The following is a 64,380-nucleotide window of genomic DNA, read 5'->3' on the forward strand; positions in this document are numbered from 1 at the left end:
TATGTAGGACACTAGCGGTCATGTTCTGTAGCATAATGACTTGATACTGTGTCAGGAGGGGTGAACCTATCATCTGTTCTATTGTGTGTAGACGTATAATGCAGCTTTGTATGTCCAATTGTCCTTGTATTGTGTAATGAGGTAGTGTTTCTTCAAATAAATCTCTATCAAACTCATACTCAGAAATCAGAGTATGATCATCTGTACAGATGGAGTTTCTGGGGTTATAGAGGACATCTAAGATACAAGATCTAATGGAGGGACTACGTAGCAGGAATGCTAAACCCTTTTCATACAACTCTGACAGTCTTCTAAATAATTGCTGTTGTTTGACACCATGAATTTTACTCAGAAACATATTGTTGCCTGGAATGAAAAAGTTTGGACAGACTCCCTCATACACCCATTTGAGGATGAGTTTAAAACAGACCCAGAAACACGCCAGGAGATTCTGTGGACACCATTGAGGTATTGCATTTTGTTGAATCCCCCAGAAAGCTGCCGTCTTCATGTGATAGGAACACAGTAATTTATCATCTTCACCTACTCCATTGTTAATTATTTCTGTTAGGAACAATTTGAGTAAGGCGTAAGTTAAGAATTGACAGTGATTCATTACATACACAAGTTTTTGTTCTGCTAGGGAAAAAGAAATTCTCCATTCATGATCTTCATGATTTCCTAGCTTATGTCCAATTGCTACAAAATGACATCCATTTTTCACTATATCATCAACAACATGAGACTGGGGCCATGAGTGACATCTGTCTATCCATGGGGAGGCAGATGGAGGCCAAAAGTCACTGACGTAACAGAGGGCAAGATCAAATTCTAGTGATCCATATGTTCCATTGGCACAGGGTCCATGTGGAGTGATGTTAAAAGGAAATGACTCAGATAAAAGGGTCTGTCTGTATTTATGTGGAGTGGGGTTATAAGGTAGTGATAACTCAGATAAAACGATATGTCTGTGTTTAGAACTAGATACATAATATCCGTTATTCATTCTAACACATACTATCTGGATTTTTCTATTCACGCTTGGTGACAGTAAATATAACAAAGTAAATCCTGGTGGACTATCAGAACAGTCACAGAGGATCAGTGTTTGTCTGTGTGTGTTGTAATACTGAGACTGAGATAAGTCCCAGATCACACGGCGATCATGTTTCCAGAACATTATGTCTATATCTGATCCTGTCAGTCTGAGTCCTTCTCTGTGACTTCCACTCACCATCCTACTGATCTCATCACTTGTTTTCTGTTGATTTATCACCATCTCACTGATGTCCACCGCATCTCTCCTCATGGCCACCAGTTGTGAGGTTCCCACTTTACGACACAGTCCCACAAACACTGACTCTGATATGTGTTGTATGGCTTTAGTACTGAAAATGATTAAAGTGGAATTTATACTTTTGTATAATTAATGTTTCACTTTTGTAAATCTATAATTTGATAATCATAATTGATAATTTTGAAATTCATAAATAATAAAATAAAAAATACTTCCTCAACTGAATCAGTTATTTTTCAACTCAACTAAATCATTCATTTCTTTTAAATAGTAAAATTTATAACTGAACGTGTCTATGATATGTATATTATATGTTTTAAATTCAGTGGTGTAAAAAGTCAAAACCAATTTTACTGTCAACAAATTACACTGATTCAGATGATTTAGGAATTGTTTTTCGTGTTATAAATTCTTGTTATGAAAACTTACATTTGTGAGCTTCTAATGGAGTCCATTTTCAGTGGCATATATTCCTTTCTGCTAATGTGTACTAGTGTGAAGTCACAGATTTAACCTGAGGTGCAAAGTGTGGGTAGACAAGGAGCTTCCTCTCAATAGGTATTGGGGTCAAGCTCAGACACCGACGATTTTAATTTGACAAGTGAATATAATATTGTAGACGTATCTCAGTTAACTCTGCTTAAGAAAAATGAAAACTTTCTTACTGAATCAAATTCCGTCAAAATGTTAAATTTCCTACTTACCCAATATAACTCCAGTTATCAATTTCGTTTCCTGCATGTATTATGGACTCCTGTTACTTTCGATGAAATTTTCTGATACAGACTTGGGATTAACGACACTTGAACTTTGGCTTAAAATATTTCCTGCTATGGAATTAGTTTTGTCCTTAAGCAAAAGTGTAGCATTATAATAGGATAGGTATCAAATTGTGGATTGCTAAGAATGGTTTTTATGTCCCGTCATGAATATGGCCGGGCAGATAGTGTTCATCTTCTGTCCTTCCGTCACACTTTGCAGTTAGCTCAGTTCAAAGCTCAGATTCAAAGAAATTAAGATATTTTCATCAAACTTCATATGCTGTTACATGTACATATTGATGAGAGTCACTCAGGTGACCTATTGCTGTCTGTTTTCGTCCGTCGACGTGCGTCACAACTTGATGTACTGGCCCCGGGATCAGGGGTTTTGGTTTCAAGATGGGGCTCTATTGATTATATAGTGAAAATGCATTAATTCTTTGAAAATCTTCTCTCCTCCTAGGTATTAAATAAACCAACGAAGTACATAGTTATGATGAGCAAGAGAATGCCTCTACCAATATTATAGATTTTATGACCCTAGGGTCAGGAGTTCTGGTGTAAGGGTGGGACTCTTTTGATTATATAGTGAAAATGCATTATGTCTTTGAAAATCTTCTTTTCTGCTCCTAGGTATTAACTGTGTGCATAGTTATGATGAGCAAGAATGCCTCTACCAAAATTGTGAATTTTATGGCCTGAGGTTTAGAGGTTCTTGTGTTGGGGTGGGGCTGTACTGATTATATAGTGAAATGGAAATATAAGGAATCACTGTCTAGTTAGTAGAGTATACTAGAGACATCAACGATATCGGAAAGATGGGATAATTTATGCATAGCGGGCTTCGCCAATTTTGAACTTTTATCTTGAATCAATTTCTTTTGATGGTGAGTTGATGTAATAGGAATGTGTTTCAAGAGGCTGGCTGAAAATTTTTAAAACTACATGTACTGCCACTTATCAAATGGAGTGAGATTTTATATGAAAGGATCTATACTTTTTTTTTTACTTATTTCATGTGTCAGGATTTAAAGAAGACAAAAATTTTAAAAGTTATTGACAATATTCCAGGAAATTGATTTCTCTGTGGACACTGTCTTTAACAAAAAGTCAATGAATTTGAAATCAAATTCTTCATTAAAAAATATCTGCTCACATATAACATTCTTCAATACTGGTGAATTTTTAGAATATATTTTTTTTTCTCCTTTATTTTCCAATAAATAATGTGTAAGCAGATATATTGATATTGATATGATTTGATATTTGTGTAAGGATATAGTTTAAATACTTTTAAGAATGTGTGTTGAGAAATAAAAAAAAATATTGGTCATTGTTGTCTTAATGCATTTAGGGGATTTCAATCACAGAAAATGTGATATAATTTTCGAATAGGCATAAACATATTGTTTTATTTAAAAATGAAATCATTTGGCAGGATATATGTGTACATTGTCTTAGTATATAAATGAAATAATATATTTATTTTGTCAACATGCTAAAAGTATCCTTATTATTTTTTTTCTGAACTTTAAAAAATATGGTTTATGTTCATAAGGCATTGTGTCCATATGCATTGAAGCTTTTGACACTTCTCTACAACCATTAGATAATTTGTCAATTTCAATTTCTGTGTTTAAATAATGAGTATGTGTGATATATTATTTTTAACAATATGCTTCATGAACATAACTCAGTTCTTTTTGTAATTTTAAAATAATCTCTGATTGTAAAATGTTTAGTGTCTTGACCGTTACGAACATAATAGCTTTCAGTATGATTGCTAAAATGACACCCAATGAATCATAAGTTTGGCTCAGGAAGTCCGTAGCAGTGGTAAAATTATAAATTGGAAACCAAATTAGCAAGGTGGCGCAGCTATCTGCTAGAAATCATGGCGATGCTCAGTGTGCCCATGTGTAAAAAAAAGTTACGTACATAATAGATTCAGTAAGTATATTCATATTGTATCAATTTTAGTGAATGTTTCACACATCATTGTGTCTTTATACCATGTAGATATTAATCAGAAACTAAAATATGTAGCTTATGACCATACAAAATCATATGTATTGATTACATCATGGTGTATTTTGTTTTATATATTTTTTTTTCTTTCAGATGTACAAGAAATGACTGAATTATGTTCGTAACAATGACACAAAGATCCACAAGACTCAAAATAGAAGACCTGATAATTTATTTGTCTGCATTTATTCTCCTTGAAAGCTAGTCTATTATTAAACTTTGAAATGGTATATTAAAAGTATTAAAAACAAGTGTTCGATTGTCTTTTTATTATTTTCTTTTTGTTCTATTTTAAAGCATGATTCAGAGTTAGGTGTCCATGGTACTTACATAATTTCTCCTTTTTTGAAACTAGAAATAAAAATTGTGACTTTTTAAATAAATTCCTTTTAATATAACATTAAACGGGATCTCATCATACCTCATTGATTATATAATTTTCATATTTTTACATCTTGTTAAATTCTAGTAACATGGCACTTGTTTAGTGCTTATGTAAGTAACGGTGCCCGTTGGTAATCTTGAATATATTTTCTGATTATAATGGATATGGCAGAAATAAGTCATGCAATAAAACATGCAAACTAGACTTTATATACCTCAAAAAGGATTCACCAGAAAAGAATAGCTTATTGATTTAAAAAATAGTCACTGTGGACACCAAGTTACGTACATAAAATTTCAGACATGCTTGTACATTTGGACACCTATCTCCTCTTTAAAACTTCAGATTATCTTCCAATTATTTTTTTTCAGAAGCAGGAAAGTTACTGACTCAATTAATATGCATAAATTTATGAAATTTATTATTTGTAAAAATAGCCCTTTGGTCACACATCTGAATTCAGTACTGAAGAATGAGTTATATGCATATGATCTTAAAATTTCTTATTCTACATGTTTTAGACTTTTCTTTGGATAAAGCCTGGTTAAATTTCTGATTTTCTGATAGGGAATCAATTTACATACAAGGCACGTAAATTAAATTTTACTTTTAAAATCAGCATTATCTTTGTTTCTTTTATGAATTCTACAATCGGAAATGGTCAGGAACCTTTTGGTTTAAAAATAAAATGAAAATTCAGAGTTCCCCTTTAAATTCAGGAATCCCTCTGAAGAAGATTATTTTTTTTTAAAAAGTAAAATATCTTACTGGTATGTAAATTGAATTCCTATCATGTCATTTGAATGAAGACAAGGGTATAGCGTTTTCCAATTAGTTGATTTAAAACATCTTTAATGGCTGTCATGAACAAGGGACTAAGTGGTTTTCATAAAATCCGAATTTTAATCTGAAACACTGTTGCTGTAACTAATGAGATTTTATGGAATTTAATTAAAGTCCTAATTAACTGTTGAATTTAGTTACATGTTTGCTGAGCTGGTGACCAGTTTACTTTAATTCCAGTCAGTGCACCAGCCTATGAAGTTAAAATTACTTCTGATCAGAGTGTGACTAAAATCCTCAGAGAAAAATTAAATTTTTGTCTGAACTTTTGGATCCTGTATGAAATTTGAAGAACGGTCTGAACCATGAGATATTTTAACAAAACATACTTTCTCCATAGTGGTACCTTTAACTCCTAACTACCAAGTGAATTAAAACTACTTTGAGTTTGTTTATGAGGTCTCCTGTGTATAACATTAAGACGCCTCTATGTAATTGTATAGTACTATAAACTGGAGAGTGTTTTCTTTATTTTCTCCTTAATGTTCCCTTTAACTGAGATGGTTCTTTGTGATTTGGTGTGAAATCAAACAACATTTCTATGTTAATGTGTTGACACTGAGTTCACCAGTAAACCCCGTGTCTGACAGGGGGTTATATTGTACACACTGATTAACTGTCTACGATCCTCCTTATTAATTGACTTTCGGATCACTTTTAAAACATATTATTTTGTGCTCAGTATCATGGACCAGAGGAAAATTCCATTTCTTTAGGGTAAAATTTTATCTTTCTAATGAGGTAAATGAATTGTAAATTGTTTTTGAGCTGAAATCATTTTTACTTTCTTTGTATTTTGCAAAATGTTGGTAGAAATTTCTCAGTATTGTGTCTTCTCATTATAACAGTTTTTTAATGACATTTTTTCAAAACTGTTGCATTGTGACGATAGTTCTAAAATATTGTCTCTACGAAATCAATATAAACATGATTGATCATCTTTTCTGCATAGGTCAAATTGTTGAGCCAACAGGTAAAAATTATTAATTTAAAGGAGTGCAAGAGATGTGGGCAACCTTTGCATTAATCCCATTGTGTTGGAGAGACTAGATTCCGACTCGCTCAAATTCTCCAAGTGCAGTGTAGATACCAAGAGTGTAGGCTACTTAATGATGTCCCAACAGACAAAAACATCTAACAGAAATGGGAGGAAAAGCCTGGGATATTAATACGAAAGTAGCAGAAGGTAAGTGTATTATAGTTCTGAAATAAACTCGGATAATTGTGCTTGTAATATTTTAGGAATGATCAGTGGTGGCTTCAAAGAGTCTCATTTAAATGCCTTCTGAGCAGTGCTAAACATTCCAGGAATTTCGGAGGAAGGTCTAAAGGAAAGTAAAAAGGAAGTTGGCAGTACACTGAGTAAAGTGGCAGATGGAAGTTGTCGAACCAGCCTATTAGAGGAAGTAGAAAAAGTACATTTACTTTCATTGGTATTTGTCAAAATAATTTGAATTATTGAAAAAAAAAATATGTCATGCATGATAATTATTGGGTCTTTTTTTTAGCCAATGATCTGGGGAAAATTGTTCCTCATTTATATGGTAAGAATACTACTTGCAAAAAGAATGACCATATATTTACGTTTGACGTTGGCAAGAAAACTAATTTTGCTTTTTCAATATTTTTAGATGTTTTTAGAAATTGGTCTAAGTTCATGATAATGAATGAATTGTTTATTTGTATTAGCGTATTTAATCTTAAAAGGAGACCATTCCATGTATGTCACCTGTTGCAGGAGTGAACAAACTGGTTTCAAACCAAAAAAATTGCCATATGGAAAACCTCTAACAAGTAAACCTCTGAGACCAGCTCTAGAAAAGCTGTTTGAGAAGTATGCAGACCGGGCGAGTTGGTGTTGATGGGATCCACTCAAGTGAAAGAAATTTTTAACCACATGGTCTCTAGTAAAGTGCCTAAAAGAATGTACGTTTTTTTTTCAAATTTATGCAATGATAAAAAGCATGCAAATAGATAAAACATATACCTTTTATTAATTGGACTATGTTAACTAAACTGTTCATAGGTTTTATGGAGGTTCAGATAGTCTGCATAGTAAAGTATTTGCAACTGTCTGTCAGAAAAATGAGGGGTATAATTATATAACAAAGGTATACAAATGAAAAAGATGTTCCTGGATGTTCTTTTGATTTTCACACATGGCAATTTAGGCAATATCTATAAAGTAAAGTATTTAAAAGGAAACATAAAAAATACCCATATATAGCCTAAACTTGTTTGTGTAGTTCTTGTTCTTGTCTTGTTTACATTTGTTTATTTACTTACCCAGTTTCATTTTTAATGCATGATTAATTTTTAAGGGTTTTGAAAGTTCTTAGAGAATCATATCTTTAAAGTGTTTGAATTTATTTTTAATACATTTTAATGCAGACACATTTGATTTTTTACTCCATGAAATATATAATCTCTTTACTTGAAAAAAAACATAATATTTATTATATGTTTTACATATTGATAAGGATCTGTTGATTCTTCTTTTTCTTTTCCAGAAAAAAAAATCAATTTCATATTTGTTATTTTTCTCAGGTGAATAAAAGACTGACAATGTCTCCTGGAAGATACACCCTCAAGCATTCCAGGATCCTACAAAGCAGACTGAAGCTGAAGCGATTACAACAAGCAAAGCGGAGCACAAAGTGGAGACGTTTAGAGCTGAAGTCAGAGAGGTCTGCAAAAGATGCATCACAATCTGTTCTTTATTGATTGATAATATGTTGTTTATCGACCCTCTCGAGAATTTTTCACTCATATTGAGATTCCAATCTGTTCTTTAAGGTAAGTCAGATAAATACAACTTATCTGAAGCTTAATTTATATGTGTGATGTTTGTTTTTACCTATCATTTTTTTCCGAACATTTCTATTGCAGCGGATACATACAGCAGCAAAATTGGTTTGAGTGATGAAGTTGATTCTGACGACATTTCCTTTGAATAAATTAGATCAACTACCGAGAACCAAAAAATTTTACGTGGTATTTGACCTAGAGACTACTGGTTTAAGTTTGTGAACTAGTTTTTTCTTTGTAAAAATATCGATAATATAAATATTATATTTTGGTTAAGAGAATTGTGTTGCACTTGACTTAGAAGTATACACTATGGGAGTTTCATTATTTCTTTTATTTATTTCAGCCAGGACATGAGACATTGTTCAGATTGCAGATGTATGTGGAGAGAGAGAGAGAGAGAGAGAGAGAGAGAGAGAGAGAGAGAGAGTTCAACATGTACTTGACACTGCAGTCCCCAGTTAGTCTTTATTCATCTGCAGCAACTGGACTTACTTTTGTCGGTGGTGTGCTGAAGCATAATGGCAAAAAGGTAGACCATAAAGAGCCCCTTGAAGGACTTCTGCTGTTTGTTGGATTTTTTAAGACTATTGACAGCTAACCTATTTTGGTTGGGCACAATATACGATGTTTTGACCAACCCGTGTTAATGAATCAGCTAGTCAAATGTAAATTACTTGACAGTTTTGCTAGAACTGTCACTGGTTTTATAGATACCCTACAAGTGTCTAGGAAATCTTTCAGAAAATATTATGTTAAAGATTTTAATCAAGTCACTATTGTAAATACTTTCATTGGAAAAGATTACGAGGCTCATAATGCTATTGCTGATGTGAAGGCATTGAGGGAACTTTTTGAAATGAAGTTGTTGGCTCTGTGTACAGCTAATGATGTGTTCACATTGAAGTATTATATCATAAAGAAGTCTTGAGAGCCCCTTGTGAGGGCAAAGATTGTATCTTCCATGATTTCAAAGAAGTTGATTGCAAATTCTCTTAATTTGTCTAAGTTGGTGCTAATCCACAAGAGGGATCCACATAATGGGTTACGAAATGTTTTAGTGAACCGTTATCAGGTTCAAAGCAACCTAGAATATCTAGGTCATTTAATGTAATCAACGAATTCGTTGAATATTTGAATAGCTGTGAATGATAACTGTTTGTATGTATTTTAATTTAGATAATACAGTGTGTAAAATAAAGGTCTAACAACTTGTATGGGAGATTTCAGTGAACACGCAACATAACGTTAGACTGTATTTGTTTTTATAAATTAGCCACAGGCTGCAAAATGCTGACTGTTAATATTCTGTAGTTTACTTATGTTTGTGTATACTGTTGAACACATATTTGGATGTACTTTGACTCAGTATAGTGGAAAGAGTAACGATGATTCAAAATTGATAACTGATTAAGCTGTCGATTTTCATTTCATTTACTCGAAAAACAGATACATGTACATGTATAATATGTGAAATATATCTGTTCTTAATGGCACACAGAAAGTATTATAGGTTTTAAATTTGTATTATATTCTAAAGAATGTTGTTCTTTTGCAGTTATGCATCTATGAAATGAAATAAAAGTCATCAATAGCTCTGTATTTTTTATCTTCCCTCATTTGAAAAATCTCAATTTGGACAACGAAATGTATGAATAAATGGTTGTGCTGAGAAAAAAATATGCTGACAATGTATCAGTGAATACACGTTTTATGTGCATTTCCTGTCATAAAAACCGTAAATGCTGAAAATTCATGTTTATTATTAAGTATAAAAGCCTTGGCTAACCATTAAAAAAGTTCGAAATGTAGAAAACTATAACAGGTAAATTAACCTAAACCACGTGTCTGTGATAAAATGTAAACCTAGTAAACTAGCATGCTTTGTTGTTCTGTCATGGAATTGGACAATGAATATACATGTGTGAAATAATAACAATAGACATATAATATCTTCTTGGACACGCATATCCCTCTAGTGTGTGAAGACCCGCCCATTGATCACTCATGTTTGAAAACTACAAACATCTTTGTAGATTAAATATCATTCGTCGTGGAAAAAGGGGCCCCAGGTAGCATTTATGACACATCATCCTATGTCTTGCGTCCTGTTCATTGCACAGTCAGGGATGCCCCCTCTGTTTTAGTAAATCTGTTAAAATGGCCTCAAATTCGATATGCTTATAATAAAATAAAAACAAAGGGGTAACAGAATGAGGAGAAATGTGAATGGTAACTACATGTAGTATTAATTTGAATGCCTGGATAAGGGGAATTTATAAAGTTGATATTTATTTAAGTAAAAGAGAAAGAATATGAGACGCAAAATATTACTGGATTTTGTATTCAGAAAATTCCAAAATGATAATCTAAAATTATAACTTTGTTGTCAAGTCTTCTCTTTTATGGTATCAGAAAAAGTGAATTTTTTAAATTAAAAGTTTTATTAAGACCATTAAAGTTTTATTATGTATTTTAGATTTTCCAATAGTAATACTTTGTGAATATTTCATAGAAGAATATCAATATTATAAATGTATATATAAAGTTCGTTGAAGAACCCAATGAGGTACCATAAAAACGTTGGGATTGACACATAAATGGAGCCATAAAATAAACATATTTCTATTTCATATTTCTCAAAAGAACTCTGAAAATGCTAGAAAAACCAGAAAATATATTTGAAAAAAAGCCACTCGTTCGTATATAATAGAACAGACAGTTTCTTAGTTTAAATGGGACTTAAAAGATTGTCTACGAAGGAGCAGATTATAGTTTAAACTCTTGCAAAAAGTTTAAGTAAATTCATTGATCTTTACTCTTGTGAAAATGGTATGATGGTTAAGAATATTGCTTATGTACTTTTCGAACAACCCTCGTAGATATTTTTTTTAGATCTTTTTACCTAAATAGCCGCTTAGGAGATATAACTAAATGTTTTTTGTGGTACTTGACATCTCAAGAAGAGAATTGTTCAAAAATGTTTCTATACCAAACGAACTTATTTTAGACAGTCCCTAAAATTACAAGTTTTTTTCGATGACATTTTTTATCCACGGAAAGTTCAATATTTGGTTTGAAGAGGTGAAGGAAACTTATTTTTTAGTTTCAGCAATGTTCATTTTTTTATCCAACAGCTTTAAGGCAAAAATACATAGTGGCCTTATTGAAAAGAAACAGCGACATCAAATGTTAAATGATTGAAACACAAATGGAGCCATAACATAAACATATTACTATAATAAAATGCTAAATATATAATGGTTTAGGCCGGATGCAATTGTTAATTTAAAGAGAGCATTTAAAGCTAAGTATGATAGTTTGGTAAAGCTTCTTGGTAAAATAAAAAAAAAATCTATGAAGCCATATTTCCCGAATAAAAATCTTTATAATCCAATATTAAACTTATCGGAAATTTGCGGATGACAGTCATCAGTTTTATGAGCAAAAATATTTTTTTTTTTTTTACATTTTTACATCTCAATGTCTTTCATTACAGAATAATTCGTCCATTTGAGTATAAAGTAGAAACAGGTAGTATTTTCTACCGACCAAGCCTATGTTTCATTGTTTTTGTTAGAGATAAACAAAATATTGATATCATTATATTATTTGAGTTATAAACTAGTAAAATCAATTCCTTAATCGAACATTATTAGTTATTAAAAAAAAGACAAATACATGTATGTATTGAATTACAGTATGCACAGTATATAGTAAAGTTACATTGGCTCTCCTTTGATTGAATAAATATCCTTGTATATTTGATATAATTGCACCATTTCTAAAACCAATACCTTAAGCGAACATTATAAGCAATTGAAAAAAAAAGACAATTATGTATGAAATTATGCAATATATCCTAAAATAAAATTACCTATACTTTTATTGAATAAATGTTAATATATTTGTAATATATGATTGTACCTTTCAGTGTAACCTCGATCTGAAGAAGATAGAGGTCACTATCACTTATGGTTTTATATACCTCGTATAGTGACCCTCGCTGGACTGTCCATTCTGCGCACGTCACGAAAAGCGATAAGGCATCTTAACCATCCCGGAAAGTCACGTTAATTTGTCAACATTGTTTTATATTTGCTTCTTTTTTTCCTTTTTTTCTTTGGTCTGTCATATTTGTACCATAGGACTGGCTGTAAATTCAGATTTGAATTTGACGTTGCTTTGGCGTATTTGCAAGAAGAATCAGTTATTATGTCACGCCCACAATTTGGCATCAAACTATAATGTGACAAGGCATTGATTGATGAATAAATAATGCTAATTTCAAAACTTTGGGAAGAGCTGATAAATGAGTTAAGTTAACATTTTCAGTCTTCACAATGCTATATAACATTAATTTGTCTATTTTAGTTTCATATGTTTACTAACTGTATCCTGTTACGATCTATCTCGAAATGTCTTCATTCTCATTCATGTCTCCAAATAGAAATTTCATATCAAAGGTCCCCCCCCCCTTTTTTTCTTTTTTTTTTACAGGAGAAGAGAAGAAGATTTTCAAAGAATTAATGCATTTTCACTATATAACCAATAGAGCCCCACCCGTACACCAGAACCCCTGACCCTGGGGCCATGAAATTCACAATTTTGGAAGAGGCACTCTTGTCCATCATAACTATGTACTTACTAGTTAGTTTGTTTAGTACCCAGGAGCAGAGAAGACAATTTTTAAAGAATTAATACATTTTCACTATATACTCAATAGAGCCCTGCCCTAACACAAAAATCCCTGATCCTGGGGCATAAAATTTACAATTTTGGAAGAGGCACTCCTGCCCATTATACCCTTGTATTCAGTTAGTTTATTTAATACCAAGGAGCAGAGAAAAGGATTTTCAAAGAATTAATGCATTTTCAATATATAGTCAATAGAGCCCCACCATTCCACCAGAACCCTTAACCTTAGGGCCATGAAGTTCACAATTTTGGAAGAGGCACTCTTGTTTATCATAACTATATACTGAGTTAGTTTATTCAATACACAGGAGCAGAGAAGAAGATTTTCAAAGAATTAATGCATTTTACTATATAATCAATAGAGCCCTGTCCTAACCCAAAAATCCCTGACTCTGGGGCCATAAAATTCTCAATTTTGGAAGAGGCAGTCTTTTTCAACATAACTATGTGCTTTGTTTGTTTATTTAATGCCTAGGAGCAGAGAAGAAGATTTTCAAAGAAATAATGCATTTTTCACTATATGATCTATATAGTCCCGCCCTAGCACTAGAGCCCCTGACACCGGGGCCATAAATTTCACAATTTTGGTAGACGACTCAATGCTGATTACAATCATGCAAACAGTTTGACTGCTTGATGTCCAGGAGTAAAGAAGATTTTTAAAAATTGTATCAAATTTAGTGGTTTTGGCCAAACCCCTCAGGCCCCAGGGGGGGGGGAGGGGGGCAGAGACCATGAAATTAAAAATTTTTGTTCCCCTCCACCCACAGATGCTTTATGCCAAAATTAGTTGAAACTGATTGAGTGGTTTCAAAGAAGCTGAAAATGTTCAAATGTTAACGCACAGAGCACGACGCACGACGCACAACGCACGACGCACAACGCACGACAACGGAAAGCAATAGGTCACCCGAGTTTACTCAGGTGACATTAAAATGGCCAGGCAATAAAACTGACATTGCAATGAATAGTTTTAGCACATATCTACGAGGGTTTGTTAAGACAGCATACGGATCAGAATTCGGCAAATAAACACTTTTTCAATAATACGTGACACTAATAAATCGGAAAATTCAAGGATAAAACTTTTGCTATCATTATACATTCTATTGACTTTAATGGGACATACACTACAGGAAGCGCTTCACCGCGACGTCACCACGTGATGTCTATAATTAGAAAATATGCCTTAATGAAAAAGTAAAAAGTTCAACACTACCCCTGGTATAATTAATTTCAATTTGTAATAATAGTTATGTAAAACATCTTTGTACCATGAAAAGTGCTGCTAGAATCCTACTGTCCTATCGCAGAAATAATTATCCAACACTTTCGGACGAAATTTCCAAAAAATTTTACATTTTGTTCATAAGATTGAAAAAATGCATCAATTCCTGTTAACCATAGTTACGATTCTAGCAGCACTTTCCAAAAACAGTAAAATAGGAAGTTTAGATAGAAACAAAGTTTAAATTTTAAAGTATGCGGCGTAGTTTTGAACTTTTGCATCTTTTTCGTTACGAATGACAGAGGAAAGGCTAAAAATATAGGATTATATTATCATACATTTCATAAGCTTTATTCCCACATGAATCACACATGATATTCATTCTAAATGCTTTTAAACTCTGATGTCTTGTGTTTGTTTACCTGAATTCTCGTTGCGTTTCACTTGCACTCTGCTAATACTGATAAACAGTTATGAGGTCATGGGTTCGGTATTTTACCCCTGTGATAAATACACAGATCCAGAAACGACAAGATTCTGTATATATAATGCCTCTGTATATTTTGATTCATTTTTACGACCTCAAATCAATCTTAAATATCGATTTCAAGATATTGTTATATCCAACGTTTACGTCATATAGCTTACAATGACGTCATATCAGATAGGTAAGTAGAATATTTGGTTGTAACCTTAACATGAATGCGTAATTGCCAATGTACTTTTATATTAAAATGTACATCACATGGAGAAATGAGACACTAGTTAAAAATAACACTCTTAAAAAAGGGAACTGCATGTTCTAGTCAAACAGAATTATTTCTTTAACCTTGAGAAAAGTTTCTACATGCATAGTATGTTCTATAAAAGCTAGCTTTCCTGTCATAATGAGTACTTTAAATTTCTTCTTGCCATTGCCTTTCAATTCATGGTTTTTTGGTCACAGGCTTTGCTGATATATTGATGTCTGTAGGTGTAGTTATTTTCTGAAGCAAATATTTCAGCCTTTGCTTTGTTTGTATGTTGTGTAATGTCCCTCTCAAGAATTTGTGACACAACATAATGATTCTTAGCCTGGATTTAGTTTTAAACTTCATGTCCAAATGATGTGTACATGGATATATATGGTAAACATGTAAATAAATAATATCTATTTAAAAGTTAAATTGATACATTTTTGTCTTATATTTAATTAATTTGACGATTTTGCAGTTACATGTATTTATAAAAAAAAGAAAGCGACATTGTAGACTATAGTGAAGGTGCAAAATATTATATGACTGGACTTTATTTAATCATATTTATTTAGCACCTTACATGTAAAAGGAGGACCATTTGATTCTGAAAACAGATTTTGGGAATAATCTGACTTAGAATATGTAATCTGAAATTAAAAAAATGTTATTTACAAGGAAGATTTTTTCTCCTCTCATCTATTTTTTTTTTAGTGAAAAGAAAAAATCTGTTATAATTTGTCTCTTGTGATCTTGGAAAAAATAACCTGACACTTCAAATTCTGTCCATTTCAAAGGCAAGAAAATAAATAACCTCCTTCACACCATCACAATCAGAACCAATTGATGATCACCCCCTCATTTTTTAATTTTAATTAACGAGCAAATTGTTCATTCACTCCTACTCATTCTATTGTTTGCAACACAACAAATATCTTTTAATACATCTGGATCCATAGGAACATCTATCTAAAGTTGAATAGGTGGGGGATTTCACAGTATCTGCTAACATACTTTGATTCTTGTCCTTCTTGATACCTGTTTAAATAACAAATCGGTCATAAAACTATTCAATTTTGCAAGAATAGATTGGTCAACAAATTTCAAATAGCATTACACGAATTTACCGCACCGATGGAACATTTACGCATTATTTGTGGTTTTTAAATGTTTTCCTTGGCTGCATGCTTCATCACGCTGATACTGCGCCCATTATGACATCAAGTTGTGTTAGTTACGAAATTTTGTTTTCGTGCTGAAAAAACGAACTAAGCAGTATTATAGACTTTCTGTAAATAGAAAAATGTTTCTCTCATTATTTACGCTATAACTGTTCGTCTATCCGTACGTCTGTTATTCTTTTGTTACCTATCTGTTTTTTGCAAGTCCTCTTATTCCATTGAATGAAATTAAATGAAAATCCGTAAATTTTTTTGTTACATTATTACAAATAACAAAGTACTCAGAAGTACAGAGAGCCGGGCTCATTTACAGAGTAGAATGGATATTTTTACATTAATCACGTTTATATTTTGATGATATTTTTAAATCTTTCAAATTAAATGATGAGACACTGACAGTGAGTTTTTCAATCCTAATACCACGGTTCGATTTTGTCAGAATCAGAATTAATCTGGTACCGCAGCTGAATGTAAACAAACACAAACAGGCCAGTCTGGTTCCCTCTCCTGCTTTACCTCGTATGTGTAGAGAACTATGATAACACTGATTATCAAAAATCCTCACGCTAATGACGTATGTTCTTTGACTTAGGACTGAAGTTTTTAAAGTCATTACTGATAATGTTTATTTATATTTATATATACATGTATAGATAAAACTTCGTTTTATTTTTGTTGCTTTATTTAGCGTTTGTATTATCTCAAAAGCGGTTGAGAATAAGAACTATATTGTTGCACGTAACTTTAAAATGGCGACTATGGGGTTGACTTCCTGCCTTGAACAGGATGACATAAACCCGGCTAAAATGAACGGCAAAATTCCGACTATAGTCACGTACTACTGGAATCTGGATTTAATGAACAATATTTAAACACGATATAGAACATGCTCGGGGCAAAAAGAGGCCCTTAAAACATCAAAGGTTACTCTTTGAACGAATGAAGACTCTATACTGATAGAGCATATCTGCTTAAGTTAAGTACCAAAGTTAATTAGATAATCAATCAATAACTATATTACAGTTTCATATTTATATAAAAAGATAGCAAAGAACTTCAGTGTTTTTTTCTCGGTTTGTATTGTCTATTCAAGCTTAAAGCAAAAGTTCAGTTAAAAATTTTTATTAGTTTTAATCCAATGATGGTTTATTTTAATTCACAAAACACACACACTTTAATAAACATTAACATTTCACATAAAATATATTTAAAACTGAAAAATAACATACGCATATAAGTTTCCTGAAGAAACGGAAACAATTGTTGTTTTACGAAAACAACTGTGCATCTATTAATAGCATATCCCAGAATATGGAGGCAAAAACCGGCTTTTTCTATTTTCGCGAGATATTTGGAATCGTAACTTCTGTTGTCACCATAGGAACTGCAGCGCCAATAATAACGTTTATGTATCTAGAAAACCCAACAATTTTCAACGATCTAGAAACATGTAAGTAAATATAATCTCTTCTATTTTTTTTTATTTGTATATGACAATCAAAACTATCCTTGATTAATCCATACAGCTCGTGGTATTTTTGACCAGTCAACAAGGGGATATTTACTCCTCTTATCCACCTTATCCCCCTCTGGAAACTCCAGGGCCCGGGGTCACGTTTTGTGTCCTTTTCACATAATTGTTTATAGATTTCTTTTCAGATTGAACACTGTTCGCTATCCTCTTCGTTCATTGTAATATGTAAGTCAAATAACATTTTATTTCAGCCTGTTCTCTCAAAGGGAGTTTCGCCCTATTCTGCCTGGCGGCGTGTTTGGAGGTGTTCCTCATATTGTTGAAAGCCTCCTGTTTTGGGTTTGCCTTTCTTTGCAAGGGACGATGTCGAATAAATTGCTACCATTTAATTGTACTGCTGCATTTTACGTCTTGTGAGTATTTTTCAAATTTGTATTCTAGCAAAATTCTTTATTGTTTATTAATATTATAACAATAAAAAATGCTGAGCGAGCAAATCTTAATACAGAAGGATAGTGAAAAAACATAACCTAGGGGAAAATAGTATACAAATCATTCTTCAAATTTTCTCCTAAGACATTCTTTTTATTAATAGACTTTTAAGCTGTTAATTGAGTGTTTAATTTTTATTTGTTTAACGTCTTTTTTCCTTTTATAAAACTTGTAGTACTTCTTTGTTATATCAACAGTTATTTTAGGTTGAAAGTAAATTTTTAAGCAATTGATTTTTTTTTTTTTGAAAAAAGCATGATAAAAAGTCCCCCAATTGATATCAATACAGAGCTGATTAAAGACAAAACATTTGATATTTTTATTATCACAAACATTATATTAACACATGTGCAACAAAATCTAATGTTAACTTATCTGATTCTAGGTATGTTTCTTTTTGTCGGGATAACCGTGTTTGCCGTTAAGCTGAATCCCAATGTCTGGTACTGGAATCTATGTACTGTAGCTGCCTTCCTTTCCATGACCAACTGCTTCGTGGCCTGTATATTTCAGAGGGAGTATCGAAGATTACGTCGAGAGGAAATGGCGGATTCTAGACTGATGAAAAAGATGAGAGGCATGCTAGGGTCGGCCGGAAATATGATTGAAGGGAAACAAGAGCATCAAAGTTTTATGAAAGGAAATGAATCAAAAACAGAAAATGAAAATTTATTGGGTGTGAAGGAAATAACTAAAGGCAATAATACAGGGTTTATTTCCCTAAAAGAAACTTTTAACGGAATACAAATGCAGGACTTGAAAAAAATTGCAATGTAAAATTGCGGTCAGATATGTTATATTTACTTATACATGACTACAAATCATTGGGAAATTTAATGCATTTAACATGCTTTTACATATATTAAATCTTTCTTGTTATCATATTGTACACAAGTGCGTTTATGTACCAGAAAATTAATTCTTGTTGCATATGTGAGTGCACACTACATAAAGAGTGGTTTCTAGTCAATTCATGGGTGAAAAAAAATCTATAAAGAGTATAAGTTGTGTGTCCAGGGGCCAAAAGGCAAATTAATTCAACTGCTTGATTTTACGTCTATTGAAAAAAAGTTTAAGTGTAAATAAAATCGGTATAAAGTCTCGGAATTGCAAATAAACTCATATTTCCTAAAGGTTTAATATTTTAGAATTGAAATGTGAAGCTTATATGCGATATACATGTAGGACAAAAGCAATGATCAAGTGTGTGATGATTTTTTAATCTATTTTTTGAGAATAACCCGTAGGCCAAATGTGGGTCTCAAGAAAATGAAATAATAGTCAATCCTTGTTCGTTTTTTTTTTCTACAATTTTTGCCTTTTGCCTTTTCATGTTAATATAAAAATTATGCAACTTTACATTACCATAAAAGATAATTACCCCATAAACAAAATAATCATTTTAATACAATCTTGAGAAAGAACACTTATTGCTAACTTGCAAAATAAATATTGACTTCCGTTTCAGGTTTATATTTTACTTTCATAACTTACAAGAATCCTGAGGATAAACATGTCGCTCGGATTGTCCGGAATTTCTAAACAAGATTTGCTTCCGTTCACGTTTCTAAAGATGTTTATCATACAATTATACTTTCAATATTGTACATGAATCCGCGATTTAAATTCACGAAGCTGGTTATATTATAACTGATAAAACCAAAATCAGGTATGTCACATTTTACACTGTTTCAATAAATAAGAAAAATACATGTATTTTATAAAAAAAAAACTTTTGAACTATATAGAAACTGTGACGTAAAGATTTTAATTTGGGTCCTTTAAATTTTGAATCGCGAGGCTGATGGGTGCTGCCTATATGCACCAAATAAACTGTATTTTTCACGGTAAATTTGTTTTCTAGGCAACAGTCACCATGATGGACGAGGTATCTTCACGCTTCTTTCTCTTCCGGACTGTGGTGGGCGCCATGCTTTCTCAAATCAGCGTCTTTCTTTTGGTACCCTCATTAATAGCTTTCTCAACAAAGTTTCCGAAAGCCCTTGACAACAAAGAATCAGGTAAATATAGTATTGTACACTCTGTAGTGTTCTAAATGGAATTTTAGAAGTCTCCTGCTAAAATGTAAACATAAAAAGTACTAGTAATTTTATATATTATATAAATCTAAGAAAACATTTAAAATCAGGATACATTGTATTTGCTGATAAATTGCTTCACTTACAAATTAACTCTTCCTTCCGTTTCTCAACAACATGCTCAAGAACACGTTGTCAAAAATACATTTATCCCCTAGAAAATCCTTGCCAGCGGATATTATTGAATATTGTTTCATAAGAGATTAAGCATTAAATTATAAACTTGATTGATATCAGAGGAATTTATTTTTATCTTTTCGCCCATAATTGAGGAAGAAATATTTTCCTTATTTTTAGATTGTTCAATAAAAGTCGCTTTTAGTTGCATGGTTATTTCAACCAGTATTGAATCTCTCTTGTGGTGCTGGATCCTATTCACTATATTCGTCGCCGTGGAGTCCAAAGGATACTGTCATTTAAAATGTTATCACATTGAAGTATTACTTCACTTTATCTCATGTAAGTCTCGGCGATTGCAATTATTCGTAAACTTTCTTTCCATGATGTACTGATCATGAACAGGTCAAATTAAATCGTTTTAATGAATTCTCTGAAAACAAAAATAAATAATTGAAAGAAATATTTCAGTGGTTGCCTTATAAATAATGAACTACAAATTCTCTGATGATCAATAGAACGTATATTTCATGCAAAATTTATATTTTTTCACTCATCAATTCATTTATTACTTATTTTCTGATTCATATTTTTTTTTTGAGTTGGAAGTTCCGGTGTTGGGGTAACGATATTTGCTTACAAACACAACAGAGAAGTGTGGTACTGGATATTTGCTGTGGCAGGCGGCGCATGCGCAGGAGGAAACGCTTTTCTAGGATGTTGTTGTCAAAATATAAAGCGAAGAGTCAAAGATCGATTTGGAGCATTGGATCTCGATGGAATATCAGATAAAAAGCTTCTTATTTCAAAGACTTGAATGGATTGAATCTTTACAATAGGGAAATGTATTTTTACGCAAAAGGATAAAAAACGATATTTTGTAGAATTGAAATGAAGTTCATGTTAACATTGCCGTTATTTTAGTGATAAAATAGAGAAAGATAATCTCTAATAACTGTTGATTTTATTCAGTTTTCATTGGTTTTAATTAAAGCTAAGATTGTTAATATTTATAAATTAATCATATCAATCTTGTAAATTCTAATTAAACCAAGACATCCTAAAACAAATATTTTGTTGATTTGTCATTTCCTTTGGGCCTTTCTTTGAATAATGAAACGTGTCAAGTAAGCTTTAGTTCAAATAATTTAGTTCTTAGTAATGTCATTTTAACAACAAACACAACTGGTTATAAATTTATTTCTTCTGATAAAAAGAAAAGGTTTTCCGCAATTAAACAACATGCATATATTTACAGTATAAACAATATATATAAATTTGAAACAAAATCTTTGAATCAGACTGAATATAAATGTATAGTGCACATTTTTATACGCATTCGTTTAAAAAATATTATTAAGATCTATATATGTGCAAATGACAATGCGATAGTACCGTATGGAATAAAAAAATTATTTTTTTAAAAAAATGATTCGCTGTGTAAAAACTATTTTCACATTGCCATAGTTTCATGAATCAAGGATAAATGAATCATGAATACTTTACCTTGAGCTAGATGAGTGATTTTACTTATCAATTTGATTTAAATTATCATTATAATACCCCCCGGTATTAACTCTGCATGTGACAGTTAGTGGCATGCAAAAAGATTTGTTAGCAGAACGAAAACAGGTATTACCATTAAAATTATACACTAAACCCTTAAATCAAGCAATGCACTTTAACAGAATTAAAATATTAAGATGGCATAGATAATTGAATAAAAATTCTAGATTAAAAGAGATGAACCATGGATGAACCATGGACGATATTCTTGAAAGTATTGATCGCTTCATCAATCTTTAACAATGTTTTCGGCTTTTGATTTCCTTGATTTAATTTTTTCCGGGTTTAAGCAAACGTAAGATTTAGGACCAGTAACCCGATAACTAATCTCGTTACAGTGTGGAAGATTCATGTGTCTTTCATCTGCGATGTCCAGAAAGAGCATCTCAAAAACAGGCGGGAGTGGATCAAAGCCCCCTAATTTTGCAAGTTCTTTGTTGTACCGAAATTGTCGCGAAAAATCGTCCCCGAAGCTATGTGCATTGGACGGTGGATTTCCTTCCTTCAATCGCAACTGGAAATCAACTTCATCCTCTGCCTTCATTTCTTCTTGTGACGGAAATTTGACTTTTCCCGCTAACGCCAAAACTGCAAGTTTTGCTATTTCATGAAATATAGGAAAGTATAAAAACATCCGGGCAATTCCGATAAAAATCAGGTTTGGATATTCTATATGAAACATATGTTTGTATATTGGCTGGATGCGTCTATCTTTCATGGTTATGATGTCATCTTTTAAAAAAGGAAATGCGTACTGATATCCAGTGCAGAATATGATGGCATCTACGTTTTCAGAGGTTCCATCTGGAAACACCACGGAATCTTTATTCAAGCGGACAAAGGGGGGCCTTTGCTCTATTTCTTTCGGTAAAGACGGTGGGAAGTATTTTGGATCCCGTCTGTGGCATACAAATACCTTTGGAAAATGTGAAAAAAGTGTTAAATGAATAAAAACAATAAACTATCCATATATATATTTTTTTCTGCATTTCTGCTATTCGTAATTTTGTCAAAAGAATCTTTAGAGTTAGGGTAAAAAATGACAATAGGAGAAAAGTAGCAAATACTAATATCTTAACTGATTCATGCTCACCACAATTACTTAAGTTTTAAAATATTTTATTCGTATATGTGTAATAATAAACCAGATTTATCATACATTGTAATAATAACACAAAAAAGATCTCTGTGGTTCAATGCATAGACAAATTATAATTAAAGCGCGCGCAGAAATTAATTTCCAGTTTGAATTGATCGTATCCATTTACAGCCGCTGAATGTATCCTCCAATAAGTAGATTTATTGTACTTAAAATACTTTAACATGAAAAACTTAAATTTCATATGGAAAATTTATGTTTTTTATACAAAACATTCACAGAATACATACTTAAAACGACAGTGTGGTAATAAATGACATGAAATGTAATTTTCACAATTAGAAAAAATACTTTTTACTGTTGAGGATTAAAACCTTTTTCTGCAATTTCAATAAAGGACAAAAATTTTTTTAAAAGATAAAGAACAAATTTACCGTTTGGGCTTCATACCTTTCTTGCAAACTTTGCTACATGCATTGAAATGTCTTCTCCTGAGAAGTTACAACCCAGGATTGCAACACGAAGACCTTCAAAGTGTTCCTCGTGTCTAAATTCCTTGCTATGTATTATTCGTCCCTCAAATAACTCCATTCCGGGAATATTTGGACTGTAAGGTTCGCTGTCATGTCTGCGACGACCGTTGAAAAAGTACAAAATTCGTAATTATATGAAATATTTCCGATGAAAAACCTGTCATTCATGACAGAATTAAAATTTAACAACAAGATGAAAGAAATATGTCAAGATGAAAAAGAAAATTTGCACACGCTTTGAAACATATCTGTTTGCAATTGATATATAAAAGAAAATCATTAATGTTCATACCCATTACAGACAAGAACAGAATCAAACACTTCCGTTTTGACCTCTGATAACTTGTTGACTGGGGAAAAAGTCACCAACCATCGAACAAGGCTGTTCTCATCGTCTTCCTTAAATGGCCTTACATCTCGAACAAAGGTATTTGTCTTCAAAACAAACAAGCATGATTAAGGGTACAAAAAGACAATCCTTCTTTATACTATTTGTAGTTAAATTTCGAATATCAAAGGTATTGGTATTTACCATCAAGATTCTCTCAACTTCCAGAAATTGATTAATACTTTTTTTTATGATTAATAAAAATGAAATGATAAAACCTTTCGAAGGATTTCATATGTTTTGACGGCAACCCTACATTTTTTATTGGTCTTATCTTAAAAAATCTTTAATTATATACATGTTTAATAAAGACGTTATGCATTGAAATTTGATAAAGGGAATTAAAGCATACTAGTATACAATTATACCGCACAGAAAGCCTGTATAACACCACCATAGAAGATAAATATTAATTGCAATTATTTTATGTATACTTTAATTGAATAAAATCCAGTAAAGAAATGTGTTACCCGAATATATGGTCTAAGATTGTAGTGATCTGTGAACATATTGAGGTATTGAAGGCATTGTTGACGTGTAATGTAGGATGTCGTCCATTCCTTTGGATAGGGGAAATCTGGAAACTCTTGTAATTCCTTTGGTAGATTTATTCTGTAGATAAGAGGATAACATAGTTACTTCATTTATTTTGTTGGCTCCTGACAGAAACAGATAGACTTTTTCTCTTTTTCATTTTTTTTGTTTGGATGCTAGTCTTCAGAAAAAAAATAAAGTGGTATTTTAACAGACCGACTTCCACGGGATTTTTCAATGCAAGAACTTCTATATTCATGTAATACTGCTATCTATTCTGTCTTAAAACTGCTTGTTTAATCATCCCAACAGTTTAGAACAGAAAATAGAGAAACAAACACCAATACACTTAATTGCAATAAAATCTAAACAAAGGTAATCTAAGATTACCAACACAAAAAGTTGTCACCATTTCACGCCGACAACCGTGCAAAATATGCAGTCACATGTAATAAATGTTAAGAGTATACTCTGGTACTGCTACTATATACAGTAGATAGTGAAACGACATATGTCATTTTATATGTCGTGTTCAGCTTTCAACAGACTTTAAATTTACGCTTCGTTATTCAAACTGAAGGAAAAATAAACACAATGACTATTTGTCAATTGGAGTATTACTTTGTGTATTGTGAAGGAAGTATTTACTTTTTATTTTAAACAAGAGACAACAAACAATGTGAAACATTCCTGCTCCCTTATGGTAGCTTTCTGCGATGATAAAAATATCTATTAAGCAAGTCAAACTCTAAGGGAAGAATATGAAAAATATTGTTACCAAAAAAACGACTTCTTTCAATGAATATACCTCCTGTAAAATATAAACGCCAAAGGACCATCCATTGAAAGGCTTTTGTCTAGGCGAAGGGTTTTAATTTTGGTCAAGTTCAAAGAAGCAATTTAAAAGTACTTAGGGGAAAGCCTTATCATAGAAAGATGCAAAACGAAACATATTGTTTTTAACCTGCCCTTCCGTGCGTCCGGTAAGCAGTCTAATTCTCGAAACAAAAATTCCCATGCCATAACTTTTGATTGGTTTGTGCTTTCATATCTCACATTTGTATTTCTTGTGACAAGACCTTTTTTTGGTTCTGAATTTTTTTTATCTATTGAAATTGACCTTGGACCACTTTTGCAGAAATTTACAAAACTTTAACCTCGATCATAATTTTAAATACTTCGTGCTAGAGATTTCTACTAGCTTAACATGTGCTGTTTTGTTTTTTACCTTGGAATTTGATTTACATTTGATATATTTTAATCTTGGCTTTAACTTTTGAACACTTTGTTTTGAAAATATACACATTCCTAAATTTCTGATAAATTAGGCATTAAAATACTATGAAAATTCTTTTTTTTTAATTTGATTAGATTGATTGTTTGATCGATTTTTAGTTCTTAGATGTCACTCTCGGGATTTTTTCACTCATATTGGAATGTCTAATTTGCTGAAAAGAAATAGTAATTATTTTGAAATTTGCGTAGAAGAAAGAAGAAAATTTAATGCTTTTGTTTTAAAATGGGAGTAGAGGTATATCTAAAAAGAATACGCTACAATAATAATTAACATGCTACAGTATGATTAATTATAGGGAATCAGGAGGCATTCCCAGATGAAGAAAAATCCCATGTCGATCGATCACAAAAGACGTATTTAGGCTTTATACAACTTACCTATCAGGTCATTGGTAATTTGCAAAATTATTTTGTTAAAACACATTCTGATTGCCTAAAAGTACTCTGAAGTTGTCAAGAAAGATATGCTTGAGTTTCTGATTGACATTTTACATGTGGTTTATAGAGATCTGGTCTTCTGACAATCAATTGGAATTCCCATGGGTACCAATTGCACTCCATTATTAGCAGACCATTTGAAGCGGAATTTGTGCAAAATCGTATGTGTGAAAAGAATAAAACACTTGCTGTGGCCTTCATCGCGGCATTTCGATATATCGACGATGTTCTGTCAATTAATAATCATTCCCATGCAATATATCCTGATGAGCTTCGAATAAAAGATACCACAAAGTCTGATACATCTGTTTCACACTTGCATAGTTTACTCGAAAAAGACGTTGAAGGTATAATCTCACATCCAAGCTCTATGATAATTATGATGACATAAACTTTTCAATCATCAACTCCCATTAGTTATGCAGCAGTATACATGTACAATCATCACCTGCATACGGAGTTTATATATCTCAGTTGATTTGATACACAAGAGCAGGCTCTACGTATGATAAATTTTTAAAGCAAAGAAAATTAATGACAACGTTGTCATTAATTTTCCTTGTTTTAGAAATTGATGAAACTAGAATATCAACAGTCTCGTATAAAGTCATCATTTCTTGAGTTCTACGGTCGATATAATGACATTGTCAGGAAATTAAATTTATCACTGAGTCAAATGCTGACTGACGTTTTTATTACTAATTTTTTGAATTTTATTTATACGCTGAATGGTCGACACATATCTCTGTTATTTTCTAATCATGACAAAGAGCACAGGGCGGGTCTGACCGGACGGCAGGGGATGCTCACTCCTCAATGGCACCTGGTCCAATCCCCAATGTTTTGGAGGTTCTTGTTTCCTATGCTCCTAATATGTATTGTTTGTGGACTTTGATATTGAACACTGCTTGTCATTTCCATTTATTCACATATACAACCATGTACTTGATATATAAGAAATTAAAATCTTATCTTTAACAAAAAGAAAATGTGGGCTAACCTTAAATTGTTATATATAGCAGAGTGAACAGGAAGTCCAAAATCATCTTTTTTTGTCTGATCTGTATAGTTCCATAATCCACAAGGCCAAAAATTACGTTCAAATGCTACTGGTTCGAAGATGTTCAGATGATCACATAGGTGCTACAAAGAAAATTATTCTGGAGGTGACAGTTGATTGCTAGTATGTTTTGTCTCTTATTTCTGTCACTTGTTTTTAGCAATGGGTGTAAATTGGTTTTAAATACATTTTATTGCCTTAGTCTGAGACAGATCCAAAGTATTTTTTATCAAGTTATGTTTCAAAGTTCATAAATGTGATACTAAAAGAGTCACACTACACCATATAACCAGATGCTGCATAAAAAAAAAGAAAAAAGAGGATATTTTTTTTACCATTAGCTGTATATTAAAATGTAAACAGACAGAAGATTCGATTGATTTTTGGTGAATTTCTACACATAACATAGCACTGACTTTCCACGCGGATGAAAAATGGCATTGAAACACTCAAACCGCTTTTATCTTTAAAATAGGGATGGCAATTCTTAACCGGTTAATCGATTAATCAGTCGGAACGATGCTAATCAGTTAGAAAATCCGTAATCGGTTAGTCGGAAAAAATAAAAATATAAGTAAATTTGACCATATTTTCTTACAATTCAGCGTTTTTACATATTTTGTAATTAAAGAATATGGAGGTATTCATAGCTTTCCTGATTGATGTCACGGGGTTATTGGTCAGTTTGTAAAATGTTAATTGCTGTTTTTAAAACATCATGTTCTTACCCCGACTTCCCTGCATTTTATTTTTTAATGATAGTAAAAACATCACCATTTATAGCACTTTAAATCAGTATGTCTATATTTTGCCGTTATTTATTAAGTTTCATTAGAAAAAAAAAACAGTGTAAATAACCTGAGAGTTCAGACATATCTTTGATTAATTATGGCGACAATGCAGAATAAATTTTTATGTCTGCGTTGGAAAATTCTCTATGTCTGATTCTCAGATTCATGGTTTTCTCATTTTATCTTGTATATAGAAATTAAAATAAGATATACTCTTATGCGCATAAAATATCCAGATCAAGATATTTAATAGAATGAAAATTTTTACGTCTTTTAAAGTTTTATAGCCTTCTTGTGTATATGAAGAAATGTTAAAATGAACATCTTGATACGACTAACCGGTTAATCAGTCGGAACGTCTTGCGATTAACATATTAGCAATTCTGTAATCGATTGCCATCCCTACTTTAAAATGTTCTTAATATCTAGATTTAGAAATGATACATGTACTTAGATTTATCGACCGCGCAGGGATAAAACCTTAAAAAGATATTCATTGGGGGAAATGATCGTTGTTATATGATGGCGCTCTGCTACATATAATTCTGTGAGAAAATAATCTTGTTCGACGTCATTTTCAGTAGTGGAGTGGGCTCATATAGATCACGATTCAAATTTCGCGCCAATGACGTCATCAAACTTTCGACCAATCAGAAGGCAGCATTTTGAATTTTGGTCACGTGACCTTACGGGCGGGAAAACCAGATTTTGAAATCACCTATGTTTATCCCTAGGGTCAAGGGCAAAATTTAAAAAAGTGTCCCAAAGGGTAGGGTGCAACCTATCAAATGAAAGGTCTGGACGAGGAGAGGTCATCCCGGGGGTGGTCCGGGGTCATTAAGTGCAAAATCAAAAAGTTACTTAAAAGGTTTCGTGTGACCTATCAAATGGAAGGTCTCAATGATTAGAGTTCAGCCCAGGGGTGTTCTTAGGTCATTAAGTGCAAAATCAAAAATTACCCAAAGGGTATCGTGTGACATATCAAATGGAAGGTCTCAACGTGTAGAGCTCAGCCCGGGGTGTTCTGGGGTCATCAAGTGCAAAATCATTAGGTAACTCAAAGGATTTTTGTGACCTATCAAATTAAAGGTCTTGACGAGTAATGTTCAGCCCAGGGGTCTAAACGGGCTCATCAAGTGCAAATAAAAAATACATATGAAATAGAAGGTATCGACGAGTAAAGATCAGTCGGGGGTTGATAAAAAAACACATGGTTTTTGTTCATATTTTATTGCAAGACATGAAAAGCATATATTTTCGACACAAGTCTGAATACATATAATTTCAAGGTAAGTAATGATAATTGCACTCCATTATGTAGCCATATCATCAGCATTTATCCAAGAATTAAACTTCTTTGGCCAATGCAGCCATTTCACAAAATATTGCTTGTTTGGTCCTCTTCCACGGGTCTTGAGGATTTTTTCAATCTTAAACGTATCCTCGTCTCTAACATCCACTTTTTGGAGTTCCGGTTGATAGAATGTCCCCGTAATGGCTTCGTCATTGTAGTCCTTGAGTTTGTACACTGGAATGCCGTTCCTCAGGAAACGTCGAAACACGATGAAAATTTCACCAGACCACTTTTGATCGTATTCCCTGTCAAAAATGGATGATATTTTCGAAATGCGCACTTTATCACCCACTTTGTACTTGTAGGGCCGCTTTGATTGCTTGCGTGGTATCTCCTCTCGAGACAGGAATGTTGATACACGCACTTCTTCTTCGTTGTTTGGTCTAACCAGTTCTGGTTCGGTGTCAATGGTGCGGTGGTACGTCTTGTTGTAACTCCGAGCGAATTCCTGAAGACGATCAATGTATCGTTGGGATTGTTTGAATGTCATGTAACGATACATCTTAGTTTTAATCGTCTTGATGGCTCTCTCTGCATAGTTGGCTTTCACTTCGGTGTTTTGAGAATAAAAATGTTCGATGTTGTGATCCTTTAATACATTATTGAAGGCTTTTGATCGGAATTCTTGTCCTTTGTCCGTGCGAAGCTTCTTAGGTTGCCTCCCTTCACGCAATACGTCTTCGAACGCCCGGGCTGTCGTTGGCCCTTTCTTATCCTTTAAAGGTCGCATCCACAGGTACTTGGAGAAGATATCGATGACCAAGAGTACGAACTGCACACCCTCATTTTCTGTGCTGAATTTGGTCATGTCCATGAGATCAGCGTCCCATTGATCATCAAGGCCAGCGACGACGACCTGATTGCGACGATAATGTCGTCTCACGGGTCGCTGGAAACTGTAGGGTTCCTGTCTCTGTAACCATTTGCGTACCTTGTACTTGCTGATATCATATTTTCCCTCTTTTTGAACGTATCTGAATAATTTATCCACTCCGGTAAAACTACCAGCTGTGGATGGATCGTAATACACTTGCTTGAGATAATCCTCCCAAGACATGTTTCTTCTGGCATGGACAACGTTAAAATGAAGCTTAAGTGTACCCCAACCCCTTATATAATACCTAATCACGTGACTTATGATGACATAAATAACAATACTGCTTTTTTTTTTACTGTTTATTCAAGTAAATGCAATAATATACAATCGATAGTCCATTTTTCAAACAATAAATGGACATAGTCTCAAAATGTTATTTAGACTTCTTAGGATTCATCTTCTTCCATCTCGCTATCGTCATCCTCTCTCTCTCTTGGTCTTCGCTTTCGGAAGCATCGTCGATCTCCATATCACTCTCGGGATCCCACATTTTTTCAAGGACAGGACGATTCTTATTCAAAGCCATTCTGATGGCTCTGCGTTCGTCATAGCCTTCGGACAGGAAATCTTTAACATCATCCATGACTTTTTTGTGAATGGATCCGTTTTGTAACTGAAGGATGTACAGGATGAGTTGTCCATACTTTTCTGAGAATTTCTTCAGGTCTTTCGAGTTCATTTTTTCCTCCGTTTGAACTCGAGCGTCTTCTCGTGATAGACCTTCCTTTATGTATTTATCATATTTCAGGTCCCATAGTTTTTCGTTGTCTTCTTTGGCCCTTTCCATGAGAAAGTTAAAGACTTCGTGTTCGTCATCATTTTCCTTCTCTGGTTTGAAAGGGGAGGCATTTGCCTCATCCATCTCCATGGGGGCAATATCATCTTTCCTTTGTCCGTTTTTGGGACACCATCTTTTCACATGTCTTTGGAGGTCGTGGACGTTTTCAAAGACCAGACCACAATCGTCACAGGAAGGCATATCTTCTGTAGGTATGACGTGTTGAAAATCCGACCCGATGGATTGGTCCGTTGAAGGAACCGATGCGTGGTACGTCCGATCGGTTGGAATATCAATCAGAGAATGAGGGAAATTCTCTGCTCCCGGCTGTTTAATAGGATTCAAGACATCAATGGATTGGAAGGTTGAAGGAACCGGTCTATGGTACGTCCGCTCGGTAGGAATAGCTGTCGGAGAATGAGGAGAATTCTCTGCTTCGTGCTGTTTTATAGGATTCAAGACGTCAGTGCGCATGCGCAGATGTTCGGGTGTAGTGGGCTTCAGATCCACCAACAGGTATCCATAAGGCTTGGAAGTCGCGTCTTTAAAATGTCTCAGCAGGTGTTGAGGATTTTCGTGATACATCTGTCGAGCCAAGGTCATGATTTGCTGTCTGTCCACAGGATTGTTAAACAGAACCAGGTAGTGGCAATTTCGTCTTTGGGTGGGATCTTTGTTATAATACAGATTTTGATTGATAGCCATGACCGATAAATTTCGGTGATGACTTCCCTCTGTAAACAACTCGTTGATTCTAGAATCTTTAGCCGCCGTCGACATGAGATCGTCTAAAATGACGAGATTCCTCGTTCCGGGGTGAACGAAAGAATCTTGCTCCAGGTCTAATGGAATACCTTGTATGAATTCGACCGAGGGATACACGGTGGTTTTGATGATGTCATACAGGGGTTGCCATCGCTTATAGAGCCACAAGATTCTCTCTGGAGGAGGGGAAATCTTGCTCATGCAATGTTGCAACAACGTTTTCACGAAATACGTCTTGCCTGAGGAGGTGGGTCCCGACACATTAGCCGTAAAAGGATGTTGAAACATAAACTCCTGTTGTTGCTGCTGCTGCTGCTGCTGATGTTGCTGCTGCTGCTGCTGCTGTTGTTGCTGCTGCTGCTGCTGTTGTTGCTGCTGCTGCTGCTGCTGTTGTTGTTGCTGCTGCTGATGTTGTTGTTGTTGTTGCTGCTGCTGCTGCTGTTGTTGCTGCTGCTGTTGTTGTTGCTGCTGCTGTTGCTGTTGTTGTTGTTGACATTCCGTGTGTTTGTGTTTAACATGACGAATTAAGTCGTGAGGCCAGACGTAAGCCTTTGAGCAATGTTGGCAAGTATACATGTTGATCCTTTGGTGTCCTCTCGCTTAATGACATACATGAACGGTAAATCCCCTTTTATAGACGAGATCTCGTCGGTGATTGGCTCATTACACTTAACAACTAGATCAAAGTTTCCGGTATCTTTGGATTCCGGAATGAAAGTTCGCCGGCAACTCCTGAGCTCCGGAATTAGGAATCCGGAAACGTATGGATCCGGAAGCCCAAATATCCGCGGCGGGCCCCCCCGGGAGCTTTTGTCTTTGTCTTTTGTTTAATTCTTGTTGTCACAGGGTGTGACCGATCGATTGATTGCCAACTCCCTTTCGATAATTTTTCACTGTGGAGACGTCTGTGATATTAGGCACTGTGTCATTGGTAGATGTGCGTTGATGTGATATGTGCACTGCAGTTGATGTGGGTCCTGGTGCACATATAAGTGATGATTATAAGTACTGGAAGCATGATATGAGGCACTGTGTCATTGGTAGATGTGCGTTGATGTGATATGTGCACTGCAGTTGTTGTGGGTCCTGGTGCACATATAGGTGTTATGGGACCTAGTACCGTGGTAGTGCAGATGTATAAAACGGATCCCCCATTCGTTGTTTATCGCCCTGGTACACTTACTACACTTACTACACTTACTTGTACTGATGATGTCAAAAATTAAAGTTTTCAAAATGAATTATCAAAAATATATTTAAATAAAGTCATTGTTTACATTATGGCCCTGGTATACTAGTGTACTGCAGATGTAACAAATTGATTGATTGATTGATTGATTGTATATTGTTTAACGTCCCTCTTGAGAATTTTTCACTCATATGGAGACGTCACCGTATGCCGGTGAAGGGCTTCAAATTTAGACCTATACTCGGCACTCAGGGCCATTGAGCAGTAAGGGTTCTTTATCGTGCCAACACTAACCGTGACACAGGACCTACATTTTAAAGGTCATATCCGAAAGACCCGTGATTTTCACTTTTAGGGCCGAGCGCTTGGCGAAGAATTAGTCACTCCCTATGTTTAACGTCAAAGGTATGACGCAGCGCCGAGATCGAGAATCGAAACCCGGGCCTTCCGATCACGAAGCGAACGCTCTACCACTAGGCTACCGTGACCGGTTGACGAAGACTCTATAAAAAGCCATGATATGGTTCGCTATTTTCACTTTTTTTTCCTACCCAAAGATACTTCTCATTAAAAAAAAAACATAAAAAAAGTTTTCATCATTTGAATACAAAAAATTGTACATGTAATCTACATCAAAAATACATAACTGTGTGTTACCAATACATCGAGATAGAAGGATATAGTAGCATCCTTTGATACAAGAGATCATAACATACTCACATTACAGTTTCTGAGTACAAATTAAGTTGTCTGTGATACATCCAAATATACCTGTATATTACCAATACATCGAGAAAGAAAGACTCTCACCATAGCATTTTACAATACAATAAATCATAACATACTCACATTGCAGTTTCTGAGTACAAAGTAAGTTAATATAACTGTACATTACCAATACATCGAGATAAAAGGACTATCATAATAATTTGTTAAATACAAAAAAATCTTAACATCATAAATACAGTTTCTGAGTACAAAGTAAGCTCTCTATGACACATTCAAATATACCAGTATATTACCATTACATCGAAATAAAAGGACGATACAAGAAATCATAACATACACAAATTACAGTTTCTAAGTAGAAAGTAAAATCTCTATGATACATTCAAATATCCGTATGGTACCGATATCAATCCACTTTGCAAGACTCTTTTGTCAAAAACAAGTTTGTAGTCTTTATTTTCCTTTCTGGTGATGATTTCTGTGGTTTTGGAATCTCGGGCAATTTTGTAATCGTTCCGGACCGTGACGACAGACGCTTCGCTGGAAGTGATCATATTTCTGATGGTATCAAAGTTGATATCCAAACTGTTCTTGTAATTCAGTGTGATACCTTTAACTTTGCAACAGGTACTTATCTTCCCATCTTGGTCTTGGGCGGTATACGCATAATTTTTCGGTCCGCCGGTGACAAAGGAAAGGATTTTCTTACCGGGGGTCTCGTCTGTCATATCCCCCAAGTAATCACCCAGAGGCGGCGACCATTCCCCAGCCCGTGCGGTGAAGATGACCGAATCCGTGTCAGCATATAGAGTCCGATCGCCTAATTTTTCCAGATAGGAGTATAATTTTAGACGGGCCTGGGCCGTAGTGTACGCTGCGATGACCACGTTGGTTCGACCACTGGTCTCCACAAAATCGTCGTCTAAGACCCACTGGAGTCGTACCATCTCTTCGGACACATAGCTGACGTCTTTGACCTGTTGGTAATTGCTAGTCAACATATCGAAATATTCGCAGGGATCTGTCACGTACGTTGTTTTGGGCATGTTTTCTCGCTGACCAAATTTACCCCAAAAACTATTGAGCATAAGTTTTGCCAGCGCTCTGAGACCTGGGTTCGATACGATATTATGATATTCGAGACGAATTCCTTCTCTTTGGTGATATTCCTCTATGTACTTGTGTCTGTCTTCTTCCGTTTGACACCATTTTGGCCAACCGGATGCCTCTTGCTTCATTTTGAGAAATGTATTGACGTAGTCGGTGAATGCTCCGCCCGATTTTGCTTGTGGATCGTACTGTGATATACGATCGAAATGCCACACTTCGAAAATCTTGTCTATTACGTAACCCATTTCTACGGCTTTTTTGACCTCGTCGGTGACCCAGGTTCCAGTAATCGTTCTTTCCCGATCGGTGTGCTCACAGGTCTGTATGTGTTTCTCCGTGCACGTTCGACAGAGGCCAAACAGGAGCTTATTGTTGATTTTCGATGGAAGAACTGGCATGTATAGATCTTTTGGGGGAAGGATGCGGCATTTGACGAGGCCTTCGTAGTTTTGAAGAAGATCAAAATTTTCAGTCACGATCTGAGGGCGTCCCAATGGAATCTTGCCCGTTTTATTGATGAAGGGATAAAGAGAAGTCACATCAAAATATTTGATATCGGTGTCTTCATCTGCCTGGGCATGCAGTTTAAAAGCTTCGGTTCTACCGCCGAAAAAGGCATCTCTAGGTTGTAAGGGCGAGGTTAACTCTAGGTGCTCTATAAAAGACTTCATTTCGTCTGTGGACTCTACGGCCCGATCAAAATCAGACTCCCACATCTGCAGATAAGTATATCCCAAAGATTCCAAGTACCTTCTCTTTTCCAAGGTTCTCTGATAGAGGTCTCCCATGGTCATTCCCACGACTTTATTGAGGGTGTTGGCAGAATAGCATTTGGGGTTACCGTGCCAATAATCACCATGGAATTCCATCACTATTTTCTGACTCCCTATTTCATAGTATCCATCGACTCTGTACGGACCAATTGTTTTTTCCCCTACGTTGTCTGCATGTTGAATCTCTACGTTTGTTTGATGAGCATGGTATTTTATCCACTGCATGGCCTTGACGGACTGTCTGTCTTTCGGTCTATACCCTTGGGGTGGTATAATGCCGATAGACTCTCTTTCCAAAAACAGACTGCGAAATACCAGATTACAAGCCGAGGCAATGGTGATGCAGCGTTCGAAAGGGTCAACTCCGTCCCGATCATCTCGTGACGTCATGTCCATGAAGATGTCGCGGAATTTGAGACACCCTCGCCTGAGGATATCGACGTCAGACCGACAATATTTGATTATTTCTTTCTGAAAATCAAAACTATCGTGTTGATGTTCTTCGTACCATCGGAGAAACTTGGTGCGATCATCGGGCATCATACCATCTGGATTATAGAACTGTACGTCTGGAAGTTGATTCATGATAACCCTCTGATTTTCTTTTCGATTGTATAGGTGTGGAAAATAGCCCTTGGCGACTTCAGGTATGTAAAACGCCTTTGGCATCTTTGAGAGAGCCATGGGTATGAAATTCATGGAATCCAGGAATTTAATTTTGAGACGAGGTATCTCGATGCTCATGAATTTGGATCCGTTCATGATGACCTCCGGCAAGATAGCGTTCTCGTACAAGTAACTGACGATGGGATAGCTATCGTACCCTCGAAAGTTATGACAGAACACTTTGGCTCCTTCGTTTTCCTCCGAGAACAACCATTTACAGAAATCGTCACGAGTGTTTGGACCGTTGAATAATCGTTGCTTGTATTGGCATAATGAACAGTAGCTATTCTCGTTGATCTCGTCTTCGTCAATGCATTCTTCGCACACCTTATGAACGACACATAAATTTGGCACGTGTCGAAATGAACCACACGATGATTGGTTGCAATTTTTGCAGGAAGTGATTTTCCTCGGAATAAAGCCCTGTTCGCACGGATTCGAGTGACAGTTTTTGCGATGACAATTTCCACACTTGATGGATATTTGGGGGAAAAAACCCTCATCACACTGGATCATGTCTTCCTGTGTGCATTCAAAATCAAAAAATATCCACTGTTTGAGTTGGTCGTCGTCTCCATCTACTGTTATTTTCCGTTTTCTTTTCAACAGCTTCGTTTCTTCTTCCTCTGCCGTGGTTTTCATGTAACACACGTGATCTTGGGACATAAACAACTTGCAAATGTCGCAGTATTTGTTTCCACACACGTGCGGTTGTTTTGATTTGTTTCTGTTCACTGTGGTGGAGCACTGACTGCAACGATAGTAAGTCTGACAGGTTGAATTGCCTTGAGAGGACATTTCAGCGTGAAGTTGGAAACAGGTCGTATTCTTGAAATGACGATTGCACGTGAAGCAATACTGCCAGTCTTCTGATTGGTCGTCATGGCATCTGTGGCATAGATGGCATGGTTCATTGCAGATATGCTTTTCTTTGGTGTTAAATCCTTTCTGGCATTTCTGGCAAAAATAACTCCTGTTTAAGAACCCCGACATCGTAGTAATCACATCATAATGATTCTTGTGATGATACAAGTAGATCTTCTTCTCTGCCTCTGGGCCTTGGTACACGATGGCGTTGAAGCAATCTTTAGAGACAACGTGGATCTGGTATCCAGGCAACGCCAACTGAAAGGCCTTCACGTCATCCAAATCGCACTGCCGTAAAGGCACATTGGCAATTTTGTGCAAGTCTTCGGCTAGGGTTCTCTGTATACTTCTACCTGATGCATAGGAGAAGACATTTCAGGATGCACATTTCATTTTATAAACAAGTGGTAAATAGTAAGACATGTCAGGAAAACATAACATATGGGATACAATATATATCTTTTCTCTTCGAATAAAGAGCACTTATTACATAAGGTCAAACCTGTTCGAATCGAATTCCATTTTGGATGGTTGTCAATTCTAGCTTTGGCCGTCACAATGGCTCTTGCACAACATAAATGGTCTCTATTGATAATCTTGATGAAGCTTCTCTTTTCTTTCAGCGACTTCTCAAGATCAACGTAGCTTTTCTTTTCATGTCCTTTTCCAGAGGGCAGTTTGACATGGATCACTTCAATCTCTAATGACTGATTTAAGACAAATTCCTCATAAGATTGCAGCACGCGTTCTATTTCGGTGAGAAGACGATCCGCCGATAGCTGTGAAACCCGCATGAAGGGTAGACTTATGGGGTAATCCAGCTCTGGACACTGCACAGTTAAACGAATTAAGTCTCTGGTGTCCATGAATCCTGTTTTTTTTTTTTTAAAAAAAACATCTCTAGAAATTTTACCTGATGCATTAAGATAAATGTGAGAAGATGGAATATAAGTCATTTATAATAAATCTTGGATGAGAAGGTATGTTTTATTGTCCAACCTTGTTCAATGGTGTTTAAGGATAGTTTGTTGCATAAATTTATTTTAATAAAGCAACATCCATGGGCAGTGAAGATATTTATACCTGTCAAATCTTTAATCATCGAGGAAAAGAGGCGACGCAGACTTTGTAGAATATTAGGTAGATTTCTGATTTCCAGGTCTTGAAACTGAACTCGATATCTGTTTGCCGTGGTGTTAAATTTCCGCATTTTTTGTTCACCAAGAGGAGTAACTCTGTAGTTTTCTGTAGGGTCATCCATCTTGGTAATTCGTCTTTTCATCGAAGGTCCGGATTGAGGAGATTCGTTTGTTCTCTTTTTCCCTCTTCCAGATTGACCATGACGGTGATAGCGATGTAATTCTAAATTATTCTCCGTTGTAAAGGCCTGAGGACAATCTGAACATTGATACAGATCGTGCTTTTTTCTGTGCTGTGCAAGATTATCTTCCCTTGCAAACCTTTTCCCGCAAACGTCACATCTGTAACCTTCCATATTCTACAATAAACAAAGATGTTCTTTGTAAACTGCAGTAATAGTGCGCACTCTTTGTTTCAAAGTCCATAAAGTACAATACTATAATGACAGATTCGTCTTTTATTTGAAAATATTTTCTATTTCACATTTCAAAGTATATTGTTTGTAAATATTTTTTTTCTCTAAGACAAGGTTGCTGAATTTTAGGATATGTATAATTGCATTTATAAGGAGTACATCAAATTCTGTGACAGGTTGAATATTTTTAAAAGGTCACGTGGGAATCAGATTTGTAGTAAATTCCTTGCTTACTCTACCGAGTTTTTGTAAACACTATCAGGTCATGAATGGATACTACATAAAAAATAAATAAAGAAGTTTATATCTTTCAAATTTAATCAAATCAAGTGTATAATGAAGAATTGCTATCTGGTCCAATTTTATATTTGTCGAACGTATGTGTATAAATTTCTTACCTTAGAAAGAAATTAAGTTCCAAAGAATAAAATAACAACCGATTTAATTTCCCGATGTTACTCGTTAGGGTGCTGTAAGATTTATGACGCACCAGTATCCAGATTCCGTTTTATATATTATTTTAAAGTCGTCATGGAAACAAACAAAAAAACAAGTGAACAAGTGAAACGATTGGTTATATTATGATCATTAAAAATATCAATTAATTTTAATTCCTCCTGCAGTGGACCCCTCTATTGTGACATGTCATACATACCGAAAATCATATTTTGTTTCCATAGAAACATATCAATTTAGCTCATTCTATTGGCTAACCTGGTAATTGCACACATAAAACCACCCATTCAATTCATTTTTAACCTTTCGTGCACCCTCTTTGATTGTCTCCATCAACAGTTCTTTCTTTATCATCGTTTGTCTTTTCTTTTATAAAAATCAGCCATCTGTATCTCTATGGAGAGATTACCTATTGTATTCTCCCCCCTGTAAAAATCTAGGTCGCACCGAACTTACGACCGTCTCACTTGAGCGATTGGCTATTGAATACCCCCTTTAAAAAAACTAGGACGCATTGTACTTTAAGATGGATGAAAGATCAAAATGGACTGTTCGTGTTGAGACATGTATATCTAAAGATAAATGATTGATGCACCATTCAGGCGTAAAGGAAAAGCTTTGGGTACATTTAATTAATCACATTCGCTTTATATTTGGTGTAATTATAAGGATGGGGCTTTAATAATATTACAAAATTTCACAACTGTATTCCACTTTCCTTTCTTACCAACGTACTTTACGCATGGTTGTTCCAGTATTGTTACAATGGTGGAGATAATGTACTTTCAATTTACGGTTTGTGAATACACCATACATTTAAATGCTTAGCTTCATTGAGACGTTTCTACATGTTAGTTTTGGTCACGGTGTGTATATATATATATACGTGTTCTTACCTGTCGTCTTTTTTTTTTTATTTGAATGAATCTCCTTCTCTTTAAATAAACATGTGGTGTGTATACTTCTTTTCACTGATTAAATGTAGGGATTTAAAGTTCATTGAGACTTTCTACCTGATTACCTCCGTTGCGAGACATGTTTCTACCTCGCAGTATTTCGATCGAATGAATCTCTATTCAAATGCATTTTCAATAGAATCTTTAGTCACCTTTTTGTACGAAGACGAATGTAATAATCCTGTTTACGTCATGGAAAACTCCTATAAGATGCTACACGAATTCCCTTTATGTATTGTGCACAGTTCTATTTACAATTGTTACTTTATCAATAAGGTGATATTTGATCATTGGTGAAACAAAGAGTTGAGAAGGGAGGGGGGGGGGGGTTACACACCGGGCTTAACTTTACACTTGGAGACCTTCTATTTGATATCAACTTTTTGGATACCTTTTGGGTAACTCAATGACCCTGGAACATCCCCGGGCTGACTTTCATTCGTCGAGACCTTCCATTTGATAGGTCACACGAAACCTTTTAAGTAACTTTTTGATTTTGCACTTAATGACTCCGGACCACCCCTGGGATGACCTCTCCTCGTCCAGACCTTTCATTTGATAGGTCGCACCCTACCCTTTGGGACACTTTTTTAAATTTTGCCCTTGACCCCAGGGATAAACATAGGTGATTTCAAAATCTGGTTTTCCCGCCCGTAAGGTCACGTGACCAAAATTCAAAATGCTGCCTTCTGATTGGTCGAAAGTTTGATGACGTCATTGGCGCGAAATTTGAATCGTGATCTATATGAGCCCACTCCACTACTATTTTCCTTCAATTATATGACGTGTGTCTACATTTGTACTGAATTGAAAAACGAACGATTGAATTGAATTTTTATGCCCTGTAATTTAGTAATTTCTCTGTCAGTCCCTCTGTCTGTCTAACTGCCTAGCAGTCTGTTTGTCGGCCAAAAAAACTTTAACCTTAGTAGACTTTTTTAGTAGTTGTGCTATGGTTTACATATTTCACGTGTTTTCTTTGTAAGAGGGTATTTCTTTTGGTACCAACATATTTTTTCCTTATAACCTTTGAGAATTACCCACTCTTGCAAAAAAATCTGAACTTTGATCTTGACCATAACTTTTGAACACTTGGTGCAAGGAATTTCATAATTAACATATACATTTCCATGGATACAGGCAATTTCCATGGATATAAATATTTTTGACGATATGACTTGGAACTTAGAGTTTGAACAGTTAGTAGTAGGACTTTCATATTTCCCAGGTACATGTACGAGGGTTGCCTTGTAAAATTGTGGACAAGTTGTCTAGTTTGAAAAATAATCATCATCGCCTTCTGAAATTTTCACTACTCTTTAGTACATATATTATGAATATACACAATAATTTGCAAATAGATATATGCATAAATAAACAATTTGTGAGCATTTATGTTATGTATTGTTTTACCTTACGGCGCACGGATGATAACGCCAAAGTGTCTAAAACAGCGTCACGTTTCGTCTTTGCTAAAAATAAAGTTCGACAAGTACCACTTAAATTTAGAAATTCCATTGATTCACATATTTGGGTCTCCATAAGCAGATGAGGAACAAATCTGGCACACACATGCAATCTTATGGAGATTTATTTGCAAGTTATGGATAGTTTTTTCACCATCATTCAACTAAAATAGAGAATCTTATAGCGACGGTCGACAGTAACAGAGTCTATTGCTATTACAATAGCAGTTTGCCCGTATGATTTGCACTACCTTGGGACTCGATTATAAAGACTTCGCTAAGAAAATTTTATTTGTATACTAAAGATCTGATGATATTTTCATATTTTTTTCTTCTGTACTCATTTAATGTCTCTTAAGGTGTCATTAAAACATCCTAATCAAACTGAACTGCTCTCTAGTGCCCCGTAACGTCATCAAACGTCGCCTTTTTCGTGTATTATGTTTACCACTTTACCATTTCTAATGCTCGGGAAACTGCCAAAAATTTACCAAATGCCTTGAAATTTTTAAAAAGACGACAAAATTGATCGAGGAATCGAATTAGAATAATTTTCATCAAGATCTTATGTGTTTAAAACTTTAATTACGTTATTTTATTATTTTATCAGTACTTGTGTATTCTATAATATAACCATGATTTTTTTGACCATGCGCCGTAGGACCTACCCTGTGCACATCCAAGCATTATAAATCTTTATTTTTGTCTATATATTCTCAAAAAAAAATATGATGCACTTAAATATGATGAATAAAGATTAACTGAAAATTTCAGCTTCATGCGCCAATTACTTTTTGAGAAAAACGCTTTGTTCACGATTTTACCGGCTAACCCTCGTTAATTCCTATTGACAAGGTCTTTCATCAGACAACAACAAAGTGGACTCTTCACTTTCACTTGGGAGTTTGATCTACATTTGGAAAAATTATATCTTAGTTTAACTGTTAAATAATTAAAGTTTCATGTTAGTACAATGTATCTCTTATGATAGGACCTTCCCTTGGGAATATACACTTTCATTTATCATCATCAAAACTTCCTCATTGATTGATTGAATGATTGATTGTGTATTGTTTAATGTTACTCTAATCTTCACTCAAATGTAGACTTCGTCGTATGCCGGTGAAGGGCTTCAAGTTTAGACCTATACTCGGCACTCAAGGCCATTGAGCGGTGATGGTTCTTTATCGTGCCAACGCCTACCGTGACGGGGGACCTTCATTTTTATGGTCACTATCCGAGAGACGGTGGACTTTCACTTCTAGTGCCGATCACTTGGAGATGAAACAATTCATTCCTATGTTTACGTCTAAGGTATTACGGCGCCGAGAACGAGAATCGAACCCGGGCATCAGATCACAAAAACCTCCTTAAAAAAGACAAATAATATTATAAATCTAAAAGTAATCGTCATTACCTTCAATGAACAGAGTCCTGCTACACCCGCCCCTATCACAGCCACCCTGCGCTTTGTTTTCTCATCGGACATTTCGTCCCTGAAAGTAACCCAGAATTTTAAACACCCAACCTCTATATACGACAAAAAGCTAGCACTATCTATAAATATGCTTACGTGACATGTCCTGTGTAATCTTGATTTACACACCAACTACCCATATGAAACTTAAAACCATTCCTTCTATAAAAAAACCTAATTCATATTTTAAAGTCTAAAATAGTTTATTTCTTTAAATCGCTGTAGATCTATAAGTCAAAAGATTTCCTTTGAGTATATCATATTTGGCACTTCAAAATGAAATTTATTTTAAAAAATATTTTGAATTCACTGAAATGGAAGAGTTTAAATAAAATGACATAATTTCTATCAAGGATTGCTACTTCAGTTGTGCAGGTTGAATAAACACGTATTATTTTACCGTTTTTTTTTTACATGAACCTGCATCAAAAGCTTTAACATAGTTTAAATCCACGATAATAAAACACGGATGGTACAAATAAACTAGGACGCCATAATTCAGAATACGCATAAAAGTTAAAATCAAATAGGTCACATTATGTTTGTCTTTATTTGAATTTATCATTTAAGGTCATAAGATACCCTCATATCTCTCTATTTCTTTCTTTAGCTTCATTCAAAATTGTGATAGTGATACAATGTTGATAATTTTTAGAAAAGAAGTCATATTCTTGGGGAATTACATTTCTCATGTTTTTCTCATAAAGATTTATGATCGACGTAAAAGAATCAAATTGGGTAGAAAAAATATTGAGCTAATTTCAGTAATTTCATTTCATTTATTTTTTCAATAATATGACTGCACAAATGCTTTACTCTTCCATTGTATCTGATCCCACCTCTTATGTTTTGGAGGTCCGTGTTCCAGTTTGCTCTGTTCCTATCTTGCATTGTTCTACTATAAACTTTTGATCTTGTCTGCTCGTTACTTCCATGTTTCAAAGAGGTGAAAACAAAGAACAAATTGAATGAAAAAAAATATTATAAATTTATTTTGAATAATAATATCAAATCTGCGAAGAGGGCATAAGAACATACTTATGGAAATACAATGGTGAGATTATCGATGATAACGGGAAATAAATACATAAATAAGGAAGGTTTATGATGAAAATGTCATTCTGTAGTGAAATGAGTGGAAAAATGAACAGTCTATGTACTTACAAATTCATTGTTAATGTAAAGAAAATTGTACCCAATTCATACGACATGATTTGCATACCTCAGTATATGTTAAGTTACTCATATGTGCAATTTTTGTCGTATGAACTGATTTGTTTACATGCAATTTCTGCACAATTGAGTAAAACAACTGGTCTGGACATGTAGCAAATTAACGTTTTCATACAAGTTGTCTCAAATTATTAGTTCATATGTGTAAAGTTTTAACGATCTGAACACGCAGCAAATTTACTTATGTATGCATTTTGTTTTGTTTATTGCATAAATCTCTATTTTAAGTGTTGTTTTGGTTGTGTATACATTGTTGTATGTAAAATATTACTCTGTAAACATGGCAGCCAGAAAGCAAAACTCATTTTCAAAAGTGGATTTTTGGTGATCATCTTTGCGTTAGAGTACTTCAACGATAGCTGAAAGTAAATTGAATTTTGATAAGGGTAGATCTGTTGACATATGGGTTTAAAAGCCAAGTCTTTAAAGGATATGCTGGGATGTAAGTAGCATAGTACTTACATGAGTGGTTTGTTCAACTCTTAAAACAAGGATCCAATACCTAAAGTCTCCCCTGAGATTAATTTGAATTTGTACCCTTTGCACACATTTTGTACTCTTTCTGGCAAACATATGTTTTAAGCCTTAAAGATATAGACGTGGTCACAAATATGTGCCCTGCAGGATCAAAAAGTAGTCCCCTTACTAATCAAGTAGTCCTCATAGGAATGCTCCGGAGCTGTGATAGGAATGGGCATTACATCAATCGTCCTGGCCCTATTACAGATTAGCTCTTGATGACTTTCTTCTATCTTTCTTTGTTTTAAACCAAAGAAAGCTACTGACATATAAATTTATGTTACATGAATATCACCAATCCTGCTGAAAGTAAGCATTCTATCCTCCTTTGCACCTGATCCCATCATGAATTTCTAGGCGTTTTGTGTTTATTAAAATTCCTTATTAATATATTTGTTTTGTTTAAAGATTTTTAGATCGATCACCCATTTCATTCTATTGGAAAATACGTATAATATTCAAGCTGATACTTCATAATGACCTCGCATATTTGATGTACTGTTGATTTTCCAACTTCATAAAGATTTCTAGTCGCCCTTTATTCTGCTGAAGACGCCAACCAGTGGAGGCCAGATGAAATTAATCTTTAGATTCTCAACCCAATTTGCTAAAAAATTGGGGCGAGTGGGCGGATTTTATTTCGTATTTTTTCATATTTGTTTAATTAAGTATCAACAAAACATGGACTCCTCGTTCACAGTTTTTTGTTAATGCAAATATGAATAGATTTTATTTTTGTCATATTCTTTTAAATATTTAAAGAAGATTCTTGCTTTCAAAACTTAAATACTCTTGGTTAATTAACAAATCATCAAGTACACATATACGGCACACGCCGAACAAAATGTGGGGATGCCAATAAATTGTGTATGCATGACTTCTTATGACAGCCTTTCACCAAATACCTTTTACATGTAGTTTAACCAACAAATCCCTCTGTTTTGTGTAAAATATATAATAGAAATTGATCATTCTAGACATTTTCGATATTAAATAGGTCATATTTGCAAAATCTATAAAATATTTTAGTAAAATATTCTACTGAAATACCTAGGCCTAAACAGTTTTAAGATTTAACATTGTCCTAGTACTTAACATTCTCTAAAGTCTTCCAACGATGTTTTATCTTTTTAAAGCAAAATCACACACATATACTCAGGGACTTTAAAAACGCCTACTGAAATTGATTTTATTGTCATATGTATATAATGTTATATGTTGTAGGAAATTTATTAAAAATCATAATTTGTTCATTTAATCTCTTCATTTCCAATACAATCAACGAGTTTGCTAACCGCGTTTTTTCAAGGCAAGCAGTTTAAATTACACTGTCAACATTTTTTCCCGTTTTGATCAGTAACGTGTATGACCACCATTTGCAACTTCACAAGCTCTCAAGCGGGACCTCATGGATTGGTATAGAGCTCGAATTCGTCTCATAGGAATGTTATTCCACTCTTCCTGTAGAGCCTGTGCCAATTCTGGCACGCTTGTGGGTTGGCGTTGACGTCTTTTTAACCGTCTTCCCAGCTCGTCCCACACGTGTTCAATGGGATTAAGGTCGGGAGATCTAGCTGGGAATTCCAAGATGTTAACTCCATTAGCGTTTAGAAAGTCCATAGTAATGCGGGCTGTGTGTGAACGCGCGTTGTCCTGCTGAAACGTCAATGGATTATTGACAGTCTGATGACGTCGGATCAGGGGAAGAAGTTCCGGGCGTAGTACCTGATCAATATAGCGCCTGGCTGTTAGAGTGTCCCTCAAAATTATCAAAGATGACTTGAAATTTTGATTGATTGCTCCCCACACCATAACGCCTCGTCCGCCGAATCTGTCATGCTGAATGACACAGTTTGCAGCGAAACGTTCATGACTACGCCGGTAAATCCGTTGTCTGCCATCAGCATGGGATAAGTTGAATTTCGATTCATCGCTAAACACTACATTACGCCAGTTTTGACGATTGGCAAGCATATTCCGTGCCCATATGACGCGCAATCGTCGATGACGTTGAGTAAGGACATTACCTTTCAATGGACGTCGACACAATATTCCATGTTCTTTCAATCGTCGTCTCACGGTTCTGGGATGGATATGTCTCCCATGACGCCCTATAACATTTTTCGACGTTGAAACAGACGTCAAAAACCTGTCGCGCAGATGACTTTGCCTAATGAAGACATCTTGACGCCTCGTTGTTACGCGTGGCTGCCCACTTCGCGGACGGTCCTTGACACTTTCTGTGGCCCGATATTTTCTCAGCAATCTTGTTATTGTAGATTGGTGCACATTGAAGCGTCGTGCGATATCGCGTTGGTTTAACCCAGCGTCAACAAGACCAAGAATTGCATACCTCTGTTGCTCAGACAGCCTAGGCATTTCAGTCAACGGTTGGAATGACGTCAACTCTTAATATTCTGACTGAAATAGTGTAAGTTGCACGTATACGTGACGAGAGATAAAAAAATTCCTTCGTTAACCACGTGGGTGACTTTAAGTAAAGTGAGCACGGGTGAGACGGGCTGAGTTACGGATGAGTGATTTCGTTTTTCGATGATATGGATACATGCCAAAATGTTTAAAACACAATACATAGGCAAAATATTAGATAATCAAAATTGTGAGTTTGTTTTATTATACATTTTCATATAGGCGTTTTTAAAGTCCTTGAGTATATCTAGAGATCGTTAAAACTTTACCAGGTGTCATTTTCCTCGTCCATTTTGACCCGGTGTTTAATTAAAATCTCTCTTAAAAACTTCCTCAAACCAGTGATGGTATCTAGATGTGTTTATGCTATTTTTTTCTTCTCTGTATTCTCTGTACTGACAAATTATCATTTCTTAACATATTTAAATTCCCTTTATTGTCGATTTTCTCCATTCTTCACATGGCTCTTTTGCTATAAATAGCGACAAACAATACAGACGAGGGATAACTCTTAAACTTTGACCCGAATTCTTGCTGAATAAAAATACATAAAAATACTTTTATTAACACCTAAAAATTAAAATAAAAAAGTACCGGGGCGGGACACTTAGATAGGGGCGGTCGGGGATGAGAATCTAAAGATTAATTTTATTTGTTTTTAACAGTCACTTCTTTCTTTACACCCAACGACTTTTCTGCAGTATTGGACCTCCGCCGAAATATGGCTGAAATACTGCCGCCTCGGCGTTAAACAATATAAATCAATCAATCTTATTGGACCGTTACCAAAGTATTTTTCGACTTTAAACATTGATTTAAATTAATTTTCCTCCTTCATCTTTAATCATACAACTTTCTATTTCCTTTAACAGAGTTATTTTCGCCCCGTGTTATTTTCGCCCTTTTGAACTTGTGAACAATATTGCCCCGTTTAAAATTCGCCCATTCAAGGAGAGGGCGATACGGGCGAAAATAAAACGGGGCGAAAATTTCCCTGTATACAGTCTTAAGATCTTTTTTATCGTACCAATAAATCAGCGGATGGGATTTCTTGAAATCCTTTAAGGAACATTTAAAAGTAAGTCTAATTTCCAAGTAGTAAGAAAAAAACCCTTTTCTATAAAAATCCTCGATTCTGAATCTATGGGTCTCATTATTTATATGAAAATATAAGAATTTACTAACAGTATATAAATCTCGTCCGAACGCATAGCAAATTACTTTTTACTCAAAGCCCTGTCACACCAAACTGCGTTCACACGAGTCATTACGGCGTTGTCAAATTTGTTAAATTGCCGTGAAATCGCAGGAAAATTCACAAATTCCTGTAACATTTTCACAATGTGCAGATGTCATGGCGTCCCTACGGCGAGGGACGCGATTCTACTGCGATCTCACGGCGTTCTACTGCGTTCTCACTGAAATCTCTCGGCGATTGACTGCGCTTCCGCGGAGTTTTCTCCTCGTTTTCACGGCGTTCTCACTTCGCTGGCTGCGTTCACAATACGTTCACAATGCGTTCTATACTCATTGATACTCATATATATGTGATTATATATAATCACACGGCGCAATAATATCTACCTGTACATAAAATTTAAAATGACCTGCTCTACTTGCTTTTCATGTATAAAGATAAACAAAATAAGCAAGTTAAATGATAATTATTTTATTTACATTGTAAACAAGTATTTCAGTTTGTTGGCTATCGATTCAACCTGTGTACATAGAGAAAGCTAGCGTTTGCTTACATTTTTTTTCCACTTTTGTCAGCTGCAGAATCTCTAACGATCATCCTTATTTTTTGGGTAGACCTTTCGTTTAAATTTTCATGATAAACTATTATTTCATATTTAAATTCTACTCACGATAAATCATGTCATGAACAGCTGCCAAACACCTCAGCGTTTTCGTAGTTCAGTGTAAAGCTGTCGCCAGTGTCTCCGTGTTTATCAGTGTTTTACGATAAGTATGCCTTTAGTTACTGAAATCGAGGAATGTTTTCTGCATCGATTATCAATTTTCACGAATAAAAATATTCCCAGACAACAATCTGTTCACTATTAATGATCACAAGTAGCCCTTTCACAAAATATTCCCTTCGAAAGATTTCTTAGCCTAATGTATTCGAAGCGTAACCGCCATGCAAGCCGATTTACACATTGTGTCATTTTTCAAAATCTACGACGGACGGTTAGTGCAATAATTAAATTCAAAAATTAAATTCAAATCCAGGATTTGATCACGTGACCGACCCACTTCAATTCCTATTGAAGTTTATAAACTTGTTATTCATTTCTTAAATATTCAGAATGAATGTAAAACATTTGTTTTAAGGATTCAAGTTACACGATGAAAAGACTTTTAATCATGCCAAGAAATACTCTTAATAATTACAAAATGTCCTATTTAAATAATTTAGTACTTAAATTTTAAAAGTTTTATGATTAAACTCCTTTTTTTCAATTTTATCGGTTCAGATGTGTTGTTAGATTTTCTTGGATTTTATTATGAATGTAAAATAATAAAGGAAAATAAACAAACCGAAAAGTTTTCTGCAAAATTTAATTGAAACAACTGATCAAGTTCTGGTGTAATTTTCTCTTCCATCTTTTTTTTTCATGTAAATGCTCACAGTGCATCAAATACATTGGAATTATTGCTGATCAAATATGATCCCATTGCTCTTGTTTTGTGAGCTGGGTGACAACGCTCTAACAACGCCGTGAAAGAGCATTGTGATCGCAAACGGACGCTGTAGAAATGCCATGGGAGCGCAATGATCGTAGTGACAACTCTGTGCTGTCGCCATGTAATCGCAGTCGAAAAAATCACAAGACGATTAATCTCATTAGAAGCGCCGTAAAAACGCGATAGAAACACAGTGTCATCTCCAAGGACTCTGCGACATCTCCGTGAGGTCTCCGTGGAAGCGCAGTTTACTGTCACTGCGTTCGTGTCGCAATCATGTGCGTCTTCATGGCGTTCGCACGGAGCTCCCACTATGTTGTTGGAGATCTCACCGCGCTGCTACGGCGATCATACTACGTTTCTACTGCGTAATTCTTATCAGACCGTGGTCACACGGCGCGTACTTTGTGCATACCCAAAGTGATCGCCGTCCCCGGGCGTTCTAGGAGACCCTAAGCGACCCTACGGCCTTCAGTGGAGATTTCCCTGCGTTGTCGCGGCGCTGTAGGAGACTCTACAGCGATAACCTCGGCGTTTTGCATGTTTTGAGGAAGCAGTGCAGTCGCCTTGAGGACGCAGCCGCGGTGTGACAGGAGATTTTAAGTGTGTAGACTTACTCATATGTTTATTTACACAAATAAGCAAATCTTTGTCGAATGAATGGGGTATTGGTCTAGGAGAATAAAGAACAGATAAATAATGATAATGAGTCAACTCTATTTTTAAAGAAAACATATGGTCCACGAGAACAAAATCTTTTCATCTCAAGATTGACTGCATCTTACATCTAATTAAAAATGGTATATTTTTCTATCGACTACAAGTTTAAATGTATTTTCAATATAAGTTAAGTATAATTAATTATACATAATAACAATAATTTCAGTACATATTTTTGATAATTATAAGTTATTTAAGAGTCAAAATCAGCAAGCATCGAGCATTGGATGGAAAGTCAAAATTTTATTTTTTCAAAAGCTTTTGTTATATAAAAAATTTTGTCCTACCTAATGCTAAAACACAATTAAATTTTTTTTTGAACGTATGAAGGGACTGGTATCCAAGGAAATTCATTTCCTTAGCAACGGGCTCATAAATCCTTATGAAAATCAATGATTTTTAGACATTTTTCTATGAATATGTTTTCTGAACGTGATAAGATAGGGTATTTTGGTTACTTTATTTGTTGAAAGATGGAATTGCTTTATTCTTATAAAATAGGAAAAACAAAATTTCTGTAGTGATATTGTTGCCATAACAACGGGAAAAGAACATGGCGTCAATGCTTATTAATTTTGAAAAAAATTACATATGTTTATCACTATATACACAAAATCTACAACCACAGCTAGAAAAATGAATGCTGTGATCTTGTTAGGGGTTATCTATATGTCAAATCTATACAATAAAACTTGCAGGCAACTTTAGAAGAAAAAAGTTACAAATGGTTAAAATGTGTGACAATCTGACATTTATAAGCTTTTTTGAAGGGGTGGGGGTAAACTGAATACATGTACAGTGTCCATTATATTGGTCATATTGGTTCGGATCAAAGCTTACTCATAATTTTACTATTGTTGATAAATAAATGCACATAAAATTTCGAAAGGAATTTATATTCCTCACAAACGAAACTTTGAAATAAAAGAGGGGGGGGGTTATAGGAATCACCTTGTTACATATCCATATGTATGTAAAATTTTGACTTGTTTTGAGGGTTTAACACAAAATGGAGTCAAGTTTTATGATCTGTTTGAATTTCAGAAAAACGTCGATAAAATATTTTTTTTTATTTTTTAAAAGTAATTGTTTAGATTTTCTGCACCCTCTCGGTTTCACTCATATCTATAAATATAGGATGACATTTGAGTATTAAACATTTTTACAATCAAATGTTTCTTTCAAACAGTGTGAACTACCCCCGATATGATGTCTATCAAATTTGTTATGTAACTTAAAGTCAATAAAACATAATCTGCGATAACTTTTTGAATTATCGCTAATATACATTGGTTGCTGTATGTCCATGTTGACAAGGAGGGTACCCATTTTTTGATGCCCATGATATAATTTTTGTTAATTGAAATCCACCTGTTCATGTGTGTATGAAACAGACATAAGTTGCTGTTAATTTCACATATTTCAGTTAATATATTTTGGAAAGTTAACAAGTATTACAGAAGCTTTAGTGACGCGTTCAATTTTACTCTGATTTACAAATTCTTGGCCATTCATTTTTAACGCAGTGTCTCGAGTAGCCCTTGTTTTCCAGCTTCGCACAATGAAATTATGCGATGAAAAGTGGTCACATAAACTGTTATAAAGTCATTAAAGATTCAATAATTAGAAAAAGTCAAACTTAATGCCATATGATTTCTATGTTGTATGTCATGGAGCTGATGACATTATTTATTGAACGCCCCTCGTACTTTCACAGGTGAGATTTGGTATAGCCTTTTTTTTCTGTCAGTCCGTTGTTTATGATTTTTGAAAGGAAAAAAAAAAGAAAACTGGAGCATATTCGAGAGTTCTTTCCTAAATTTCTTATTGCCAATTAACTTTTGTAATAAAATTTAATTGATTTGTTAACTCGTCACTGCACCGAATACACAGTACAATCATGCGCGAACCAGGGGATTTTCGGGGTTGTATTGTTTAATTTAAATTTATATCTTTTCAGAGAGAGGGTTTCACAAAAGCATAAAAAAAATCCAACAGATGGATATAAAAATAAGCAAACAACTTTTCAATTACCGAAAACCCTATTTCGGAGGGGATGCGGAATATCTAAAAATTCATTTTGTATGCTTATCTCAAATTCACGCGCCAATGTTTTTGGAGGTGTCCTACTTCATTTTCTTCTACTTCGACTGTACATAATTTCTATATCTTTGAAAATTGCAGGGGCTGAGGTGGGCAGAATACCTATATATCCATGCTTGACCGTTGATAATTTTTATTCAAACATAAATTACCTTGATTTCAGGACGTTCATTTTCCCGCTAAGGATAAAGGGAGGTAAACCCATTCCTTTGTTTCCGTTTGTGGCCGCCGTTTTCTTCTGTTCAGTGAACGGCGCTCTGCAGACGTACGGGATACTCCTATCGAATACTCAGATCCACCACTGGTTCCAGAAGGCAAGATTCTGTCTGGGTATGTTATACCAAATAGAACAAAAATTTTCCGCTTTTTATTTTGGCTAATCAATGCCAATGACACATATAAAGGAAGCGAACTGGTGTTAAATATCTAAAATGTTCATACGCATTAAAACCCTTTCAGAAACATTTTTAATTTGTTTTTTAGGTATTATGTTATTTTTTACGGAGATGTATATTAACATCCGGTCTGACATTTTGCTGACGTCACTAAGGAGAGAGAAAGAAGGCACATATCGAACTCCAAGTGGTAGATAGACAAAATTTTATCTATATGTTCCGCGTTCTTTAATTCATGTAGTATTCTGGTGAAAATGTAAAGAGAATTGAATGTGGAATAAAAAACTTCACCTTGAATTATTATCGTTAAGGTTGCCAACTTTATTTTATTTTCATCGCAAGGATTTCCATTCAAGTAGGTGTCTGTGCTAACTTTTATTTTTATCCCTAGGATTTCTATTCCAGAACGTCTCTGGTGCTAACTTTCATTTTTATCCCTAGGATTTCTATTCCAGTACGTCTCTGGTGCTAACTTTTATTTCTATCCCTAGGATTTGTATTCAGTACGTCTCTAGTGTTAACTTTTATTTTTTATCCCTAGGATTTCTATTCAGTACGTCTCTGGTGTTAACTTTTATTTTTATCCCTTGGATTTCCATTCGAGTACGTCTCTTGTGTTAACTTTTATTTTTATCCCCAGGATTTCTATTCAAGTACGTCTCTGGTGCTAACTTTTATTTTTATCCCTAGGATTTCTATTCCAGTACGTCTAACGATTTAACTTTTATTTTTATCCCTAGGATTTCTATTCAGTACGTCTCTAGTGTTAACTTTTTTTTTTATCCCTAGGATTTCTATTCAGTACGTCTCTGGTGGTAACTTTTATTTTTATCCCTAGGATTTCTATTCAGTACGTCTCTAGTGTTAACTTTTATTTTTATCCCTTGGATTTCCATTCGAGTACGTCTCTTGTGTTAACTTTTATTTTTATCCCCAGGATTTCTATTCAAGTACGTCTCTGGTGCTAACTTTTACTTTTATCCCTAGGATTTCTTTTCCAGTACGTCTCTGTTGCTAACTTTTATTTTTATCCCTAGGATTTCTATTCCAGTACGTCTCTGGTGCTAACATTTATTTTTTCCCGGGATTTCTATTCCAGTACGTCTCACGTTCTAACTTTTATTTTTATCTCTAGGATTTTTTTTCAAGTACTCGCTGATGCTAACTTTTATTTTTATCCCTAGAATTTCTAATCAGTACGTCTCTGATGCTAACTTTTATTTTTATCCCTAGGATTTCTATTCAGTACGTCTCTAGTGTTAACTTTTATTTTTATCCCTTGGATTTCCATTCGAGTACGTATCTAGTGTTAGCTTTTATTTTTATCCCTAGGATTTCTATTCGAGTACGTCTCTAGTGTTAACTTTTATTTTTATCCCCAGGATTTCTATTCAAGTACGTCTCTGGTGCAAACTTTTATTTTTATCCCTAGGATTTCTATTCAAGAACGTCTCTGGTGCTAATTTTATTTTTATCCCTAGAAGTTCTATTCAGTACGTCTCTGGTGCTAACTTTTATTTTTATCCCTAGGATTTCTATTCAGTACGCCTCTAGTGCTAATTTTTATTTTTATTACCAGAATTTATAATCAGTACGCCTATGGTGCTAATTTTTATTTTCATCCAAAGGATTTCTATTCGAGTATGTCTCTTGTTCAAACTTTTAATTTTATCCCTGGGATTTCGTTTCGAGTACGTCTCTCGTTTTAATTATCCCCAGGATTTCTATTCCAGTACGTCTCTGTTGCTAACTTTTATTTTTATCCCTAGGATTTCTATGCAAGTAATCGCTGATGCTGACTTTTATTTTTATCCCTAGGATTTCTAATCAGTGCGTGTCTGATGCTAACTTTTATTTTTATCCCCAAGATTTCTTTTCAGTACGCCTCTGGAGCTAATTTTTATTTTTATCACCAGGATTTCTAATCAGTACGCCTTTGGTGCTATTTTTTATTTTATCCCAAGGATTTCTATTCGAATACGTCTCTGGCGCTAACTTCCTGGGAGAAATAGTGGAGTGGATCGGTTTTTCTTTGGCCTGTTGTTATCGTTTGAATCAAAACCGGAATTGGAAGGGGGTGGGGGCAACAATGGGAGAGACTACAATCAAATCTTTTTTTCAAAGGAATATAGAGGGAAAATACTTCTTTAAAGAATATTTTAAAAATTTCTGATCAGGAAAAGCAAATCCGTGACTGATAATTATATGGAAGATTTCAAAGGTGTAACATTTACTTTTTCCCCAGGTGGTCCAGGAAACTTTTTAAATGAAGTTGTTGTAAATGAAAGTATCCGTCAAATGTGATATAAAGTACATCCAACTTGCGTAAAACAACATGCAAAACAACAATCATTCGTGAAAGTGTTCAAGAATAACTTTTAATTAAAAAATCTTTTCGATGAGAAAGATCAAGATCAAGTTCACAGATTTTCAAATTCTGAGAAAAGTGTATGCAAATGTATTTATTGCATTATCATTATGTAGTTGAAACAAAGTCTTACAGACAAAACGGAATCAGAGCCTTTCTATCTTTTCGATAATTCTCAAATTTCTCCCTATAAAATCTACAGAATAAATAAAATTAAATAAAAAGGAATCACTGATGTGAGTAAGGTGTAATTGGTACATTGCTTTTATTGCTGATGTAAAATGTTTTAAGTGAGTGCAATATCATGGGAAAACTTCAATGTATTCCTTTCGACGTGATTTATATCTATACTGAGTGTATTACCTGTGATGATGGAAAGCCCAAAGGCCGATATTACACAGAGTGAAGATAGCAAAAGCTATAGAAGGGAGATAACAACAGGCCAAAGAAAAACCGATCCACTCCACTATTTCTCCCAGGAAGTTAGCGCCAGAGACGTATTCGAATAGAAATCCTTGGGATAAAAATAAAAATTAGCACCAAAGGCGTACTGATTAGAAATCCTGGTGATAAAAATAAAAATTAGCTCCAGAGGCGTACTGAAAAGAAATTTTGGGGATAAAAATAAAAGTTAGCATCAGACACGCACTGATTAGAAATCCTAGGGATAAAAATAAAAGTCAGCATCAGCGATTACTTGCATAGAAATCCTAGGGATAAAAATAAAAGTTAGCAACAGAGACGTACTGGAATAGAAATCCTGGGGATAATTAAAACGAGAGACGTACTCGAAAAGAAATCCCAGGGATAAAATTAAAAGTTTGAACAAGAGACATACTCGAATAGAAATCCTTTGGATGAAAATAAAAATTAGCACCATAGGCGTACTGATTATAAATTCTGGTAATAAAAATAAAAATTAGCACTAGAGGCGTACTGAATAGAAATCCTAGGGATAAAAATAAAAGTTAGCACCAGAGACGTACTGAATAGAACTTCTAGGGATAAAAATAAAATTAGCACCAGAGACGTTCTTGAATAGAAATCCTAGGGATAAAAATAAAAGTTTGCACCAGAGACGTACTTGAATAGAAATCCTGGGGATAAAAATAAAAGTTAACACTAGAGACGTACTCGAATAGAAATCCTAGGGATAAAAATAAAAGCTAACACTAGATACGTACTCGAATGGAAATCCAAGGGATAAAAATAAAAGTTAACACTAGAGACGTACTGAATAGAAATCCTAGGGATAAAAATAAAAGTTAGCAACAGAGACGTACTGAAATAGAAATCCTGGGGATAATTAAAACGAGAGACGTACTCGAAAAGAAATCCCAGGGAAAAAATAAAAGTTAGAACAAGAGACATACTCGAATAGAAATCCTTCGATAAAAATAAAAATTAGCACCAGAGGCGTACTGATTATAAATCCTGGTGATAAAAATAAAAATTATCACTAGAGGCGTACTGAATAGAAATCCTAGGGATAAAAATAAAAGTTAGCATCAGAGACACACTGATTAGAAATTCTAGGGATAAAAATAAAAGTTAGCATCAGCGAGTACTTGAAAAAAAATCCTAGAGATAAAAATAAAAGTTAGAACGTGAGACGTACTGGAATAGAAATCCCGGGGAAAAAATAAATGTTAGCACCAGAGACGTACTGGAATAGAAATCCTAGGGATAAAAATAAAAGTTAGCAACAGAGACGTACTGGAAAAGAAATCCTAGGGATAAAAGTAAAAGTTAGCACCAGAGACGTACTTGAATAGAAATCCTGGGGATAAAAATAAAAGTTAACACAAGAGACGTACTCGAATGGAAATCCAAGGGATAAAAATAAAAGTTAACACTAGAGACGTACTGAATAGAAATCCTAGGGATAAAAATAAAAGTTACCACCAGAGACGTACTGAATAGAAATCCTAGGGATAAAAAAAAGTTAACACTAGAGACGTACTGAATAGAAATCCTAGGGATAAAAATAAAAGTTAAATCGTTAGACGTACTGGAATAGAAATCCTAGGGATAAAAATAAAAGTTAGCACCAGAGACGTACTTGAATAGAAATCCTGGGGATAAAAATAAAAGTTAACACAAGAGACGTACTCGAATGGAAATCCAAGGGATAAAAATAAAAGTTAACACCAGAGACGTACTGAATAGAAATCCTAGGGATAAAAATAAAAGTTAGCACCAGAGACGTACTGAATAGAAATCCTAGGGATAAAAATAAAAGTTAACACCAGAGACGTACTGAATAGAAATCCTAGGGATAAAAAATAAAAGTTAACACTAGAGACGTACTGAATACAAATCCTAGGGATAGAAATAAAAGTTAGCACCAGAGACGTACTGGAATAGAAATCCTAGGGATAAAAATAAAAGTTAGCACAGACACCTACTTGAATGGAAATCCTTGCGATGAAAATAAAATAAAGTTGGCAACCTTAACGATAATAATTCAAGGTGAAGTTTTTTATTCCACATTCAATTCTCTTTACATTTTCACCAGAATACTACATGAATTAAAGAACGCGGAACATATAGATAAAATTTTGTCTATCTACCACTTGGAGTTCGATATGTGCCTTCTTTCTCTCTCCTTAGTGACGTCAGCAAAATGTCAGACCGGATGTTAATATACATCTCCGTAAAAAATAACATAATACCTAAAAAACAAATTAAAAATGTTTCTGAAAGGGTTTTAATGCGTATGAACATTTTAAATATTTCACACCAGTTCGCTTCCTTCATATGTGTCATTGGCATTGATTAGCCAAAATAAAAAGCGGAAAATTTTTGTTCTATTTGGTATAACATACCCAGACAGAATCTTGCCTTCTGGAACCAGTGGTGGATCTGAGTATTCGATAGGAGTATCCCGTACGTCTGCAGAGCGCCGTTCACTGAACAGAAGAAAACGGCGGCCACAAACGGAAACAAAGGAATGGGTTTACCTCCCTTTATCCTTAGCGGGAAAATGAACGTCCTGAAATCAAGGTAATTTATGTTTGAATAAAAAATATCAACGGTCAAGCATGGATATATAGGTATTCTGCCCACCTCAGCCCCTGCAATTTTCAAAGATATAGAAATTATGTACAGTCGAAGTAGAAGAAAATGAAGTAGGACACCTCCAAAAACATTGGCGCGTGAATTTGAGATAAGCATACAAAATGAATTTTTAGATATTCCGCATCCCCTCCGAAATAGGGTTTTCGGTAATTGAAAAGTTGTTTGCTTATTTTTATATCCATCTGTTGGATTTTTTTTATGCTTTTGTGAAACCCTCTCTCTGAAAAGATATAAATTTAAATTAAACAATACAACCCCGAAAATCCCCTGGTTCGCGCATGATTGTACTGTGTATTCGGTGCAGTGACGAGTTAACAAATCAATTAAATTTTATTACAAAAGTTAATTGGCAATAAGAAATTTAGGAAAGAACTCTCGAATATGCTCCAGTTTTCTTTTTTTTTTCCTTTCAAAAATCATAAACAACGGACTGAAAGAAAAAAAGGCTATACCAAATCTCACCTGTGAAAGTACGAGGGGCGTTCAATAAATAATGTCATCAGCTCCATGACATACAACATAGAAATCATATGGCATTAAGTTTGACTTTTTCTAATTATTGAATCTTTAATGACTTTATAACAGTTTATGTGACCACTTTTCATCGCATAATTTCATTGTGCGAAGCTGGAAAACAAGGGCTACTCGAGACACTGCGTTAAAAATGAATGGTCAAGAATTTGTAAATCAGAGTAAAATTGAACGCGTCACTAAAGCTTCTGTAATACTTGTTAACTTTCCAAAATATATTAACTGAAATATGTGAAATTAACAGCAACTTATGTCTGTTTCATACACACATGAACAGGTGGATTTCAATTAACAAAAATTATATCATGGGCATCAAAAAATGGGTACCCTCCTTGTCAACATGGACATACAGCAACCAATGTATATTAGCGATAATTCAAAAAGTTATCGCAGATTATGTTTTATTGACTTTAAGTTACATAACAAATTTGATAGACATCATATCGGGGGTAGTTCACACTGTTTGAAAGAAACATTTGATTGTAAAAATGTTTAATACTCAAATGTCATCCTATATTTATAGATATGAGTGAAACCGAGAGGGTGCAGAAAATCTAAACAATTACTTTTAAAAAATAAAAAAAAATATTTTATCGACGTTTTTCTGAAATTCAAACAGATCATAAAACTTGACTCCATTTTGTGTTAAACCCTCAAAACAAATTTAGAATGAGATGTACTTGACAAAACTGCAAATGCCTAAGAAGAGCAAAAATTTGCAAGAAGACAAAACAGTTTTATACGCTATTTTCTTAAATATTAGCGGTCTTGTTGTTCAAATATATATACACGAAGGCAGTTCAATTTCTTGATGAGTCTAGTAAGTCAAATATTTGCCAAAAAATGAAAGGTTTATGAGAGGAAGGAAACAGAATATGGAATTCACTACATTAAATTTCTTCCTGACAGCGTCCAAACCCACAGGCCATGAAGAGTAAAGGAGTTTTGGGGTAAACAGAAAGTTAACGTTTTGTCACATTAACAATAATCGCCAGATCTTTGACCTTTTGACTTGTTTCATTTCCCAAACTTAGGAAAACACCTTTTAGAAAGAAAAAAATAAGTACAGCAAATCATAGGATTTGCCATTTTCCAGTATTCTAAGGGTCATACTCAAAACTGTGTTCTAAAAACAATTAGAAATTGAATAAAAATGTTACGGACATGTCTTTTAATTAAAAGAGAATATTTTAGTTAAATCATTAAGACAAAATCATAGAAAGGCGAGTTTTGTTTATTTCCGAGCCCCGATGACATTATTTATTGAACGCCCCTCGTAGTGTAACAGAAAGCATCCAATCAAAACCATGTTATTTCCATTAATGTTCATTAACTCATCATAGCGCCACCTTGAGAGTATCATAAGCGGTACAACAAAGGACGGTAACTCTTGTAGGAACCAGGCGAGCTTGGCAGGCACGAGGCATCCCCACCCGGGACGGGTGTACCGGCCGTAGGGGGCCGTGGTTAACTGAAGCGTGACTTAATTAGAAATCCCCAACAAAACCATCAGACCGGAAAGAAATCTCAGCAAATTGGGGGCCGAAAACACGCGGTCAACTTGTTCCATTATAAAGTTCATATTTTTCTTCCTTTATTTTTATTCTTTAAAAACACTGAAAAATAATTACACTAAATTTAGAAATTAAAGATTTATTTAACTAAGCATCACTGCATCTAATGATTTATATGGTGTGCGAGTCGCATTTTATTAACATTTTGAAATGGATGACGTCATCCTCCCTCCTGCTGTCCGATTATTTATTCTGAGATAAGGACTCTGATTCGGCTATAGCAAGTAATTCAAGGTGATATTTCATAACCACAACGATAAATAAAAACTGTATAGAATTCTGTGATGTTTGTTTTGGTTCTTATTTTCTATTTCTGTATCTGTACACCATGAGTCTAAATCTACCCCCTGTAAGATACAGGATATAGGTTTTTGCATGAACTTTAGAGCGATGAATAATCTCTCTCTCAATGTGTTTGAATGTATGAACTGTGTAGCGATGAATAATCTCTCTTTCTCTTTTCTGTCCCTTTCCTCCTTTCATTTCACTGTGGATGACGTCATTCTCCCTCCTGCTTTCTGATTGATGATTCTGAGATAAGGAATCTGATTCGGCCAGTGATTCAGGGTGTTATTTCATAGCCAAAACGATAAATAAAAACTCTATAGAACTCTGTGATGTTTGTTTTGGTTCTTATTTACTTTTTATGTATCTGTACACCATGAGTCTAAATTTACCCCCTCTAAGATACAGGATATTCGTTTTTGTTCATACATGAACTTTGGAACGTTGAATAATCTTTCTCTCTCTCTACTTCTCTCTCTCGAAATGTTGACTCTGATCTCTTTTTCCCCACTTTTATATTGATTTATTGTTGCATGAGGGAAACATCAAGTCGATGTCTTTGTTCCTAACGATTGTAGAACTTGACACACACATACCTGGAAAATGAAAAAAAGAAATTTTGTTAAATTATCCATATAATGGAATTATTTGACATTAAAATACATACAGAGAGAAAATAAGAAAGAGAGAGTGACTGCAAGGTATACTTTCACATTGCATTCAATAAAAAAATATCGTGTCCTGGAATGTAAAAAAAAAAGTTTGAGTCGGGAGAGAGCAACCAAAGAATGGCATTTTACTTCAAATCCCCCACGCACTGATTCCCGCCCCTGTAGATCTCTTCTTTTCTCTTTTTTTCTAATTTGCATATCTCCCTTTGCACATCGTCCTCAACTGATAAAATTCTATAAGAGAGAATCGAAGGCATCTTTCTCTATTTTTATGCAAGTATCGGTCGAAAACGAGATATTTAATTGTAGGTAGCTCAAACGGAGCTTTCATAAAAATTCGATGCTTATATCACATAATTACATATTAGAAAGCACTAATAAGAGAATAAAGTAGAGCCGAGCTTGTTGTAGAGCAACGACTAGGTCTTACGTCCTGTTTGACCGGAAGTAACTTTTATTTAAATAAAAAGAAAAATGACATCTCTAATGATTTAAATCTTCCAAATCTATGTTGATAATTGCAAAAGTAAGCAGTTTTTGCTACTTCCTGTTGGACTGGAAGTGACGTCGACGGATGGAAAATTAAAATTTTATGCTTACAGTAACAAGAATTTCCAAAACGTTTAAAAACGGCAAAAAATATGCATTTTCTGACTACTTCCATTTTAGCCGAAGTGAGTCACAAGTTACTATTCAGAAAAAGTAATGGAAGGACCCAAATAAATCAAGTTATTGCAAGGGCTTACCCTCAATGTATCTTGTCAAGTTTTTACACATAATCTAAAACAGCATTAAGACATTTGAAAAGTAATGCGAACCTCATGAAATCTTGCAAATGAATTAATTATAGCTATTTTTTTTGTAGTTGACCAGCAAAATATACAACCTTCCGTCCAAGAAATTAAATTTTAGCAATTATAAAAGGGAATCTAAATAGATACGCGGTGTTTTTCATAAACAACTGATAGTGTTGAAAAGGATCCTAAATTAAACTAAGATTTTTAACTTGGTTATGCCCTTGCAATATTGGAATTAATAGATGACCTCTTTACTGCAAGTATAATTGCTTAAATCATGTGATATCGACATACTGAATTAAAAAAAAAAATGGAGAGGGAGGGGGCCATTACACAGTACGAATAGCTCTAGAGTCCGTTTGCCTTTACATCAGATATAATAAATTTCTGTATAGAGAGTGTTAGTGATATTGTTTTATAAATTAAACTGCTGCACATGTACTATGATCAAATGATTGGGGACTGTATCTTTATCATATTAGGGGATGTCTTGCTTGGATTTCTATATTCCTTGGTGACAGCTCTGCTAACGTAGATTCTTGATCTATCTGTCGTGGCCGTAAATCCAATGGAAAAAAAATGTGTCTGTGAAACACAGATGCCCCTGAATAGCATTATAGCAAAGGTTAAGCTTTCTCAAATGCAGATCATATATGTTGGCACCTAAAGTAAGGCCTTTTCTCATGAAATACAAATGTGAAATATAGAATCCTAGGATCAACTATTCAAAGGTAGTGACCAAGATTGACGTTTTTAAAGGAAGTATAATATCCAGGGTCATGGTCAAAGGGTCAAGAGTGTTGGTTTTTTAAAGAAAAGCCTTGTCCTATAGATTTCATATGGGAAGTATGAAACCTCTGGCCCTTACCATTCAAAAGTCATGGCCAAGGTTAAAATTTGTAAAAAAAAAAATAATAAATAAATAAATAAATAGAAATAAAAATAACACAAACTCCAAGATCAAGGTCAAAAGGTCAAAGAGGTTAATATCCAATGAAAGGACTTGCCTCAAGGATTACATATGTGACGTATGAAAGATATAGCCCTTAATAATCAAATGTTATGTAAAATATAATGGCCCTAGCCTTAACCGTTCAAAAGTTATCGCCAAGTTTTAGTTTTGTTTTTGTAAGTACGGAAATCTTTAAGGTCAAGATCAAAATTATTGGTTTAAAATGAAATGACTTGCAACAAATATTTGATATTTGAATATGAAATTCCTAGTATCTACAGTATAAAAAATTGAACAGAAGTTAAAGTATAGAATTTAGTGAAAAAATGGGTCAAACTCCGAGGTCAAGGTCAAAGGGTCAAAGTTCTTGATATCAAATAAAAGGTAGTGTCACAAGGATAAAATATATGAAGTATAAAAGTCCTAGTCCTAAATCCTCAAAGATTATGGTCAAGGTTGTAATTTAAAAGCAGGTCAAACTCTTAGGTCAAGGTCAAAGGCTATAATTTCTCTTATCCAACAAAGCGTCTTCTCACAAGAATAACATATGTGAAATATGAAAACCCTTTCCCATACCAATCAAAAGTTATAGCCAAATTCAAAGTTACCAGGTTAACAATTCAAGATAGGTTGTTGGTATCCAATGAAATTTCTTGCCAGAAAAAATAAACATATGAAGTATAAAAGTCTTGGTATTTACTGTTCGAAAGATATGGCCAAAGTAAAAGTCTGAAATTCTGTGTAAAAGTAGGTCATACTCAAAAATCAAGGTCAAAAATATCAATTTTTGGTGCCAAAAGAAAGGTATTGTAACAAGGAATGCACATGTGAAATATGAAAGTCATAGTTTCACCAAATCAGAAATTTATGGCAAGTTTAAAGTTTTTGCGGAAAGGAGACAAACAAGCAGGCAGAGAGACAGACAGACTGACAGATTGACGAACAAAACAAACTCCATACCCCCCGAAACTTAGTTTACGGGTTCATTATAATATTATAAAAACTTTTTTGTTTATGGTGTCATGTTGAAGTGACCAGGTCCCGGGATCATGGAGCATTTCAGCTTGTCAAAATCTTTCTGTTGAACATAAATACTGTAGAAGTTAAAGATGCCAAAATCAAACTGTTTTTCAATATTGTTAAACAGAAATGTTCTCATTTT

At 34.5% G+C, this 64,380-nt stretch overlaps 5 protein-coding genes, 1 long non-coding RNA gene and 1 pseudogene across 6 annotated transcripts in view; 3 read left to right on the forward strand and 4 right to left on the reverse strand.

Moving 5' to 3' along the window:
- LOC134255027 (uncharacterized) overlaps positions 1 to 2,040 on the reverse strand; it is a 3,173-nt gene extending 1,133 nt beyond the window's left edge. The window contains exons 1-2 of the mRNA XM_062737558.1: positions 1,727 to 2,040; positions 1 to 1,388 (exon numbers count right to left, since the gene is read on the reverse strand). The exon at positions 1 to 1,388 is cut by the window's left edge and continues 1,133 nt beyond it. Coding sequence (XP_062593542.1) covers positions 1 to 1,388; positions 1,727 to 1,764 — 1,426 coding nt within the window. The 5' untranslated portion in view covers positions 1,765 to 2,040. The remainder of the gene's footprint in view (positions 1,389 to 1,726) is intronic.
- Positions 2,041 to 2,224: 184 nt separating this feature from the next.
- Positions 2,225 to 8,336, forward strand: LOC134255028 (uncharacterized). Its single transcript, XR_009989432.1, has 4 exons — positions 2,225 to 6,500; positions 6,623 to 6,729; positions 7,862 to 8,110; positions 8,204 to 8,336. It is a non-coding gene; the product is annotated as an uncharacterized LOC134255028 (long non-coding RNA).
- Positions 8,337 to 19,452: 11,116 nt separating this feature from the next.
- On the forward strand, positions 19,453 to 21,047 carry LOC134255031 (uncharacterized). The gene is made up of 4 exons (XM_062737570.1): positions 19,453 to 19,598; positions 19,794 to 19,950; positions 20,326 to 20,487; positions 20,748 to 21,047. Exons 2-4 carry the CDS (start codon positions 19,806 to 19,808, stop codon positions 20,960 to 20,962), a joined length of 522 nt encoding a protein of 173 aa, XP_062593554.1. The 5' UTR covers positions 19,453 to 19,598; positions 19,794 to 19,805; the 3' UTR covers positions 20,963 to 21,047.
- Positions 21,048 to 21,818: 771 nt separating this feature from the next.
- LOC134255032 (uncharacterized) lies at positions 21,819 to 24,776 on the reverse strand. Its single transcript, XM_062737571.1, has 5 exons — positions 24,736 to 24,776; positions 24,202 to 24,343; positions 23,636 to 23,778; positions 23,261 to 23,438; positions 21,819 to 22,627 (listed from the first exon to the last, which is right to left on the reverse strand). Exons 1-5 carry the CDS (start codon positions 24,774 to 24,776, stop codon positions 21,941 to 21,943), a joined length of 1,191 nt encoding a protein of 396 aa, XP_062593555.1. The 3' UTR covers positions 21,819 to 21,940.
- A 9,137-nt stretch (positions 24,777 to 33,913) lies between these two features.
- On the reverse strand, positions 33,914 to 42,880 carry LOC134255034 (uncharacterized). The gene is made up of 4 exons (XM_062737572.1): positions 42,809 to 42,880; positions 38,042 to 38,456; positions 37,461 to 37,829; positions 33,914 to 37,311 (listed from the first exon to the last, which is right to left on the reverse strand). Exons 1-4 carry the CDS (start codon positions 42,878 to 42,880, stop codon positions 33,914 to 33,916), a joined length of 4,254 nt encoding a protein of 1,417 aa, XP_062593556.1.
- A 7,149-nt stretch (positions 42,881 to 50,029) lies between these two features.
- LOC134255035 (3-oxo-5-alpha-steroid 4-dehydrogenase 2-like) lies at positions 50,030 to 55,263 on the forward strand. The gene is made up of 5 exons (XM_062737574.1): positions 50,030 to 50,109; positions 52,728 to 52,894; positions 53,048 to 53,149; positions 54,924 to 55,007; positions 55,205 to 55,263. The coding sequence occupies exons 1-5, from the start codon at positions 50,030 to 50,032 to the stop codon at positions 55,261 to 55,263; spliced, it is 492 nt and encodes a 163-aa protein (XP_062593558.1).
- A 193-nt stretch (positions 55,264 to 55,456) lies between these two features.
- Positions 55,457 to 60,509, reverse strand: LOC134255036 (3-oxo-5-alpha-steroid 4-dehydrogenase 2-like; annotated as a pseudogene).
- Between the last annotated feature and the right edge of the window lie 3,871 nt (positions 60,510 to 64,380).

The sequence above is a fragment of the Saccostrea cucullata genome, unplaced genomic scaffold, assembly GCF_032062105.1.
Source record: "Saccostrea cucullata isolate Sc308-1 unplaced genomic scaffold, CSIRO_AGI_Scuc_v1 ctg2003, whole genome shotgun sequence".
Taxonomy (NCBI): Eukaryota; Metazoa; Mollusca; class Bivalvia; order Ostreida; family Ostreidae; genus Saccostrea; species Saccostrea cuccullata.

Excerpts from the sequence above, each read along its gene's own strand:
- LOC134255031 (XM_062737570.1), top strand. The coding sequence starts at position 19,806 with ATGATGGACGAGGTATCTTCACGCTTCTTTCTCTTCCGGACTGTGGTG. Across the intron at positions 19,951-20,325 it reads CCTTGACAACAAAGAATCAG|ATTGTTCAATAAAAGTCGCT; the intron begins GTAAATATAGTA and ends CCTTATTTTTAG. Across the intron at positions 20,488-20,747 it reads ATTACTTCACTTTATCTCAT|TTGGAAGTTCCGGTGTTGGG; the intron begins GTAAGTCTCGGC and ends TTTTTTTTTGAG.
- LOC134255035 (XM_062737574.1), top strand. The coding sequence starts at position 50,030 with ATGGCGTTCGCACGGAGCTCCCACTATGTTGTTGGAGATCTCACCGCG. Across the intron at positions 52,895-53,047 it reads GAAGGCAAGATTCTGTCTGG|GTATTATGTTATTTTTTACG; the intron begins GTATGTTATACC and ends TTTGTTTTTTAG. Across the intron at positions 53,150-54,923 it reads CACATATCGAACTCCAAGTG|GATTTCTATTCGAATACGTC; the intron begins GTAGATAGACAA and ends TTTTATCCCAAG.
- LOC134255034 (XM_062737572.1), bottom strand. The coding sequence starts at position 42,880 with ATGTCCGATGAGAAAACAAAGCGCAGGGTGGCTGTGATAGGGGCGGGT. Across the intron at positions 38,457-42,808 it reads CAGGACTCTGTTCATTGAAG|AATATGGAAGGTTACAGATG; the intron begins GTAATGACGATT and ends TGTTTATTGTAG. Across the intron at positions 37,312-37,460 it reads ATGGAATTCGATTCGAACAG|GTAGAAGTATACAGAGAACC; the intron begins GTTTGACCTTAT and ends CCTATGCATCAG.
- LOC134255032 (XM_062737571.1), bottom strand. The coding sequence starts at position 24,776 with ATGTCGTTTCACTATCTACTGTATATAGTAGCAGTACCAGA. Across the intron at positions 23,779-24,201 it reads ATCTTAGACCATATATTCGG|ACAAATACCTTTGTTCGAGA; the intron begins GTAACACATTTC and ends TTTGTTTTGAAG. Across the intron at positions 22,628-23,260 it reads TAGCAAAGTTTGCAAGAAAG|GTATTTGTATGCCACAGACG; the intron begins GTATGAAGCCCA and ends CATTTTCCAAAG.